This window comes from Grus americana, chromosome 5, assembly GCF_028858705.1.
Source record: "Grus americana isolate bGruAme1 chromosome 5, bGruAme1.mat, whole genome shotgun sequence".
NCBI lineage: Eukaryota > Metazoa > Chordata > Aves > Gruiformes > Gruidae > Grus > Grus americana.
In genome coordinates, this window is record NC_072856.1 from 8948052 (window position 1) to 9020140 (window position 72089).

At 45.3% G+C, this 72089-nt stretch overlaps 1 protein-coding gene across 7 annotated transcripts; it reads right to left on the reverse strand.

The window, feature by feature from the left end:
• Positions 1 to 3834: 3834 nt before the first annotated feature.
• Positions 3835 to 43693, reverse strand: WT1 (WT1 transcription factor). Of its 7 annotated transcripts, none has more exons than XM_054827313.1 (9): positions 43555 to 43693; positions 36681 to 36803; positions 36329 to 36431; positions 29769 to 29846; positions 19829 to 19931; positions 18293 to 18443; positions 10764 to 10853; positions 8642 to 8734; positions 3835 to 5201 (listed from the first exon to the last, which is right to left on the reverse strand). In XM_054827313.1, exons 4-9 carry the CDS (start codon positions 29828 to 29830, stop codon positions 5080 to 5082), a joined length of 621 nt encoding a protein of 206 aa, XP_054683288.1. In that variant the 5' UTR covers positions 29831 to 29846; positions 36329 to 36431; positions 36681 to 36803; positions 43555 to 43693; the 3' UTR covers positions 3835 to 5079. The 7 variants fall into 7 exon arrangements, with proteins under 7 accessions (XP_054683288.1, XP_054683284.1, XP_054683285.1 ...); XM_054827309.1 differs by lacking the exon at positions 43555 to 43693 and adding an exon at positions 41244 to 42044 and having other exon boundaries at positions 8651 to 8734; XM_054827310.1 differs by lacking the exon at positions 43555 to 43693 and adding an exon at positions 41244 to 42044 and having other exon boundaries at positions 3835 to 7793; positions 8651 to 8734.
• Between the last annotated feature and the right edge of the window lie 28396 nt (positions 43694 to 72089).

The window sequence follows — 72089 nt, forward strand, 5'->3', positions numbered from 1 at the left end:
TTACTGTGCTGGTGGAACCACATCTGCTCATCAGCACAGAGATGGCCAAACCGAGCACTTAAAACTAGGCTTCATCATGCTGCTATTTGAAGCCACGGAAGTTCTGCCAGTTTTTTTTAATGGGCATCGACACAGGTCGTGCTGACAACATGAAAGTATGCAAAGCTTCGTACAAGCAGTGGACATAACTTTTGAATATTTTGTCTTTGCCTCATTTGAATCATATTCTGGCCAACCTTGTTCTTTCCTATATTACAAGTAGTCTTTCATGAAAAATAAAGAAAAAGGTTCTCTTTCTGTTTTTCTTTTGGTGTCTCTTTCTGTGCTTTGCATTGTTAACTTGCAAGAAGAGAAGCTGCTTGGGTAGAAGTTCTTCAAAAACCTGGTTTTTAGCAAGTCTGCCATCTCACTAGTGAAACCAAGGGCAGCACTTACAACCAGTGATGAGAGCAGAGCCATTTCTGTCTGCCAGGTTCATCTTCCTTTCAAATTGCTCTGGCAGTTTCCCTTCGTCCCTCACAGGACGCTGCCGACAGCCCTGGTAAGTCTCCCCCGAACGCCAAGAGCTGCTCTGCTCCTCTACTGAGCAACTGGGGCTCAGAGCACTCTGCAGCTATTGGCCCACCGTGCCTGTCCTCTGGGTTTATCTCAGCTCTACCCCCGCTTTTGTCACTGTATCCTTCAATCCCTTCTCTCCCCATAAAAGTGTCTAGCTGTCTCTTAAACTCACTTTACCATTTGCTTCTTTGACCTCACTTGGCAACTTATCCTTGTGTTTATTATTTGAGGTGGAATAGTTCTGGCTACATTCCTGGTTTTACTCTTAATTGTCTAATTTTTAGAATGGTGTCAGTGGGGTTGGGATTTGGGTTTGGGTTTTCTTTAACTCATTGCTTTTGTGACCACGTCTTCTGTTTCATTAGGCTCCTTCGTGTCATCAGGACTTCCAATAACTAAAAGAATCCTAATGAATCTTTTATTGGATCTTCCCAAATATTGCAGCTGGGCTTTCTTGTCCATTAGTGCCGTTCTGAACCACATACATTGCCTTTAATTACTTTTTTGTTAATTGGAGGGGAGGGAGGGGAAGATTTTCCCCACGCAAGGATTTTCCTGTCCTCTGGCAGCATACCTCTGCCTGATGGTTGCCTTTGTGTACCCACCTCACGCTCGGTCCAGGCAGCTCTGAGGCGTGGGGCTGCGGACACCTTCTCGGAGCCCCTCGACTCACTCCAGAGCCTTGTTGAGCTTTTGGACAAGGTGCTGGGAGCAGCTTGCTTACCGTATTGGATTTGCTGTCAGGTCACAGTGGCGATGGGAAAAGACTGCACATGGCAGGGTTTTCTCAGTGCCTGCCTGGGGAAAGGGAAGGAGGAAGAAACACTGGTTTAAGGCACCTACCTGCATCTTCAGGAACTGTTCCCAGCTGCTGTAAGGCTGGTCGGTGGAACAGTGAAATGAATCCTACTGACATCCTGAAACAGATAGGCCTGGTTGGAGTGGCTTCTAAAATGAACAACTCACCTAACCCACCACAGGAAGAGAAGCAAAGAGCTACTTCTTGGCAAGTCCCTCCCTTCCCTTACAGGAATCAGCACTCGTCCGAGGCATGGACTGCCCTCAGGTTGGTTGCCTAACTGCAGCAAGATAAGGTCTTTGTTCTTCCTCTTTGGTCAGTACAGTCTGTACCATTAAGGAATATGGCATGCATCAAAAGTATGATCATGTGGCTACAATTTAGGCATGTTAGCTCTCATGTTTCCCTAAAGTAGAAGGGACACTTTGCTGGATTCACCTACCTTGAAAAAACTGGTGCAAGTGAACCCTTGAATCGCAGCTGACATCGTCAGAGAGAGAAGAGATCACGTTCCCTTTCTACCCAACACATCTTGTACATCAGGAAGTGACAAGAAAAAGTAGAAGTGTTATCTACGGAATTCACATTCTCCATTCTGGGGGGCTAGGGAAGCTACAGGACAGGAATAGCATGCCAATCACAGTTAGACATTAACCATCAGCCAAAATAACATCGGTCACTATTTTCAGTTTAAGAACAGAGTGCAGAGGCATAAAAGACTTGCTCAATTAATCGTGAGACTGAAAATTTTCCAGAGAGCTAAGGATACTTGTAAGATATAATACAGTGCAGCCCCCTCATCTTTCATAGGGAGGTCAGGCTCACAGAAACTCGGCCTGCTGAGCAGTTTCTGCTTGCCGCAAAATGAGGAATTGCACGCTGCAAGAGCCAGCGTCTGGGGGCTGCTTCTGAGAAATTCATGTAGTAAAGCACTTCAAGAAAGGTGGCTTACCTTGCTGATAGAATGTTGAAAACAGGGAAATGAAAGGGAGAGACATAAAATGCCTCTCACGACAAAGACTGTAAAATAACTAGGAATAAAAATTTTAAAAATCTTGTAAACATTTACCATTGTCCTCACTGTACTCGGCAGGTTGGGGGATGTAACGATCATCAAACAACAGAGCGGCAATAAGCACTTTCATTGAAAAAGTGGTGACAGCAAAAACAAAGGGACATGCTCTGTCACTCATTGACCCACGCTTCAGTTTTTGTAGCCATCTACCGTTATTATTTGGCATGCAATTCACCAAGCAGCAAACCCACGGCTGTAGTTATTTACAGGTCACTGGCAGTCTGGCCTGTGCTGCAGTGCAGTTTTGGTTGTATTTCACAAAAGATAGTTTTATTTACATTTGACTAACACAGGCACAACTGGAGGCTGATTTTTCTTTTTTTGGCTTTTAGTATAAACACTCGTGGCAGCTCTCTATTTTGGGTGCAGACTGAAAAAACAGATTGTTTTGCAGTTGCAGAAGACTGCTGGCTAAATTGGAGGACGTTGTTATTGCAACTGAACTTTTCTCTCAAGAAAGCAGGAGGAGTTGCTTTATTTTTTAATTCTGTGCAGTTTTATGTACACCATTCGCTCCAAATACTTGATGTTTGCCACACTTGTTATGAGTTTCTCCAGAGAGATGCTGTCTTTTGGCAGCAAAAGATAAAGTTGACTGATACAAATGAGTCACAGTACCCCAACAGTAATTAACAGTGATGCAATACCCATGCGAAAAAGAGGACTTGAAGAATTAACTGTTGAGTTTTCTTGACGATGCAGCTGCACTTTAAGAGAGAAAGCTCAACCCATCATAGAACTCCATTGTGTACATTAGAGAAAAAAGCTTGGCAAGATACATTAAAGATTTTTGCTAAAGAGATACAAATATTTTGCAAGGTCAAAGGGCGCTGAGGCAGGCTGTACTTACTTCCAAAGAAAAGTAGGCAGTATGACAAAGAAACAGTAATATTTTTTTATCTTCATTTTCACACTTCATCATCTAAGAAAGACTGTCTTTTTCAACCTGCTGAACTGATTTAAGCCACCCCAACTCTATGTTAACTTTTACTTAAAAGTCAGCCTATGACTTCCTAATCTAAGAAGTTATCTGTGCTTACGGTTTCAGCACAGTTCTACAGAAGGCCAGCGCTGCTATTTATAAACTGGATTTTACTATTCTATAAAGTTCTTACACAAATCTTGCAGGTCGAAAGAAAAGGAATAGTTTGGTAAGAAGACAAACGATTGAAGCAACTGTTTTACAGCACAATATGAAACTTGACACTGTTTGCTGCTGCCACTATGATTCCCAAGTGAGATGGATAAATTGTGGTCAAGACCTGGACAGGTTAACTAGTGGTCATCAGTGCTGGTGGTACCTTTATATACAAAAAAAAAAAAAAAAAAAAAAAGGATACTATTGGACAGGGCATTTGAAATTTAATACCAGACATGAAACAAGACATCTGTTGGACTCTCATTTGTTTCTCTTTGAATGGGCTTTAATTGAAAGCTCAGTGAAAAATGCAGGTTACATTCTTAGTGTTATCAATAGTTTGTAACAGCAACAACATCAGAACAGTGATGCATCTAATATTTATACACTTTCTAATTTTAGATGTCTAAGAGCAATACATTATCAGATATATATATATACAAACAATTTCAAGCAATTAAAAGTAAATAATAAACCCCTCCTCCCAAAACCCTGAAACAATATATTTCCTTACACTAATAATGTCTTTTTCACATATACTTGACAAAGAGTCTTTTTAAGTTACTTATCTTAAGAGTAATCTGTTAATGGAGATCCTGGACCAGCCCCATTAAAAGTTCAGTTTTAAGTTTATACAGCTTGCTAGCCACATAACCAGTGTGGCTTTACATTGTAAACAAATCCCAAATGTCTACAATGATTGGAATTAGTTTTGTGTAAAGGAGATCTATGAATCTCATGATAGAATAAATTTAAACCAATACATTAAAAAGAGAAAGAGAAAGGGAGAGAGTTATTTGACAAACAAAACAGTTTGGGGGGGGAGGAATTATGTGATTATTTAAAAAACAAGTTAACTTAATGGTAAGATTCTCATTTTCTGTACAGAGAAGCTCTGGTTCATCTAGCTTTAGCTGCTCGAGAAATACATCCCTTAAAAAAAGGTTTGATTTGTGAAATTCAAAAGCAGAGCTTCCAACTTTAAAAGCTTGCCCTTTGGCAGTACAAGTACAAAGTTTACCAAAAGTATCTCAGGTGAGTGTTCAGTCTCATTTGGTGAGGATAGCTGTACTAGCGTTTGGAAACTTCAGCACACGCACAGATGTTGTAAGCGTAAAGCTTACCTTCAACAGGGAGGAATCACCCTACTCACTGCGGGACTTAAAAAGGTACAACAATACGTACCTGGAAAACTTTTAGTGAAAATAAAACCAGAAAAGTTGATACAGATGTGGAAGGTAAGCACAGTTTATAGTAATCTTGAAACTGTGGCAATCTTGCTTACTTTTAAACAAAATTACAAATAAAAATCTCTTGAACTTATTGAACAGGAATTTACGTAAGTCCAAATGGAAGGCAAGGCTGAGCAGAATCCTACGGTTTAGTTAACTTGTGTCAAATGGGATGCGAAGACAGCTGCAGCTTTCTGACAGAGGTGATCGAAGATGGCTGATAAAGTTTGCAGTAGCTCATAATGTCCCATCTGGTTTATTCACTTGTTTGAACTGTCTAAAGGGCCAACTGCAGTTTAGTCATGTTCCTCTGGTGCATGTTGTGATGACGAACTAATTCATCAGACCTGGCAAATTTTTTTTGACAGCTGGGCCACCGGCAACTGAAAGGCTTTTCACCTGTTAACAAAACACCCTGTTATTAACTGGGGATACAGCTCGCCTGAGACGCTGCTATTCGTTTGCTTTCTGCAGGGTTGTGAGGAGCTAGGCAGAGGCCCCATCAGGAGGAATGACATCCCGGGCTGTCCTGAGAGGCTGTGGGAGTGCCCTCAATTCCTGCTCACATCAGCGCTCCGTGCTTTCTTACATCTCCCTCAGCTGATCTTTAACAACAGCCTTTTCGGATGACGTAGAACATTTTGCAGTGGTTCATTCCTGAAGACAGGCCCTTACTGAACCCCATGTTGCCATGTCTATGCTACTCTCAGCTCTCGAATGAACCAGTTTAAAAGTCACTGGCATTCGTACAAGCTTCAGTCACACCTTGGACTGTGGTGCAGACATACTGCTAGTCACTGTGAAAATTGTCAGTGACTATTTAGAGCTTGACCTCAAGTCAAGGAGAGTTTTTCCAGCTAATTCTATGAGTTTTGGCTGAAGTTCTTTGAAACTGGTGAGTGTAAGTGAATGTGGCAGAAGAAACAGAGTTCAGCATGAAGTCTGCTGAGCCAGACTGAAAGTTTCCCACTACTGTCTAAATAAAGTAGATTCACATCTATGGGAGATGTTAAAGGCTTAAAATATTCAGTATTTTTCTAACATTCCCATGAGCATAACATTCACTAAAAATGACCGCAAGTAAAGCACATTCAATCTTAAGAAGAAATGCCATCACCTCTTTAGTTTAATCTAGTCCCTCGATTTTCTACAATGTTTAAGTGGAATTTCAGGCCACGTTTCTGATGCCGCAGGAATGCTGATGGAATGCTTTTGTTAGCCCAGAGCAGTGCCCAGTGATTCATGTTTCTTTTAGAATTGCATTTTCTTTTTTTTTTTCCCCCAAAATAGATGCAATATTTTAAAATAGGTTCAGCTCTGGGACTGGGCTCTTCTGTACTGTCTACACACCTTGTACTCTCCAACTCAAGACCCACTGGAGTGGTACGAGCTCACCCAGACATCTTCTCCTCTTCTTTGCCGCACACTTTGTGCATTTCATAAACATCCAAACTCAGGCAAAAGGAGATCGGGGACTGGCATAAATGTTGTGTGTTTCTGTTTGCAAAATCCCGTACAATATATATATAGGGGAAGGAAAGGGGGTTAAAGTCTACTTTAGCCACTTAACATACGTGCTGGCAAAAGCATCAACTATCTCACATGAGTGCATAAAACAGTATGGGACAACATTGATCTGGTCAGAGCTACTAACGAAAATCACAGATTGTATAAAGTGGTCTTCTTTCATCTCAGCAGCATTAGCAAAACCATCCTCTGAACTGATGCGAGTTATCTATTACCGGCCAGTTTTTCACTGAACTACCACAGTAAAAGCAGTGCAGTTTTGCTGTTTCACACGCAATTTCTGGTTTCACAAGCAATTCCTCTTGCAACGGGGGGCAGCAATCTCTGTTAGTTCTGGGCTGGGCACAAATTACTGTGTACAGCTTCACTGTACATATCAGAAATCACATTTCCATTGCTAAAAATGTATATAGAGGTGTGGAGTTTTCCTTTCATTTATTTTTTGCTTTTCACAGCAAAGATTGCTGTCACAGTAAAATTGTTTGTGGGGAAAAGAAACCCTGAATTTGTAGCTTAACAAATAGTTCGGCAGTTGACTTAAAATTAGGATGGAATTAGATGGAAGTCGCCTGTGCTTTGCTTCATCAAGATTTAACATGGAGCAAGTTAACTTGAGCTAGGTGTTTTGTTGCAAAATTTAGGGGGTACAAGAAAGAAAGAGGAATGAAGCTACAGGGTAAGATGGAGACGAAAAATCCCCACCCACCACTCGTGCTCATTCCCCTCAGGATACGTGTATTTTACAGTCAAAGGAGCATGACACATCCAAAACCGCCGACAGGAGCATCATCACAGCAGCACGCAGCTGGGCTGCAGAGCTCACACAGAACCTGAGCCAGTGGCAGGCAGCAAGCCCACGCAGAGGTTTGTGCTATGAGGTTATCGGTGCCCAAGTGAGGCTGCTTTCAGCAGTGAGTGCAGTGTGGGCTTGCATCACATGGAGCAAGGAAGAACTAGAACAGGGAGATGAGTTTCACCAGAAAAAAGAAAGCAAGTTCTTTCCTGATTTAGCTAATCTAGGATAAAAAATTACTGGAGTCATGAATTAGCAGATCAGTTAGCAATGAAATCTGATGGGGAATAGTTTATCCTGGCTTGCTAGCATGTGACAACCGCTTGCCATTTTGTTACCTCTTGCTGATTAAGAAAATATCTTTCTTCATGCAAATACACGCAGACCCAGGCCCTGCAGCTCAGCGTGAAACCATGGGGAGAACCCAGGAACACAGCCATGCCCTTTACCATTTGCAGATTGCAAGTGCAGATATGGCCATTACCTGAAGCATTTATTTGGCCAGTGCCACAGAAAATGCCATTGTTCTCAGGTGAATCATCTCCTTTATTAAAATTTCTCTTTTTATTTTTGAAAGTCTTAAATATGTGGCTTTTATGGTCCAGAAGAGAAAAAAGAATCCTTAGCAGAGAGAAAAAGATTTTCAGGCTGCTTGTCCATCTGTACAGAGACTGAATTTAAAAGGTTAACGCCAGCATAGAAAACACTGTGACATCTAATAACATGTCAAAGTGCTCAGTAAACAATTACTTGGTAAAAATACTGCATACATAGTGGAAGGGAACGGAAAATGTCAGTTTATAGGAATAATTCTAAAACTTAAAACTAAAATATAGAGGTTGCTGCAGTTGCTCCTTAATGGTGTTTACATTGACATGAGGGCAGAGTAGGCTAAAATGGCCTCCTATTTTTTCCCCTGTATTTATATCAAATACTATAGTTTCTGCAAAAAGGTCCTTGAATATTTGAGTAAGCTTTTACTTTAGTGTCTGTCAGTGTGAGTTTGCAAAAGGCACTCCTTTTATCTTCTGGAGAGATTACAGTACAAGCAGCAACAGCAAGAGCTTTGCCGTGCTATCCTGCATTAGGCTCAACTGACACTTAGGAGAAGCATGAGTAGGCACGAATACTTTAGATTACAGACCTTCGGCTGAAGCTAGAATTAAAATTTCTGTCTTGTAGGGTTTTTTCAGTAAAGGCAGTAGATCAACTTGACATTTGTGGGCTGAGACCATGATGTTCATTTCACAATAGCTGACAAAATATATTTTGCCAAGCTGAAATTTCTTTAAACATGAAGAAAGAAAGTGTAGTTTCCAAAATCACCTAAATCCCTTTGTGAAGTGACTATGACACTTGGGGAATGTAGTGACACTGAAAAATCAGCACACTGGAATTCTTTCTGTTGTTTTGAATATTTAACTCCTGGTTAAAAGACTTTCTAATCATGTAGTTTACAACAACATTGATTTAAACTTTAAAAATAATGAAATATAAATGTGAAGAAAAGTTTACGCACTTGTTTTACCTGTATGAGTCCTGGTATGAGTCTTCAGATGATCAGATCTGGAGAACTTTCTCTGACAAGTTTTACACTGGAAGGGCTTCACACCTGAAAAGACACACACACACACACAAAAAAAATCTATTCTTATATTCCAATGCCTCTTGGAAGGGTGAATGAAATCAGCTATTTCTGAATTTTCTAAAGTCTGGATTTTTTTGTACTAGTTACTGTAAGTGCTCCTCCCAGCTTCATGCCTACACATTACAGAAAGTGATTAGCTGGGCTACCACCCCTCTGTAGCCTCTTCTTCCAATGTCTGGGTCTGAAGCATCCAAAGAGCACCATCATAAACAAACACCCACTTACACTGTTGGACTAAGGAGGATCTGCAGATATTAATTCTGATCCTGTGGCTTGGCTCTGTTGGTATCATCTATGAGCAAATATGACATAAGAAGAATAGAAGTGCAGAGGTATATTTTTATATACTCCCAATAGCTTAACTTACTTTATACTTCTACTAGTTACTTTACACACTACACATAAGTCTTGGGGACTGCTTAACGCAGATATGTTCTAGTATGCAGTTGCTAAAAATGTATCATCCCAACAGAGTATTTTTACCATCAGCTTTCAGAGACACTTCTTACATCTCTCAGTAACACTGTTTAAGTGGGATAGAACATCTTTAGTAAGAGAAGTAGTAGGCAGAAATCACAGAATCATAGAATCATTTAGGTTGGAAAAGACCTTTAAGATCGAGTCCAACCATTAACCTAACACTGCCAAGTCCACCACTAAACCATGTCCCTAAGCACCACATCTGCACGTCTTTTAAATACCTCCAGGGATGGTGACTCAACCACTTCCCTGGGCAGCCTGTTCCAGTGCTTGACAACCCTTTCAGTGAAGAAACTTCTTAATATCCAATCTAAACCTCCCCCGGTGCAACTTGAGGCCATTTCCTCTTGTCCTATCGCTTGTTACTTGGGAGAAGAGACCAACCCCCACCTGGCTACAACCTCCTTTCAGGTAGTTGTATAGAGTGGTAAGGTCTCCCCTCAGCCTCCTCTTCTCCAGGCTAAACAACCCCAGTTCTCTCAGCCACTCCTCATAGGACTTGTGCTCTAGACCCTTCACCAGCTTCATTGCCCTTCTTTGGACACGCTCCAGCACCTCAGTGTCTTTCTTGTAGTGAGGGGCCCAAAACCGAACACAGGACTTGAGGTGCGGCCTCACCAGTGCTGAGTACAGGGGGACAGTCACTTCCCTAGTCCTGCTGGCCACACGATTTCTGATACAAGCCAGGATGCTGTTGGCCTTCTTGGCCATCTGGGCACACTGCTGGCTCATATTCAGCCGGCTGTCAACCAATCCACCACAGAACAGTGGGTAAGCCAACTGTCTGGACACTCCCTGAGATACAAGAGTCCCAAATGCAATTTCTTGCTGTGACTCAGGTAGAAGAGTACTCAGAAACTCTTTCTCATGTTCCATGCAGAGTGCCCTCATGGTTCCACTCCCAGCTAGGAGGCTGGAGTCATGATCACCTCCTCTTCTGTGATTTTGAGAAGGGCAGCTGTCTCCCCTGTCAATCTAATCTAGACCTCCAAGAACTCCTGACATGCTGAAATAGGCCATCTTGACATTTCCAGAAAATGATGTATGCATGAAAAAACAACTTGCTGAATTTGGACTGAACTCACAAGTAGTTTTGGCTGTCTCGAAACATGCACCTATTAGCACTGCCACATGAACATCAGAATACCAACAGTAACGTCTATCAGGTTACTCACTGGTAACTTTTTCTTGCAGAACTGTTTGGTTTTTAAAAATAATATATTACCTCTATTTGGGATACAGTGCAGAGCAAACGGTTTCATTAAGAAAGCTGTTTCAAAAAGATGGCAGCAGGATTAAAGGGTCACCTACACAACCATAGTAGCACTGAAATGCCAACATAAAAACTCAGCTACAGTCGTCTCCTAAAGCTAACGTCAAGAATTTGGCACTACAGGTATTGCGTATGAGCAAACACAACATCAGAAAATCAGAAGTTTAGAAGTATACTTTTTGGATCACAATTCATATATAAAGATGAACTCTAATGAGCAGAGATGTGCTGTCAACAAACCTGTGTGTCGTCTTTGGTGCCGTTTGAGTTGGTCTGAACGAGAAAATCTTCGTTCACAGTCCTTAAAATCACACTGATAAGGCTTTTCACCTGTAAAGGACAAACAGTTTATCAGAAAATATGGCCAAATGAGGGAACATGTCAACTAGAATCAGAAGATGAAACATGTTACGCTAAAAGACTTAGATTTCTCTCCTGTCTAAAGCAGTCTAGTGGTACGCCAGGACTCATTTGCTATAAAACCATACAATTATGTTGGAATCAGTGGGGAAAGAATGGCATAATTCTACTGCCTTGACACTGATCCTGAATCTGCTGATTCAAAAAACATAGCACATTAGGTTAAAGCCACAAAAAATTTCAGGTTGCATGATTATTTTTTTTTTATTGTTTTCTGCTGGAAAAGAACAGAACTCTCCTGGTTTATATTTCTCTGAAAACCATGTTAAACCCCTTCCGCATAATTTGTACAAGGGAACAACTTGCAGTTTGCTCTAAATTGGATTTGAAGCAAAAGCTAAGCCAATGACATCCATGTAGGCAGCAATTTTAACCACACTAAATGAATAAAAAGAAAATGAGCAAAACTGAACCACAGAAAAATACATATTCTTCCCCAAAATCCAAATGATGTTTCTTCTGGAAAGCACCATTAAATAGAATTTCTCATGTAGCTGCACACCTCCTGCAGACAAGCCTATGAATTATTGCAAAGCCTTGTGTAAATATAAACTCTTCCTTCACCTCCCATACAGTTCAGCAGAGAACCTCAGGATGTGTTTTCTCTGTGACCAAAAGTGAGATTCTGACTTTTAAAAAACATTAAATCCCTACAAGCTAGTGTCTCAAGTTAACATGGTGTTCAATGCAAATGACTTCACCAATCACATAAACATGCAAAGAGAAATGCAGCAGTCGAGGAGCTTGAGGAAAGAGGAAAACACTGCTGGCATGCAGCATACCACAGAATTGCTGAAAATTTGGTCAGCACAGAAAAAAAAAACCAAATCCATATGCTATTACAGGAGGAGCTGTACGATCTGTCAGATAGGATTTGCATCTAAGACCCCTTTGCACAGGACTGAAATCCTGCAAGAGCCTCAGATATAATCACATTTATACCTACATAAAGTCTGTTTACAGTGCCACAGCCCTGCGCAGAGGCCTCTGCACAAGACCCAGCGAAACATCTCTCACTGCAAAGCTGGGAGGATCCTTGGTTTTATCTGGAAGGTACACACGAGACCAGCTGGGACCTGCTTTGTCTACAGTGGGAAGCTGAGATGTAAAACAAAGGTCCAGCATGAAGGACCCAAAGAAAAAAATCAGCTGAAGTGGGCAGTGGGTTTAATTTCTCAGGGTATACTTCCAAACGCATAGCATTTTCATAAATCTTTATCACAAGTATCTGCATTTCTGATTTTATTATGATGAGGAAATGGTATCTCAGAATACCAGTCCAAACTAGTTTAGTTTAACGCAGAAGCCTTCTGATCTGGGTAACACAGTATAAGCAGCACATTAAGAAGAGCATTCCACGTTCATTCTGGTGTGGCTAAGATCAAAATTTTACAAAAGCAACTAAATCTGCAAGAACAAGCTAACTTCCTGTGACAGTCACCCAAAGGACTTTACCGATTCTGAAACCTAGGTGTGGACAATTTCCATGTCTGCTCTGCTTAATTTATTAGCATAAGGGATTAAACTTGCCACAGGTGTTTGAAATAGTTCCGTACACTTTGACCGCAAGGACTCCCTGGGGGGTGCCTGCTTTTCAGAAACCACTTACTTCCAAGGAATTCAGCCCTTTGGCAGATTTAAGAGGGGCAATGTCAGCAGAGCAGAATGCAGTGACAGGATGATTGCCTGCTAATTGCAATATAAACGCAGAAGATGGTTAAGGAGGTATTTGAATAAAACAGTATAGTACGTCTGATGGCATGCACATGAAAGTATTTCTTAAAATACTTTGAAATATAATCTTGATTAAATTAAGGACAAATTTAACCTAGGCATATATTAAAGGAATCAATCCAAGATGCTTACACAGAGATATGATGACACTGTGTAGAAAACAAAAAGCAAGCAAACAAAACCAGGCACAATATTTGGACAGAAATCCTAATTTCCCTTGCCTTCCACATCTTCCACGTCAGCTACCACCAAGCAAAATGCCTGCCAAAGCCAACTGTCACATACCTGTTAACTTCCCTAAGTTTCATCAGAACAGGACAACAGAAATGTCCCAGATTAGAAAAAGTCTGTTAGTACCTCATCAAATCACTATAGGGACAGGGGTTAGAGCAGTGTCTGGTTTCCTCAGGCCTGTTAGAGCCTCTCCAGTAAAAGGCTAAAGACTCTTAATGTATGAAAAATATCCAGTAATACTGTCACCTTCCTATGAGACCATATACAATTTCAAAACAAAACAGGAGATGAAGATGAAGCTTCACCGGTCCTTCCACCTGCGAGTCAGAGGTTTCCATGATTATTTACATTTCATTAGTGAAAGAGGGCACACAAAAGAAAGGCTAAACTTGGTGCATAACGAAATAGTCAAGACGAAAGAGAATAGAGAGAATAGCAGTTCTTTAACATTTAGGTAAATATTTAGAAAAAATAAATCTCAACAATCAGAGAACAAGTGTGAACAAGCCTTGCACATATCGCAATAAATGCTTCTAATAAAATAAACCTCTTTGCTTAAAAATAATTAACTTAAACTAGAGGAAGCACGCACATTTTCTCTGGAGCAAATTCATTGGTCCAGATGCATGGGAAAACAGAAATTCCTACTGTTGTAGCAGTTGCGCAAAATATTCATCATCATTGCATTTAACGAAGGAATGCTGCAAGAGCAAAAGCCTGCCCACCACTAACATGAAAACAGGAGAGGAGGCTGATTTTGAAACAAGAGACTTGCAGTCTGAATGAGAATCTGAAGGCTTGTCTTCACCAAGTTAAAACCCTTTTCCTGTATACTCACTTAATCACATGAGTACAATCATATAATCACAACTTTACCTTGATAATGTATTTTTCTTTTCAAAATAATTTGCTTTAGCAAACTTAGATAAAACGTATGTTTCTTTATTTAGTAGGGAGCCTTTACAGGTACCATTTTCTGTCATCTTCACACCGGAGTTCAGGTGTGAGAAGTTTTGAAACTAATCTTGTATTTTAAATATGTAAGTATTCTTTTTTTATGCCATAGAAATGAAAACCTAAAAGCAGTCCATGCTGGGTGAGGCCAAACGTCCATCCAGCCCCGCAGTCTCCCACCATGGCTTGCCAAAGCTGCCTGCAGGAGAGCAGAAGCAGCAAGGATGCAGCAGTACTTTCTGTGGACACTCCTAGCATCCAGCAGTTCATGAGTTAGCAATTTTCTATTTAACACTCGTTAACGGAGTTTCTTTCCATTAATTTGTGCAGTTTTTTCTTGAACCCACGTACGCTTTCAGCTTCCGCAGTGTTATGCAGGATGGTATTCCATGGCTTTCGTATGAAGATCATTATTTCAAAGCAACATTAATGAAAGAGTGCTATCCTAGAAGTTCCCACACGAGCCTTAAGAGGAGAGCCTGCGCAGTTCCCAGCTCAGGCACAATTACACCCATTTATCAGTTTATCATCTCTGTATATAGAGGACATAGCTCTGTTTCTCAAAGGTGTTGTAATGATGAACTGCACTAATGACTGTAAAGCATTTAGCAGGACGGTGACACATGCTGTAGCAAAAGGATATTTGCTTTTGTCAAAACAAAGAAATCATTGTTAGATGATTAGCATAAAAATCATTATTAGACTGCATTACTTACACCCTTCAGAGTCTCAGAAATTCACCACCGAGACCTGAATCCTGTACCACATAAAGGATAACCTTCCTGATTTACAGATTCTCATTCTTCATTGTAGAAGCTCATACCTGCAGCTGAGCATATCGAGGCTGAAGAATATCCCTGGCAAGCAGGCAGAGGATATTTTCTCTGCAAAAATGTTCAGTTTTCCGTTAGGATAAATCCAGTTTTTCCAATGTGTGGCACTGAATTCAAAGGATCTCTGGCAAGAATGCTAATGTTTCCACCATAAATGAAATTTATGGAGGTCTAGACATCAATTTGTTTCTGCAAAGTAGTCTCTGAAGCCTGCCACAGGATGACAACTCACATTATTTGCTGTACTGTTGAAAAGTTATATGTATTTTTGCATTTCCTTTCAGAGGCCTATCTACTGGAGCAAAATACACCAAGATAAGAAAAAAGCTTTTTTGGCTGTACATGTTTCAATAAAGGCATTGTTAACAATGGACAAGCAGTCTTGGAGGGTACAAAATGTTAACATATTTTCAACTAAGGCTACATTGAAACATTGGTAAAAACTGATTACAGAATCCAACATTGTGTTTCAGGGGCCTGCTTGATTTTGCAATACTGCAACTGGTGAAGAATGAAAGATCTGATGAGCCAGTCCTCTGCAAGTATCTATTATAGAAAGAAAAAAGATAATCAAGAGCCAAAATTATTCTGCAAAGATACTATCTGGTTTAATATTAAATATATGTAACAGCTTGTTTTCAAATCATGTGTTCGTGATTTTAAAAACTGACCTACCAGTGCACTAAGAAAGGTGGAAGAACTTCAAACTCATGAGTGAATCCAGAACCACCTTACAGGAGGACTAGTAAAATGTTGTGTTGGCTGTAGACAGGTATACCAAACACAAACAAATCATCCTGCACTTGAGCTGACATCTGACAGCTCTCCTGACTTTAGACTGGCTCATCAGGATTCCTCCCCATCAAAATACTGAAGCAGAAGAAGAGACACATCCCTTTGTTTAGTGAGAATATTAGGTGTTATGTTTGCCAACTTCTTTCTGTCTAATGTGCTAATTCCACCAAGTCCTGGTAGAGAACTCTAGAAGGGGTTCTGGAGTTCATTGGGTTACAAACAGAAAGATGATCAGAGAGCCTAAGAGATAGCCACAAAATTATCAACACAAACCAATAGCCTCACTCTAGTGATACTGCCACTTAAGATATCCCCTAACATATAAAACCAAGCAAGTGGAGAAAAGAAAGGTGCAGAGAAGTGTGATCTGTAGCTCCTGTAACTGTTACCAACAAGAAGCATACATTCTTCATAGCGATGACTGATCTGCCCTTGGAGAAAAACTGGTTTTCAAATTTTGCTTTTAACAATCAGCTTTTCCACAAGCAGGAGACACAAATCAGGGTTAGATAAAGACATGAATTTACATAGGAGACTGGAAATGGATTTACATCACAAAAGTCAGTTCAACCGCTCAGGACTCATAAAGAGCATGGGACTGAAAAAGACCATCATGGCCACCAAGTCCGGACTCTCCATCACACCAAGCAGCCAAGAAAATATGTTAACTCAGAAGTGTTTGTAGACTATCCACTCCAGATGCTCCCACACAGTATAGTTCACCAAGCACTCCCAAAAACTAGGACTAACAGAAGACAGAAGGAGACAAGAAATGAAGGGCATCGTACTCTATGCCTCTACAGCAGCTGGGAATTTGGTAAGTAAAATTTCCAGACAATAATCATAGCAAATGGCTAGTACCCATGCAACAGGCTGAGGACAGAAACCTGCCAGCCTGATAAAGGGGAGAACTCCCTTCTGATCCTAAAGCTGAACGCGTCAGGCAGGCAAGTTGCTCAAGCAATTCTCATACCTGCTGTGCACTATCCTTTGTGTCCTCTCTTTAGCTGCAACCAACCTCGAAAGCTTACGTGGTCTTACCAACAGCAACATTTGTACCAGCAAATACAAGCTGTGGGAATCAAGTTGGCCTCTTATGGAAAGCAACATGCAAAGGTTTGAGAAATGAGTAAGTTTTGTTGTCAACATATCAAAACATAATGGCAGAAAGATCTGGGCCCACCTGTACAGATGAGATGTTTGAGGGGAAAAAATGCTTTTCCTTTACCCTGTTCCACTATAGTGTAAACCAAAGGAGGGGCATGTATGACCTCAAAGACAATGGGAGAAGTCTCTCTAGGGATGCTAGATGGCCATAGTCCTATTGTCTATGACTTTTGGGGCTTTTGTGACTCTACAGGCCTAGTTTATATGTGGTATAATGCTGGAAATCTTCTCTGGTTAAGGAAGAAGAAGGAAAAAAAAAAAAAAAGGTAAGCTGAAGTCCTTGTGATGGATCCAGAAATAATATTGCGAAAGCCAAGCAACTAAATGGAATAAAATACAGGACAAAACCAAACAAATTACAACTGCAAAAATACAGAGTAAATCACTTTAAGAATGAAAGAAATAGTGATTATAAGAAAAATTCAAAACTGTTTAGGCATACTTAAGAAAAATACCACAGTTAGTGGACCCCAAAAGATCTCCAAATTTTCTTATGTTTCCAATTTATTAACAGAAAATAGAATAGCATTTGTGTAGACTTCCAGCTCTAAAGACTAAATTCCAGCTACAATCTAAATTATCTTGAATGTGTAACCTGAGCAACACTGAAGATGTCTGTCTGAATGTTTTGTGACTTGCCCACTCAGAAATTAAAAATGCTTTGTAATGCTCATTTCTTACCTGTAAGTATTTTACACAACTAACTAATGCCACCACATGATCCCCAAAAGGAAAAGTTTGCAACTATTTTTTATGAAATGTTAGGCAATCTGCTAGGTCACAGCGGTATGGACGGCCTTTCTGTTGTCTGTTTCATCCCTTTGACTTTCCATCATATTAATAGTTAAATGAGCATCCATATTTACAGATTATATCCACAGATTTCTAGATTAGCACGGAAAGAACTGTCTATATAAAAATATGATAGGCGATCAAAAAAATGCATAAGGAGCATATCTAAAAGTAAATCATAATTATACATTTCCAACAGTATAAATTTCCCAATAGGGGAAATAATTCTGTTCACTCTTTGGCAAGGTGCAGCAGGATGTTTGGTTTCCACATTTTGAGATGTAACTTCTATTGCCTGAACTCAATGCGAGTCCAGATCTCAGTCCACAAATGACTGGCTTCAGGCTCAACTCTTCATGCAGAGAGCCCATAGCAAGGAAGCTCATTTGCCAATACATGCCTCCACCCCCAACCAGAAAAGGCTTATTCAGGAGGACAAGAGGATGCTAAATGTCCAGGTTTCTCTTGCAGAGGAGACTTCATTATAGTTAACAACAGTTAAGATTTGGAGCAAGCTTTGACGCTCCCAAATGAAAAAAAGAAAAATAAAATAAAAAATTCACAGCCCTGAATTATGCCCTATAATAGTAAGAGAGGGAGGGAGGTGATCTACTTGCTGTCAGCCCTGCTGTGGGTTTTCCTTCACTAGATTCAGAGTCTTCTGCATCCAAAAGAGGGATTGCCCAGATGACAGAGCACATACATACCTCATCTGACAGATTCTCACTGCCCCTGACCTGGCAGATCATTTCTTGCACCTTATGCAGTTTTAAAATCCCCCTGCCCACTTTGCTGTCCAGTGCTGTAACGTGATTTATACCAGTCCATGCTGGCACTTACCAGTGTGCTTTCTGCTGTGCATCTGCAAATGGGACAACTTAAAGTATCGCTTGTTACAGCCAGGGTACGCACACATGAAGGGACGTTTTTCATTTGTCTCACTTGCTGATCGGACAATAGTTGGAGCTACTCCTGGCACCCGTCGGACATCCTACAACGACAGAGACTTGCTAATGCAATGTGTATGTACTCAAGCTTTTACTTAACATATTCAAAGACAAACAACAATCAGAGGGACTTCTCCAGGACAAAGAATACTTAAATATATTATACTGCAAACAGGCAATTTTATTTTATTCTACATTAACGAAGTACGACCTTAGTATACCTTAACCTTTTCTTTGCAGAGTATTAAAATTATTTGAAGGTGAAATACAATGAACTCTACTTATTAAATTCTCTCACCAATATTTATATGCAAGATAAAATGGGCCACATTCTGACCTCATGTATAATCACAAAATCCTGGAAAAGCACTCATTGGCATATGAAATAGTTTTAGGCCTATACCAGTGTGACAGACACAAGCATGAGCCAGAGTAGCATTCTCCTCTTTATTTTAAATACTCATATGAAGTTAAAGGACATGGAAATTAACGTATTGGGTTAATACAAATTGGTAAAAAAACAAAACAAGAAAGACCATCTAGGTGGAGCTGGTGAATAGTTCAGCCTTAATGCATTTTGGCCACTGTCGCAAAGTTCCATGGAAGATGATCTTCTCCTCCTGGGATAATTAACTTCCTTAAACAATGTCAACTGCTTACTTTTATTCACTCAACAAAAGCTGGCTCACAAGCCTATTTCTGAGAGCTTGCCACTGAATAATGATTTGTTAAACTCTACAGAAAAGGAAAAGGAGAAAAGATGCTATCTAAAACCGTTGATGTATGTTGACAATACAGAACACAGAAGAGACAAATATTATGTAATGACTTTGCCATCAGTTTTAAGAAGATATATCTTTTACAGTGGTATTTATCGATCGATGATATGACTGTTTCAGAAAGGGAGAAAATTAACTCCCATGAATGGTAAGTTCCTTCCAAATACTCACTAATTACTTAGTCACTAGGAAACAATCATTTATTATATTTTGTTTTAAGGAAATATGTTTGATTTAGTAAAGTTTCAGAAATCCATAAAAGCAAAACATCATCTAAGACTTTCTTATATATAGTTATCACACACAGTCCATTGTAACCACAAGAAGCTTCACCCGGCCAAAGTGATTGGGGCTAGAAGTTGGAAACTAGATCATATATTTTAGACCATCCTGAGAAGCTGGTGAGGAATATTGCCTCACAGATATAATTTAGAAGAAGAAATAAACAATTTTAAATTACTCTCAGAAAGAATCTCACATTATATTTCAATGGCTTCAGTGCAGTCGGGACGCTTATGTAAAGCATTTCTTGATAACACAGGGAAACCGCAAATCAAGGATGGATTTGTAAATACTAGTGAAGTGTTAAATAAACATTATAAACAGGCAGCAGTTTTACTTCCCTATGAAGAATGCCCTACTATACTCACTTGTATGCCTCTAAAAACTCCATGGGTGTGTATTCTGTACTGGGCCCCACAGCTGTATAACATGGGAGCACTGTGGTTCTCATTTTCATATCCTGTTGTATGGCTGTAAATAAAGAGGGGAATAATGGAAAAATGAAATATTTTTCAGTACTCAGCTCCATGTGAGAGGTTTCATTTCTTAAGAAAGACAGTGATAACATATGCAGAGTTAGCTTTTATAGCCAGGATATCCAAGTTCAAATTCACCAAAGGAAGCCTGCTCTGCCTTTGTATGGATCTGCTCCCACTGGCACAATGCACTGACTCCATACATACATCTATTAGTATCCATTAAGACAGCCCAGTAAAAAAAAAAAAAAATTGTCATGATTTGAACTCTGATGTATTTCAACAAAGATTTTAGGTAAGAGGAAAAAATTCACATAGCAGCATAACTGTGTCATGTGCACATGTACACATTATTTATCAGTTAAATGTGGGGCTGGCTATTGCTAATATCTTTTGGAATGAGCAAAATGCCTCAAGTTTCACATTAAGTGCAGTGGATTTTTGTCAGCACCTCATGACTCAGATATCACCAGATACTACCAAGAAAGTGATGACATTTATAAGAATAGCAGTCATGTACTCATAAACAGAGATTACAAATCAGTGTCCAAACTATTTATCCCACATATCAGCTTGCAGGATGCGCTACAAATTAACCCTTTATAAAAATAAAATAAAAAACCAAAACCAGCCTATTCCTACTAGGTATAAATTTTCAAGATTCCTCATGCAGCATCATCACAATAATTTTAAACATTTGTAACCTTTGTTTTGTGTTTTGAGGGTGCCACAACCATATGTTTTACCTAATTATATTCTTCAAAATCCTACATTCTCCTGTACGGAATGTTAGAAACATTGCTGTGTTTCCTGTTTGCAACCAATTTTTTTTTTCTTTTTAAATTAGTATGTTACCTTAATGTGTACATTGCCACCTGTATTAATACACACTGGCAACGGTAAGTGTTCATGTTTTACACTGCACTAGAAATTAGAAAGCCCAGAACAAAGCCCACGGGCACACAGCTAGGGACAAAGATGGATACATAGGATGTTATCCCAGTCTTTGCCAAATGCTTGCAATAGCAATTTGAGGGGGTCCCTGAGGCCCAGACTCTCATTTCACTGGTCCTTCCTTTCTCTTCACTCAAAGTTCATGTGCAGAGTAGAATTACAAGGAAGTTTTAAACCTCTTAAGTGATTTGCAGAACAGCCAGTGGAACTGGAATGCGGGAGATGTCTAAACAGTTTGTGAGCCTCACTAAACAGGAGGGGAGCAGTATTTGTGAACCGCTCTTACTGCAGCGTGTGGGTCGCATTCCTCATTATTTGTCCCCATAGTGGCTTGCAGGCTCCCACCTGGCAGATGTGTTCCTTTAGGTCAAGTCCTTTGCTGCTTAAAATACTAGATTCAAACCCTGGCTCCACCTGGCTATTCAAATCACCTTTTGGGAAGGTATGCTCTGTTTATCTCAATTTTAAGTGGCAAACAGGTGATCATAATGAAATAAGTTATAGGGTGGTGGCAAGAAAGTATCTTTGATCTGTAGTGTTATCTGTAATAATAGAGAAAGGAAGATACCATTATCTGATTTAAATGGATTAAGGAAGATACCATTATCTGATTTAAATGGATTAAACTCTTCTCTAGATATGTACCATGTCCAACTAAATAGGGTCTCCTCTCTGCTCAGGGCCCAGATGTGGCCTTTTGTTCCCTAATACGAGTAACAAATGACCATTTGCCCAATTCAGGTTCCCCACCAGCATCAAATTTTCCTCTCTGTTGAAAGGCAGAGAGTCCATAGACGTTAAAAAAGAAAAGGTTAAAAAGCACCCAACCCATGGTGATAGCCATGTTAATCACAAATTAAACAGTGCATTTTAAAACAGAAATTAAATAAGAACTACCATTTATCAGGAGGATGTTCTGCAGTAGAAGCTATCACTGATCTATAATGTAGCAGCAAATCAAGGGTAAATACGAACTTCAGCATTAGTCACCCTGAGTAACCATGAAACCTCTCATTCATGCCTGTGCTAGCAACCTTACACCTTGCAATAAACAAGAGACACAAAGTTAGATAAGAAGAATTCCCAGGAGAGAAACTTTAGAAGGAGGAACAGGAATACACAGTAAAAGCTTATACCATAAAGCACAGCCTAACTTTCCCTCCAAATTCACATACATGGTTTTCATCTTTCAGTGATAACTGGTTTTGTAAAGACCAGTCAGTTCTGAAATAATTCCTCCCAGGAATAAGAAGCAGAACAACACTGTGTCTGTGCCCTAAGGAATGGCTCTACGAATGGGAGGTATCCTCCAGATGATCTCCATCTCCATTTTTATTGCACAGTTGGGAAGCCTTCCTCAACATTCAGCCTTTTTCATATTTTCTCCCATTATTTCTAGTTATACTTCACTAAAACTGTACATACAACTATGAAGCCTTGAAGATTAAAATCTGTTTTGTGAGCCTCTTGGCCCATAACATACTAAGTAATGAACACCCATCTACTTAACCACCTCCCTAAGAGAGGTGCTTTAATAATCAGGAACCCTAGTTCCCATTTTACATTGGGCACATTTCCATCAACATTGGCTGGTACTCAGCATGGCCATAGGGATGATGACAGCCACATGGATCACGTGAGATTTCTTGGTTAAAATACTATTTATTCACTATGAAGTGCTATGGAATAATCTGACCTTCAGGGATACAGGAATTAGCAGGTGAATGTTCTTTCCAGTCAGCAGAGAAACTGGAACACTGAAGGAGGAGTTTTCACAAACCATCCCTACACCACTGCTCTCTTGAACTGCAACCTTCGCTCTGCATCAATAGTAACCTTATTGTGAAATACAATTTTTTTTCTTCCAGTATCTTTACTCAATGCATCCATGATGTATGCCACAAAATGTATACCACAGTTTGCACAGTTGGCTTGTTTCATATTGCTGCAATTTATATACTAAAATAAAAGCACTATAGAAGAACCGATATAAATCTCCTAAATAGATTATCATAGAATCATGGAATGGTTTGGGTTGGAAGGGACCTCAAAGATCATCTAGTTCCAACCCCCCTGCTATGGACAGGGACACCCTCCACTAGACCACGTTGCCCAAAGCCTCATCCAACCTGGCCTTAAACACTTCCAGGGATGGGGCCTCCACAACCTCTCTGGGCAACCTGTTCCAGTGCCTCACCACTCTAACAGTCAAGAATTTCTTTCTAACATCTAATCTAAATCGACCCTCCTTCAGCTGAAACCCATTACCCCTTGTCCTGTCACTACACTCCCTGATAAACAGTCCCTCCCCATCTTTCCTGTAGGCCTCTTCAGGTACTGGAAGGCTGCAATTAGATCTCCCTGGAGCCTTCTTTGCTCCAGGCTGAACAACCCCAACTCTCTCAGCCTGTCCTCACAGGAGAGGTGCTCCAGCCCTCTGAGCACCTTACTGAAACTCAAACACCTGCTTTATCACAAACAAGAGATAATGATCAGATGCAATCCCACATACATGAGCAACACAAGGAACTGATAAATTTATACCTGCAGTACATTAAGTAAATGGAAATCTTAAGAGAGTAGGAGATTCCTTAACTTTCATCTTTTCTAGTCAGGTACTCTATGTTTAACCAGGCAAAGAGACAATGCCTCATATGCTTAGGCCACCAAATCCATAACAATAATAATAAAAAATTCTCCCTCTAGATTCTCAGGACTAGATAACAGCCTAGATCTCCACCAAAGCATTGCAATGTGTACTCTCGACACCCCAGATCCACTAACACTATACACATTATAAATTTAAAATACGCTTTAGAGATTATACTTCGCTGTTCAGATGAACAGTGACAATCCAGGGTAGGTAAACACTGATATTTCAGGAGAGGCAGGCTTCTGGGAGCAGCACCCATATGTTCTCTCCCAGCAGGACGGGCTGCTCAGGCAACACCACGGCAGCCTGGAGAACTGCCAGCGGAGCCGCTCGCTGCCCTGCTGCAAGTGCACTCAGAGCACGGCTGAGAGCACGGCCAAAGCTCCTACGCTGCGTCTTCCCCTGCCCCAAGGGCTGAGCAGCCCCCAGGAGAAGTTCAGCTAAGGCCAGGGCGATAATCAAGGGGGGAAGAGTTGAATTAACCAAAGAACAAAAGGAAAAAAAAAGAAAAAAATTGCCAGTAAGGCCCAGAGTTATAGTTAGGAGAGGCGCGAGGCTGATCCTGCCACAAGTCCTAAAAAGAGTCAGAACTAAGCAAGGCCAGCTGCAGCCAAACTGGCCTGCCAGGATCCAACAGAAATTTTTTTCTTGAGCAAGGGCTGAAGGATTTGGCCTCACAGTTCTGCCTTTACTTGTAAATATACAACTTGCTCTAACTTCAATGGGAACTGTACAAAGGCAGAACTGGACTATAAATATTTAGAATTCATGGAGTTAGTTGGTGAAAAAAGGACCCGGTATATTTTGTTCTCTGGATCTAGGCAGCCAGAAACAGACCTGGAAACATAGCCATAAAACGTAATGCTAGATAACTGGGAAACAAAGACTGATATTTATGCAACATAAAACGCTAAGCAAGCGCTATGTGTTGTAGAGTATTTAGAAGCGCTTGCATTTACCATTAGCCCAGCAAATCCTTAACACTCGGAGAGTAGCTCTTTTAAAATGATTAATCTCAAAGTTGTACAGATTGTACAAAGATTAATAAAAATGAAGGTTTTACAGATGAGAATGTGTGATGAAAAACAGAGCAGCTTTAGAGAGTTGTATCAATCTAAGTGGTTATAAAAAAACTCATAAAAGATGACATTCTAATCTGAATATTTTAAAAAATAATCAAGCTGCAATTTCTCTCTCACACCATTTTTACTTTGTTAAACTGAAATTGTCTGTCTAATGTATAAAGCAGTTACAACTTAATCTGAAGAGTTAAGCTTTTTATTATTATTTCATAAACCAAAAAAGGGAAGCTTTAGGACATTGTGAGGAGAGTTAGAAAATTTCAGATGAAACGTGAATACACATTGATTCATGAGATTCAGACTTGGAAGAATAAGAAAAGCCAGAAAGCAAGATTACATAAAACAGGCACCACATTAAGCCTCAATTTAATTGTGTTTCAATGCAGGAACAGGAATTTTAGGGTTTAGAAACAGAGCCAAAAATGAGGCAAAGTGAGGGTGTGGGCTAGTGCTGTTGATAACAGAACATAAAGGAAGAGAAGTAGAGTTAATTCCCTCTGCTAAAATATTTACCATCCTAGCACCCTGGGAAAAATATGTACGGAGACAGCAAAAGATTTTGATTAGTTATATAGAAGATCATGTTTCTGCCTGTTTTTTGTCTAATACTATTATGGAGGGTGGAGTATAAAGCTGTATTTTTATCTGCACTTTCCTAGGCAAAGGAATATTAAAAAATGTGATTTCACAGATTACAGCCCTTCTGCCATCTTCAATGAGAAAAACAGCTGGTTGATGAAAGGAAGGCACTGGATTTTCAGGGGACCCTTGTCTCTGACTTCAATAGTCTTTGGTTTGGGGTTTTTTTACCATTGACCTGACTGGAATCAGGATTTCACCCAACATTTCCCTTCAAAATGAGACCCTCACCTATCAGAGGGAAAGGGGAAATTCAGTAGTAGGGACAATAGGTCATTGTCCATTTCCAATTCATGTTGATTACAGAACTGAAACCAAGTAGGAAGTTTTGCACCTCCGAATTTTACTAATAATACCATCATAGCTAAACAGAAAAACCTTTGCAATTCACTCCTGGACAAAATAAGTTTTAGATCTTGTTTCAGATGCAGTTTTAATAGTGTTCTACAGAGATCATACCTAATTTTCCTTGCAGTAAGCCCAAGCAAACAGCAATATATACAAGTGTCGGTGGAACATGCTGACTATTTAACACCCAAGCAAAACCAAATGGGGGGAAAAAAAAAAAGTCTGGTTATATACACAATTTCAGATGACTCTTGGAAATACGGATCAAAACTTTTTACTTGAGCAAACTATGCAATATTTCTGTTAAGTCTTCCTGTTGGGTATTTTGTGGCTACACTTCTTGTCTACTGTGCCATATCATTTCCTGCATGGTATAAATTATTTCTATGTCACTTTTATACAGATCTCATCAAAATATCAAGGAGGATTTTATAGCCATGAAGTCTCTACAATGCTATAAAGGGAAGCAGTATTTTCCACACTGGACAAATAAGAAAGCAACACAAAAACGTTAAGGACAGAAACTAAAGGGAAAGGTATCCACTAACATGGGACATCAATTCTGAGACATCTGGGACCTGAGTTCTCAAGGTAATAAGCAAAGGACTCACTGACTTTCCTGCAACAGTATAAATCTGATCTCAGCTGCTGCAAACAAAATGCCACAAAATTAAGAACAAACCACCAGCAAACAGTCTGAAGAGATAAAATCCAGTCCCACAGTGATGTTCACTGCCTTAACCATGAAGTTTTCCTTTCAGATCCTTGAAGGTGCCAGTTGGTGTGACAACTCTCTCAGACAACAAGCCAGCCCTCCCTGTTGTCTACGCAAAGGCAGACAACAAGGTGACAGAGAAGTCCCTGGACAAACAGGCAACACATAATCAATGCACTAGCTCACAAGGCACCAAATGTGGACTGTTCTTCCCTCACATCAGTTATAAGCACAACTTAAGCTCAATTTTTGGCATTCAGAACCTAAGCGAAAAACTACAACACAGATTCAAGTCACTTGGACTATATGGTAGCAGTAGTAGATTGTCTTCTTGTCTATGGGCAATTCCTTGCAGAGAGAAGCTCAATTTGGGCCATCAGACTTCCTTTTGGTTTGCCAGCAAGTAGAAAGATGTAGAATTCACGGCTGTAGCCTCTTCTATCTGTTTCCCCATTTAAATCGCCATCTCCCTCCCCTACCAGTCTATCACATTGCCAGAAGACAACATCTCTGTTCACCTTATGTGTCTCTCTCCACCACTGAGCAATGGCTGGCCATGCACTCTGTTCCAATACCTCTTACTGCCCACCTCTGCTCGAACCCATGCCTTCTGCAGTTCCCTGATGCTTACACTTACCAAAAGCACTCTAAGACTAAAACCCACCGAGACGAAGAAACTTCTCGCCCTCAGTTTCAATATCTGACATTAAAATATCCAGGTAGGAAAAAACATTCAGGGAAAGAAGTCTTCTGAGGTCTTAAAGCCATAGGCTGAAGCAGACACTGAGCAGATAACATCATTCAATAGTTTAGGTGCCAGGCTCTGCCTTCTGATCACACGCGAACAGGACTGTTCATAAGCTTGCAACTCAACAGGAGTGATTTTCAAAGCGACTGAAAAGGACACAGCTTTTGGCCACCTGACTGTATTCCTTGCCAAATTTCAAACTTTTAATCTGAAGTGAGGAGATTCTGGAGCGCTCAGTCAAATATTGGCAAGAATGTAAACAGCTAAAACCAGAATGCTCTCAGATAAACCGCTAGATAACTTAGGCATAGAAGCTGCTTACTAACTCTACCTGAAACGCACAGCAACAGCTTCATTTCAGTATATTAAACTTATGCTGAATATGAACCCAGAAAGCAAGCTACTGAACGGGTCTACTGTCCAGTATAGTGTATGACCTGCAAGTTTTATGTAATTATAGAGTTCTCTATTTGCCAAACTTACGGGTAATGTTTTCTTCCTTCTTATAATGTGCAAAAGTCTTACTGAAGCCAGGAGGAATTGCTGGGGAGAACTCAAGGCAAGGAGCTAAACAAGGACTGTCATCGTTGGACAGAATCTAGAAGCTCCATATTTCAACAGAAAGATTGATTCCAAAATTCTTAAATTACAACTACAAGATTGAGAAAAGCATCTGAATACTAAACGCCTGGGAATCACTTATGAACAGTTCATATATTTTAAAGATGTAAATCTTGGGAAGAATACCTTATGTTCATGGCAACTGAGATTGGAGGTACTGTGTATTGTAACTCTCAGCCAGAAAAGACAGATAACTATTTTGGCTCATATTACCAGTGATGAGGCTATGTCTAGCACTGATTTTCCACAGATTCTACAATCTTGGCCTATACCAAAACTTCCAGCTTTGTTTTACCATAGATCATTCATCTTGATTTCTTTCCCCCCCCCTTCATGCATCCTAGGTCACATACTTTACACTGCTAACAGTCTGACTCCTGGACAAGTAAGAAGCCATTTATTTTGTTCAGTACTCCTTTAATATTTCTATTGTGCCTTTTTTTTCTTTTTTTTTTTTTTCACTGAGTTCCGCAAAGAATAACCTCTTCCTTGCTTTAATAACTTGGACCTCAGTCAAGGTTGATGTGTTTCTCCATTTTGCAGGATATTTTCTTCAGAAGAGACAAAACAGTGTCTAATATTGCAATGACTGATCTTTAAAGGGTACAGTTTAAAGAGGAAATCAAAAACACTTATGGAAAAAAAAAGTAGGAAATAACCTTTAATAGAGAGGATTGGCAGCAAAGACACTGAACTGTACACAACTGTAGGATTTGGGGATCTTCTTAACCACATGAGAGTTCCTTGACAGATCTCCCTCCAATTCTCTAGTTCATTCTGATATGTAGTTTACTATGCTACTATCTTCTCCCTCTAACCTTCAAACACCATTTGTGAATGAGCTAGAAGCAGACCCATAATATTTTTCCTTTATCACACTACAGCACTGTACACAAAGTTCATCTTGAACAAGGTTTTCACATTTATGGACAACCACATGAAAGCATACATCTATAAGGGCTTTTCTAGATTTCTCCTGTCGTTCACTTGAGATGGCACACGCTCAGACACTGAGAACATCTCAAAGCAAGTCGGTGATACCTACCTTTGGTAGGGGAGTTTTCATAGTCAATCATCTGCTCTGAGCAGAGCGGGCAATCTTTGGCTTTATCTTGGCTAAGATCAAAAGGTGGCTCTTTTGCTTGTGGTAGTGATCGTAGATAAAACAAGGTGAAGTTACGGCAGTGCACCAACCCAGTGGGTCTCGTCCTACCTCGTGCTCCCCTGGGTGCGTTAGAGGACCACCAACCCGGAGCAGGACTACTGGAGGCACTGGGCGCTGGCACCCAGAGCTTTGCGCCGCCTTGCCGACTCTATCTCCCTTTCCTCCCCAGCATCCCGTCCTCGCCCCGGGACCGGGAGAGCGGGAGGCCGGGTGCCGGCTGGCAGGGGGAGGCCCGGCGGCAGAGATGCTCGCCCAGGCCGGGGCGGGCGGGGGCCGGGAGCGCCGCCACCCCGGCGGGGCCCCGCGGCGCCTCGGGGCCTTCCTGCCCGCCCAGCGGCAGGAAGCCCCGCGGGGGAGGCGGGCCGGAGCCTCTTCCCGGCAGGTGGGAGGGCGACAATGGCCAGGAGGAAGGAAGCCGGGAGGCGGCAGGGCCGGGACACAGGACGCAGGGCCCGGCGAAGGGAGGGAAAGGGAAGAGGGATGGTAGGAAGGGGCGACGACTCGAGGAGGAGAGCTCGGAGGGGCCGTGGCTGCCCCGCCGGGACAGGCACCCGGACCCGGCCCGGCCCCAGCCCTGCGCGGGGACCCCCGAAGCCCCGCGGCCGCGCTGCCCTGGGCTGGCGTGGAGCCCCGCGGGGGCAGAGAGGGCGGCTGCAGCCGGAGAGCTGCGCCTTCTAAATGCCTTCTGCTTCACTTCAAGCCTGAGCAGCCAGCACCCTGACGCTTAACTTAGGTTATCACAAGTATTTTTAAAATACACGGTAAGGTATAGCCAGACGATGAGCCACTGTCGGAACTGGTCAGTATTTTTTCGTGCTAGTGACCGGATTCAAGTCGTAAAATATAAGATAGTTCAGTAATAAAACTACACTAGGGCAAAAGACTAGAAAAGAATAAAGCACCTTACCCTTTCAGTGTGGATCCCAAGTTCATTTGATTCCATGTCATGCATTCAAGCTGTGAGGTCATTTGATATAAATTGTCACTGTTGCGAAAATATGTAGAATTAGAACTAAAGTTACTGCGATCAAAAACAAACCGATACGTCAAAATAGCAACATTTTGTTTGTTATTGTTTTTAAATATACAACAGAAAGTTAATTTATTTTATATAATCCCTTTTGTCGATATAATACTTTTTTTTTCTTAAAAAAAAAAAGAAAAGAAAGGCTGTGGATTGAAAAGTCTCTTTTAATCTGCAAGCCTGTCAATTTGTAAATAGCTGGATGTGGAGACACAAAACTTTTTCCTTACAGAAGAGGAATATCCGATATTGACACTTTGAAATTAATGAAACGAATATAGGCAGCCCGGCGGGCTAACGAAGCAGATTATTTGTTTTAAAAAGGCAAATCTGTTAACTGTTTTAACCAGGAGTGTGAGAGACCACGTGGTTAATGGAGCGAAGCAGCTATCGTGACTCATGATAGATGTTACTACATAGAGGGCTTGACAGGCAGGAGAAAAATGGAGTGGCTGAGCGATAAACGAAGCTCACCGCTGGAATATGCTCCTTCCCCGCCGGTACACACCGAAGGCAGCACGGGCGGCTGCTGCAGACCTCGGCTTCCCGACCATCGCTTTCCACCTTTGACCGGCAAAACCGGGGACCGCGGCCGCGGTAAACGACAGCCCGCGAAGACGAGCCCCCCCCCCGCCCGCCGGGGAAGAGCGCCCCGCGATGCCGGCGAGGCCGAAGAGGTGCCATCGCCTGTGGCGTGCCCCCCCCCGGGGCAGGCTGCGGGGGCTCCCCCGCGCCAGGCTCTCCGCAAAGTGCAGCTTCCCGCTCGCCCCGGCGAGCCGCGGGGTTGGGGGGAGGGGGGTGGGGGGGCGGAACGAGGCGGGAGCCCGCGGGCCTTTCAGCCGGGCTCCGTGATTGATGCCCGGGGCCGGGGAACAGCCGCTCACAATAAACGCAAGTCTCCCTGTTGATTAATTACACCTAAATTCGCTGGACTTATGCGGTGAATTTATATCATTCTCTTATTAGAAGAGGGTATTTTATTTTTCTTATTTTTTTTTCTTCGTGGCAGGTAGAAGCGACCTAAAAAAGTCAGATTCCAGTGGGAAGCTTTTGCATATAAAAACAAATTAAGTTACTTCAATCTCGAAGTATGCGTAATATCATTTGTCAGTATCACTGGACACTATTATTCATTAGTGTGTCTGAAGTGCTATTATGCTACTACAATGTCCTGCATATCAGCTCAGGAATTGTTAAACTCTCCTGCAGTTTCCCCATTTGCAATAGCAGTCCGTGCTGGTCTGTGCCAACTACGTTTTGCAATTCCACGAATTCTTCCTGTAATGCTGCTGTAATTAATTCCTCCAGGACCCTGATTTTTATTAGAAGTGCCCGCCCGATGCATTTACAGCAGGAGATTTCCCTTTAACTTTCTTTCGCTTGACAGTTCATTTATAAGAGCCTCCCCCACAATATCCACTTTTCCCCCTCCTTTGCTTTTTCATAAAGCAATACACTTATTCATCTTGTCACTAGCTCGCAGCCACTGTATTGCATGACGCCTTTGGGTGACAGCGTCCAAAACAAACCGCTCCGAAACCAGCGCAATGTCCAGCGGCGAGGTGAAGCCGCAGCTCACCGTCTCTGCCTCGCCGTCTAAAGTTCTCTCCTGCCCTCCCCGATTTACAGCCGCGCTTCGCTCCTGGCTTTGCAGCTCCGACAAGAGCTTAACAGCGGAGCCCGAGCTGGCTTCAGCCTTTGAAGGGAGCCCGGAGCGGCTTCCGAGCAGGCTGGGCGTCACGTAAAGCACTCGGAGAAAGAGGGCGAGCGAAACTCCGCTCCTTCTGCTAAATCCCGCGCTGCCGCAGTCGGTCCCTCCGGCTCGGGGCGGCCCCAGGGGAGACCCGCAGCCCTCGCCCCCCCTCGCCCTCCCGCTGCAGTTGCGGTGGGGCAGGAGCCGGGGGAATGAGTGCCGGGGGGAGCAGGCGCCTGGGCTCGGACCCCACGCCACCCCGGCTCGACGACCCACGCCAGCCCTGGCCGCCCCCGGCGCGGGAGCCGAGCGGGGCTGCCTTTGAGCTGCGCGACTTTGGGAAGAAGGAGACGTTTGACTTGAGGCCCTGAGAATGAATTCCCGCGGGATGCGCTGCGGTCTCGGCAGGTCCCGAGTGGCCTATGCCCCGGCACCGGGGTGCCCACGGAGAGACACCCCCACACCCCTCAGGCTGCAGAGGGGGTCTGTGTGACCTCTGCTGCCAGCAGCGGCAAAGGGGAGAAATTTCTTTTTTGTGGAGATGCTGAGCCCACGACCCTGCGAGGTTTACATCTCGAAAAACCCGGTATTGCCCAAGCTTTGGCTGAATTGTACGAACGCAGTCCTAGGGAGGGAGGCAGGTGTGGGGGTACCGCCGGGCTCCGCGCCCCGGCAAGCCCGGAGGCAGGAATGGCCGCGCCGGCCGCCCTTTGCCCGGGGGCCACCGGGCATGGACACGGGATTAAACATGTCCTTTCTGACATGTGACAGAGAACAGGACATCCCTAACTCCATTTACGCCTCGCCATGGTTTGTTATTGACAGTACCGTGAGATGATCTCATGGAATTAACAGCTCCTCTCAGAATCTCGGCTTTGGATGAAGTTTGAATGATGAGAAGGAAAGCGGGGTCTCCGGGGATCCGCCTGCGCTGATTCCAATCTGAATCCTTGGCCCTCCAAACGGCCACAAAGACGACACTAAAAATAACTTATTTTCATTACAGAGATGCTTTTAAAGAGAAACGAGAGGAAAGGGGGGAACATTTCTACAACGGGGATTAATGTAAGTTGGAGTGGAATAAAAGGAAGTCAACGCTGAGCAAAAAGGGAACTTAAAAGGAAATCAGTAGTAGATCATATAGAGTTTGTTTTGGCCTGCATTGCAGTATTACCGAGTTCTTGACCTCTGCACAGAAAGAGCTATAATCTGAACCGAGACTCCTCCACTTTTAAAGTCTTTGTAAGTGTGACTCACAGTAAATTTTCAACATCGAACATGTTTACTACATTAAACAGCGCGAGGTAGAAAAGTTCACATCCCTATTTTAATGGACCCACAAATGCTGGTCATCTAATGCACACTTGCAATCTGTGCGGGTTTGTCATCCATGTCCAGCTATCAACAACAGGCGCAGTATTCCTTGGCAGAGGAGCGGGCTGCGCTATAAACAGAGAGCAAGTAGTTGCCGAGGCGAGAGATTTCAGAGATACTTTTCCTTCCAGTATAAGAATTACGATCTTTTAACCATTTCTTTCAAGCTGCCGCCTTCCCGACTACTTTGCCTTGATGTGGGATACAAGGGAAAGCTCTTCAGCCCTAGGCCCGCCCGGGTACCCCTCCTGGCACCAGCCGGGCCGGGAGTTCCCCTGGCCCAAGGACCCTGCCGCTCACGCCCACTCGCGAACCGGCGGGGCTCCCCGTGGGCCAGGCTGCGGGGCCGCGCCCCGCGGAGAGCGCGGAAGCCGATAGCGGCTTCACTGGCGGTCCCTTGCACCCAGCTGGTGAGATGACGAGGAGGGAGAAGAGAGAGCATCAGGTGGAGGCAGTTCGCTCCTGCATCTCCCCGCAGCTGCTTTCTTGCTCCAGCTCTGCTCACGGAAGAATCACCCCGTGGGTCTCGTTTCGGCGCAGCAGAACTCCGAGACGGGGGATGACCGAGGGATGGGGCCCGGCGGGACCCAGCGAGCGGGTGCAACGCCCAGCGGACTCGAAGCCTCGGCCGGGGTGGGTGGGCGAGGGACCACAAACGACGCCCGTGCGCTACTCGAGCATCCCGGGGAGGCGCAAAGGTGAGGCGGTGCGGAGCAAACACCGGCCGTCGCATCCCACCGGGGAAAGAGGCAACACCTCCCGTTCCCGAGCTCGTTTCCTCCTGCCACATTGCCTCCTCTCCGCTGCTACGGGCGAACGGGAGCATCTGCTGTCCCCAGCCTGTGCGAGGAGTGACAGACGCGACGAACACCATTCCCTGCGTGCTCGCTGCGCGCTCCGCGCAGCGGCCATGAGCATGGCCGCGCACAGCCTCACCTCCCATCCCTGCCAGACCCGGCGCTCGCATGCGGCAATCGAGCCCTCAGTTGTCAAAGTAGAGCTGGCAAACGTGACTTAAAATGCGAAAAGCAAAATAAATCTTCGCAAATAAGGTACGGAATAAATACGGTCTTAAAAAATAATAATAAAGATTCCGCCAGATCAATATGAATATTGACTTAGTGCGGTCGGTTTTCAGGCCGTTGGAAATGTGGCTAATGAGTCACGCCCGTTTTTGCATGATAACTAGTCACCACTTTCTTGACAACACTTTCGAGGAAGAGCACTTGTGTAGTAGGAAAATCGTTTTTTCCAGATGCTTTTGAACATGTGCCGTAGGGGACAGGCGGAGACCGTACCGAACTCACCCACCTGTTCGGGCTTGGGTGCTCGAGCAGGCTTTGTACAACTGGAGCTGCCCTCGACACGGAACAAGTTCTGCCCTGACTTACACCCCCACACATCAGTATTGGCTCGTGTGAGGTTTAAGGGCTTAAATCCTTATCCTACTGAAGTAAGCAGTAAACCTCCCGGGGAGCAGAGAAGGATCAAGGCTAAAGTCGGGAAGAAATCGGCCCCGTAGCGCAGCGCTGTCCACTCGCCCCGGGATCCGGGTCCCGAAGCGCTGGGGCGATGCCAGGCTGTGCTCACGCCTTCACCAATGCTTCCTCGGTAGAGGCACATGGAGGAGAGAGCTCTCGGCACAAGCAGCGGTTTCCTATCGGAATCACACCTCCCAGGACTGAGGTCGCTCCACTGAACGTACAAACGAGTACAAACGCCGCAGGAGGGAGCGCCCGCGGTGCTGCCGCCGGGAGCCCCGACACGGGAGCAGGGCACAGGGCGTCGAGGGTGAGCCCCGAGGCCCGGCGGGGCTGGGGAGAGCGGCGGCTGCCCGCAGCGGCTCGGGACTGCCCTCCCCAAGCCTTCCTACAAACCATATTTATAGATTTCCCTGCGAGGCGAGCAATCTCTGTCACTTCAGCGCAGGAGTTCGCCCCGCCAATTATTCTGCAAGCTAATCTCTCTGGATAGGCTTCTTTCCTTCCTTCATTACCTCATTCCCTCCTTCCCTTGACGTCAACTCACGTTCATTAGCGAAGTGGCTTCTGGAAGTCACAGAATTTTGTTGTCCCACGTCCAGTGTTGATTAATCAGAGATGATATAACCGGCCTACAAGAGGAGCCGCTCGCGGCTTCCTTCGCGGAGGCATATTGTTTTGTGTGCGAGAGTTACTTAGCAACTCCGAGATACGGGACTGGCTCCAAGTTCACAAAAAGTTGAAGAATAAATTTTGGGGAACTTCTTTGCTCACTAAAAACTTTGTAAAACCGCAAGAGACACGCCCAGGCCGCATGCCAGACCGAAGAAACCGGGAAGCTGGGCTTGCAACGGACCCGTCTGTTGGCAAAGAGAGTTCGTGCTTGCAGCAAAGCTCCAGATGCACCTTTCTCCCAGCAAGGAAATCCGATAGGTTTATTGCCCCGTTTTCAATAAATAACCTCCCTGCAGGCCAGTCCCCGTCGCTCCTGGGAGCCATCGGAAGGGCTTTTGGTCGGCAAGAGGAAGCCCCTGCACGGAGCTGAGTTTTAATTGCCTAGTTGCTTGCCCGATCCCTGTACCACGCTCTGCCCATCGCTGCTGCTCACCAGCGAGCGCTCCCACATCTTCCCGGCCTTGGGGAAGAGCGGCCGCGGAACCTCCCAGCGCCGGGAGCGGGGAGAAGGCGCAGGGGCAGGGCCGCGCCGACCGGTGCGCCTTGCGGGTCGGATCCTGAGCCGAGGCGGAGGGGACGGGTGTACGGCGGGGGTGGTGGGGACCGCGCCTGCCTCGGGCAGCGAGGGGATGCTCTGGAGCAGGGTTGGGGTCAGCTGGGCTTCCCCGGGCACTTCCCCCCGGCGCGGATGAGCCCACGTGGGCAAATCCCAAACCCTTCGCACCAGCGGGCTCCGTCCGGGACACGAGTGTCCCGAGGAGGCCAGGCAGCCCGTCTCCCGCGTCCCAGAGGCGGCCGGCACCTGCCGCCGGACAGCGGCTCCCCCGAGCCGGCAGCACAGAGCCCGAGCCCCACGGGGGATGCTCGGCCAACGACGACCGACGTCGCCGCCCCCCGCCAACCCCGGCCCGGGAGGGCGAGGCGGCCCGGGAAAGCTCTGAGACATGGCAGGTCCGGGGCGGAGGGCGCGGCAGTTTTTTGTTTTGGTTTGGTTTGGTTTTGTTTTGTTTTGTGGGGTTTTGTTTGGTTTGTTGTGGTTTTGTCCTTTTTTTTTTTTAACGTGTGAATCTTTTTTTTCTTTTGAGAAAGGAAAAAAAATAAATCTGTTTCTTTGCATAAACCAGAAAGCTGTTTGAATGGCATGCGGGGGAGAGAGACCACGTCCGAGCAACAACCCGCGCAGAGGGAGGCAAGGCAAAGCTGCCTGCAGGCGGAGGTACCTGTTGTAGGGTGTCCGGAGGAGCAGGGCCTGACTGCCCGTGCAGCTGTCGGTGGGGGTGTGACAGCCGTACACCGGGGGAGGCACCGAGTACTGCTGGTCCCCTGCGGAGAAAGCGGCGAAGAGTTAACCCCTGCGGCGACCGGCTGTTCCCCCCCTCCCAGCGCCGCAGAGGGGACTGCAGGGCCCCGTCCTCCAGCGTTTGGGCAGTTCTAGCTCTGTGCCAGGTCTGCAGTGGGGAGCAGCGCCGCGACTCCGGAGCTACTCCGGATTGCCAGTCGGCCGCCAGCCCCCTTTGAGACGGGCTCCCGCGGCCGGGAGCGCGGTCCACACCCCGCCGAGGCTGAAATTACCTAGCGAGGGCTGCTGGCTGATGGGGTCCTCGTGTTTGAAGGAGTGGTTTGTAAACTGAGCGGCGTGGTGAGACGGCGTGTGGCCGTAGCTCGGGGTTCCGTCAAACGCCACGGTGCTGTAACCTGCCGAAGAGACCACAGCAGGGTTAGCAGGAACCTTGAGCCCGCTCGGCCACCAGTTTCCCGCGAAGCCTCTCCGAGCAGGCCTCGAGTGAAAGGAGCCCACGCCCGGCCGAGTGCCGTAGGTTCCCACCGTCACGCACCCACGGCACCGCCGCGGGCTGCCGAAATACTTCGCATTTATTGCACCGTGATGATATTCCCCCGGTGCTGCTGCCCACGGTGAGGAAAAAGACACAGCAAGGCTGTGCCCCTCCGTTCACTCTCCCCCTGCACCCCCCTCCTCAGCACACGCACTTCACAAGGCTGCGGGAGCAGGGCGGTGAGGGTGGGACCCCCGGGGGACCCCCCCGCCGCGGGGAGAAGCGAGCCGGGCAGCCCGCGCCGAGGGCGGAAAGTCGGAAGTCTCGTTCGTGTTTAAAGAGAACAGATCGGCTTTGGTAATAAAAAGGATGTTTTCATTAATTGTTGCTCATATTAAAGAGGAAGATTCCCATCTGCTCAGCGTACTCCTCTGCCGTTTCCAATTTAGAAGTTACCCTTTAATCTCTCTTTCTTTTTTATTTATTTTTTTTTAAGAACAGCTTTCTGAAGAGTCTGCAATAAAGAGGTGGAATGTTACATGCAAAAATAAAACTCCTCCTTTCAGCGAAAATTGCTCTCCAAAATAATAAACAGCCTATTTTGTTTCCTACACCGAGCAGATTCAGATGGAAAGAGACCACCTCTGCTGACCCCGGGCCGACACGAAATCGTAAATCAGGTGCTTGGACACCAACTTTCATTAATGACTTGGAGCTGGCTAAACAACTTCAGCTAAAAAAGTAATTACAAAGTAATATTATCTCAGAGGCTTCTCGGCTCATCAGCATTTATCCCGAGAACCAAGCTCCTCCGAGAGTCACTCTTCCAAAAAACCAAACCAAAACAAAAAGTCCGACGCGGGATGAGAAAAGAAACCAAACCGACGACGAGCACTCCCTCCCTCACACCCCTCTCTCTTTACCCGTTTATTCCAGCACGGGCATCCTCGTCAGGCACGGGATGTGGCCGGGGGGTGGTTTTGTTAGCCGAGAGGGAGCACTCGGGACTGTTTTCAGGTTCCTATCACAGTTCTCTCCCGTGCCGAGTGCTCCACGCTGTGCAGGTCTCTGCTTCACCACCGCCGACCGATAATCACAGGGATTTTTCAGAGACAATAAAATGGAGAGGCAACAAAGGGATCCGGCTGTTGCTTCTCCATTTTATTCTTTCTGCAGAGAGCCTGGATCCAGTGACATTACAGGACTGAATTAACCTGCGGGGTTGCGCGGGAGAAATGAAAGGAGTGATGTGGAGGAAAAAAAATCCAGACGACTTTGAAACCTTCACCTTCGCAATGATTTTTAGCCGGCCCTGAGCCTGCGGGGCTGGGATAGACGTGGGACTCACTCGTCCCCGGCCAAATCTCTCTCACATCCCCCTCGCCCTCGGAGCAGAGCTCCTTTCGCGGCGATGCGAGCAGCGCTGACAGGCCGGTACCTTACGGGCTCTGATCCCACAGCTGTTTCTCGCTCCTTATCTTCTCCCTTAGCCCTCAGAGTAGAGGATAAACCTTCAACTCCCTCTTCCCCATTTTCCTCTGCTGCTTTTTTAACTTTCAGAAAACACTGACACTTTCTACGTTACTTTTGGCCCGGCACAGACTTTCGGTGACCTTCAAAACTCAGCTCGGAGCAGAACGAGGTTTTGGCCGCATTTTCCGGTGTTGCCTGACCCAAAGCTTCAGGAATGTGATAAGAAAGTTGAGTTCTGAACCGAGCTGCTGATAGTGAGGTCTCTTTAATTAGGCCGTTATCAGAGCCAGGCCTGATTAAAATGTGCTGAAAATAATTGAAAGTTGTACATCTGCTGGAGTACGGGGCCCGCTGGAGGCATCCAGTTGTTGGAGGAGCCCAGCTGGATGAAAGAGGCGAACGAGAAGAGGAAAATTGGGCAGAGGTTTCAAAGCCTTAGTTCCCTAACCCCCACCCCATCCCAGACTTGGCAGTAATGTCATCGCAGAGCCAAGGTAGCGTCTTTCCCACGGTCGGAGGAACCGGCTAAAAAAAAAAATATAGGAGTTCAACCTTGAGGAGAGCCAAAGCAAGAACAGTTTATCCATCCACGAAAAAAAAATGAAAGAAAAAAAAAAAGAAAGCAAACACCCTTTGCCGAATTCCTCCTTGCCGAAGGAGCTCGCTGCGTGTCACGGAAAATAGTTGTGGCTAAGCCCCGGTGCCTCCCGTGCGGGGAGGCAGCACCGAGCCGAAGGGACCTCCATCCTCCCCGCGGGCGCAGGGACCGGCCCCACGGCGAGGCCGCGAGGCCTGGCGGAGCACGGGAGGGAGCCGGGACACGGCCCCTGCTCCCCGGGACGGCGTCTTCCTCCAGGCTCCTGTAGGGCCTCGATCCACCCCGCCGGGCCGGGGCGGTGCAGAGATGTAAGGCCGCTGGGCCCCGGCTGTCGGGCACGCCCAGGTGTGTGTGTGCAGGACCGGTGGTGCCGCGGAGCGAGCACCGCCCGCAGGGTGCGGAGACCGAGTAAAGCCCAATGCGGGCTCCGTGTTTTGGTGCGCTAAAGGCTCCGTTTCTCTTCGGGGTGGTTAAACTCAGACGACAGGATGGCGCAGGGTCGCAGCTATTTTGTCCCTTGCTAACCCGCTCACCCACCCAGGGCCGAGTTTGTTTCTCTCACCCTCCTCTCCACCTTCTCGTCGCTATTTGGGCCCAGCGATTACAAATCCTCTCCAATGTCTGAAAACCTTTCAGATGTCTAAAAAATATCCCCGGCAGAGCTCCCTGGCGCGGAGTGCTCTGTGCTGGGGCGAACGCGGCCGCTCCCCGCCGGGTCGCGCCGCTTGGAGCCTGGGGCCCCCGCGGGGCACGCAGCGGACCCGGGGCCTCGCCGCCGGCCCGGCGCGGCCGAGCCTCTCCCCGAGCTCCAGGGATGCTGCCCATCTGTCCCAGCCGGGCCCGGCGGCAGGGCCCTGGCACCCCGCTCAGTGCTTTCCGAGGACAGAGCCCGGCGCTGGGCGGACAGCGGGGGCAAGGACCGGGGGACGAAGGCAGCAACGGTGGCATCGCGCTGCGACCCGGCACTGCCCGGGGGAGACCCGTGCGCGGCCCCGCTGCTGAACAACCACTTCGCCACCGCCGCCATCGCCTCTCCTCACTGCAAACGTCGTCCCGAGCCGCCTGGCCGGCCTCGGGCCACCCGTCGGCGGCTAGCACAGAGCGCGCCCGCCCGGCCTCGGACTCTGCTCTGCCCCCCCGCCCTGCCTCCCTTCGCCAGCCCCCAGAGAGCCAGGGACAGCCCGAATCGTCCGGGTGCTCCCGGGGCGGCGGGCACCCCAGCCCTTCTCTGTGGCTACGTGGTTGTCCCCGCGGCGCACAGCAAGCCCGAGCTGCGAGCTTGGTGCAGACGACCCCACGCCAAAAGCGGCGAGACCCCAGCGAATCGTCCCGATCCGGCCGGGCCGCGCAGCCTCCGCCGCTCCCGCTCCCTCGTCCCCCGAGTCTGGTGGCCGCGACACCCCCACCCTCCCTCGGCCAGGCTCCCCCGGCGCCCCGCCCGGGGCCGGGTGTGCGGGACAGGCGCTCAAAAACACGGGGCCAGCTGAAGGGGGGGGGGGGAAGACCCGAAATGTCTCGGCAAGCTCTCCGCACGCTCGCCCCCTTTCCCTTCTTCCTCGCGTTTGCACCGGCAGATGTTTATACTGCAGCCACTGGAAGAAAAACGATTAGATGGTGATCCCGGTGCCACACACAGGGGATGACCCATCGCCCGGCCGTGCAGCCCACGGGAATTTCTCAGGGTGGTGCAAACAGCAGCCTGTCCTGACCACGGAGATGGCGAAAAGAAACTACGAGGCGCCCCTGCTTGTGTACCCCGGCCTGGGGGCATTCAGCGCTCCCGAGGTTAATTCGACGAGGGGCTTGAAAACACTAACGTGCGGACAGCGGGTTTTGGATTCAGGAGAAGGTTTGGAGGTAACATACCACCCACTCCCCAAGATTTGTGGAGAGAATTGTCTCGGGGCACTGGCTTCATCTCCATTCCAGGACTTGCGCCGTCCCCGGCCCGAACAAACCTTTGCGAGGCGAGAGGCTGCTCCAAACCGGGGAAGGGTGGGGGGGAGACGGGGACTCCAGCCCGCCTGGCAGAGCCGCCCGCTGCAGCCCGCTGCCCCACAGGAGGGGTGGGGGCGAGAATCGTGGCTCCTAAAACTCCCTGGAGCGACCTGGCTGCCGCATGGGGAGGGAAAGGAGGCACGGAGGGGCTGGCTCTCCTAACGCTGCCCGGCTGCTGCGGAGAGAAAGGCTGGGCTTGGTGTTTACATCAAGCGCGGCCCGGCAAGGCTGAGCGGACGCCTCCGGGGGCCGCCCCCCCGAGCCCCGGGCGCCCGGCAGCGCTGCTCTTACCCTGGTTGCGGATCGCTTGCTGGCTCTCCAAGCAGTTGGGCAGGTAGGGCCCGTTGGGGAACATCCTAGCCTGGCCGGAGGGCGGCTGGCTGGGCGGCGGGGCGCCGAAGGGCCCGTAGCGGCAAGCCCCGGCCGTGCCGGTGAACTGGCCGGAGAAGTGGACGGTGAAGGCGCTCAGGTATTGCTCCTCGTGCGGGTCCGACCCGTTCCAGCTCGGCTCCTGCTTGATGAAGGAGTGCGGCCCCAGCGAGCCGTAGGAGGCCCCCGGGGGGAAGTCCAGGACGGGAGCCCACTGCGCCGCGCTGCTCACCGGCATGGTGCAGTTGCTGTTGCCCGGCAGGGAGGGCACGGAGGGCAGCAGCGCGTTGAGGTCTCGGACATCGGAGCCCATCTGCTCGCACACCTTCTGCCTGCCGCCGGGCAGCCAGTCTCCCCCCGGGCCGCACTTGTTCCAGGACACCTGGCCCCTGCCCGCCAAGCCGGAGGCCGGCTCCGGCTGCAGGCACCAGGCTGGCGAGCTCAGCCCTTTGGGGGAAGTTTGCTCCGCGACGCAGCTCCCCGGGTCCAGCCCTGCGGGAGCCGGCAACAGCGACAGGGAAAGGTTGTTCTCCAGGATCGCCTCTGGGCTCGCACCCGCTCGCAGCTCAGGGCAGGGCGGGTGCGCGTGTCGCTGTGTGTCCGCGTGTGTGTGTGTCTGTCTGTGCGTATGTCCGTCTGTCTGTGCGTGTGTCCGTCTGTCTGTGCGTGTGTCCGTCTGTCCGTGCTAGGGGGGCACAGCTGCCTCGCACGCCTCACCTCGGATGCCTGCTCACGCTCAACTTTGCAAAGCTCAAATAGAGGCGCTTGCAGGGGAGGAGGAGTCAGCCACGCCGATCCTCCATTCACACAACCTCCACCGAGGGGCTGCCCACAGCCCGCTCTGCTGAACCCAGCCGGACCAGACACGCGGGGGGGTGGGTGGGTGGGTGAGGAGAGCCGGGGATGGAGGGGGAGAGGTTACTGTGGGAGAATATATCTCCCCTACACATCACTCCCACCCTTCTTCTGGTGCAAGCGCCACTAAATCTCACCCTAACGTTCCTTCGCTTTAGAAGAGACTTGCGAGACTGTTAGAGGGATCCAGGTGGCCAGTAAGTACGTGCTGGATGACTTCCCCCGCCAGCTCCGTGCATGTCCGTGGGGACTCCCGAGGGCGGCGGGGTCGCAAGCCCTGGGGACGGCGCGGAGAAGCCTCCGCCCTTGCAGGAGCCAGGGGAAGTGATCCAGCCCGGGGCGGGCGGACCCTGTCCCTGCGAGGGGAAAGTGTCTTTCCAGGTGCCTCTCCCGCGTCTCCCTGAGCTCCTGCGGGGTCCGGGCTGCCTGCCCGGGCCCCCGCCCCCGCACACACCGGCGCTCCCCGTCCTTGTGCAGCGGCGCCTCGGGGGGCGCCGGGCCGCGGCACGTCGCGCAGAGCCGGCCGTGTCAGGGTACCGAGGGCTCCGCGGAGAGGGGAGGGGAGTGCGCCCTTTGCAAGGGGATAGGGACCGGCGTGGGCCCGGTCCCAGCCCCGTCCCTCCGACCTGCCCGTGTGTGAGGGGGAAGGAAGCGGCTGGGCAGGCGGGGGAGGATGGCAGCGCTGTAAGTAACCTGCTTTTGGGAGATTCCCCTGGCACTGCTCCTGGGGAGCCCCCGATTCTCTCTTTCCTCCCCAGCCTCCTGGACAGCAGCTCCTCAGCATGCATCCCGGGGGCGGCGGCGGGAGAGTCCCCCGTGGCACCTTACACGTTATCACCCGACGGTTCTTCCAGACGACACGACGGGTTTCGGGTCGGCCCTGGCAGCGAGGGATGCCATGATTTTAGCGGTGTGAGACCGACAGGAAGACCCGGGGCGGGCGGCAGAGCCCCGCGGGACGTGGCGGTACCCGCCGCGGCCAGGCGCCTGCCGGGACGCGGGGCAGAGGCGGAGACAGGCGGGAGACACTCTCACCAAACGCGAGAAGAGGCATCCTGCCGTCTTCCCTCAAAACTACTAATTAATAATCACCCGGAGGGGGGGAGGAATTAGCTTCTACGAGCACGCGTGGGACAGCTCCTAGGAGCTGCGCCCCGATGCAGTGTACTCGCAAAGGCAGGCTACGCGTGGGAAGCACCGCGACCCGCGGGCCCTGTCCCTTGCGCATCTTCACCGGCCGCTATAAAAACCGCGGACAGAAACCGCCGCTGGGGCCATCGCTCGGCGCACACCCAGCAGCGCACAGCCCGCATCCTCCCCGGCCGCCTCACCCTCTCTTTGCAGCTAAAATAATAAAAGAAACGCCATGAACATTTACCTGCCGCTGGAAAGACCGAGCCCGTTGTCTTCCCGGTGACAATTTACACTTTCGTATTTCCTTTCCCCCGCGGCATTAAAGGTTACCGCAAGCATCGCCAATCTTGAAACGATGTTTTAAAATTCAAAGCGTAAATGCTACAACAAAAGAAATTAGAATAGGTCGTTGTTAGAGTAGCCAAGTATAACTTCATTTTCTCATTAAACTCTTTAACCAAAACAGTCGGGTTTTGTTATTACTGAAATTAATTTTCACAAACTATCTTCACAGAATTCCCTTTTAAAATCTCTCTTTTGATGCGTAAATCTGTTTATTACGGAAATCTCCGTGTAAGAGCGAAAGATTTGTTTATTATCTTTGCCGATATTAAAGATCGTCTAAGCTTACAGGATCTGCCGTTTCTTATGGGTACACACCAAACTAACCCACTCTCGGACGGCATTTGTGAACACAGCCCGTGGCCGTGAGGGGGGCAGTGCCGGCCCCCGACGCTTGCTCCCGCTCTGCTCCCCCTCTCTGACCACACCGGGCTCCCCGCACGCCGCAGCCCCCCCCCCCCCCCCCCGGCCCCTGTACCCGCTGGGGCCTTGCGGGGCTGCGGGGAGCTGCAGAGTCGGAAGCGGGGCTGCTGCTGGGTTTGCTCAGTTCTGTGATGGACAGACACCTGAAGTTGGTCCCTTTCAACTCCGTCTCTAAAATCGACAACGTACGTACAGAAGTAGAAGTCTTTGGCCAGCCTAAGCGAAGTATTTAATTTCCCGTGAAAACTAGACCTCTCTTGGTACAAACAGAAAAAGCCTTTCCCGCAGCGGACTATTTTTCAAACTACAGTGTGGTTTTTTTTCTTTTGTTGAAATAACCTAGTTTGATAAATGTTCTTGAAAGGCAAAGATATTTTCTCGATCGCTTAGGTTTGCGTTATTCCACCTGGGAGGAAGAACTGCCGACGTCCTTCCAAATCTTCGCCTCTCTCGCACTTCCCAGCGGTGAAACAAGAAGACCCCTCGGCTGCCAGCGCATCCTCCCTCCCCGCGGCTGCCGGCAGCGCCTGCAGCGAGGCCGGGGAAAGCAGTGCTCGGCCGGGGGGGCTCCGGAGCCGCCAGCACAGTCTTGCGTAGCGCCGTGCACCGGCACCTGCGCTCTCCCGGGCCGCCTCATCCCGGAGCGGTCCCGGTGCAAACAGGGCGGGGGCATCCTCGGGCGGTGCACCCCGAGCAGGCGGAGGAGGGAAGCCCGGAGCCTTCTACCCCGGGATGGGCAGGGGGCTTTTGGGAAACGGCCAGCGCCACTTTCCGCAGCCGTTCCCTTCCAGCCAGCACAGGGAGAGAGAAAAATCTCCCGCCCCGCTGCAAAACGGGGGCATCTTTCTAGCCCAGGCCGGGAGTGCTGGCAGCAGGTCCCCTCGGGAGCGCCCCGACATGCCGAGAGGAGCTGCTCCCCCCGTGCAGGGGACATTTGCTCGCCTCTTCCCTGGAGATCCCGACCCCGATTCCAGTCAGACTCCGGCGTAAATCACCCCATGCCCCGCAAACCGGGCGCCCGCGTCCGGGCCGCAGTGCCCAGCTGAAAGCAATGGCCGGAGAGATGGCAGTTCAGGGACTTCGCCGGTGTCCAGACGCGGGCGGTCCAGAACTTTTTGCCCTCTCCCCTCCAAACTCGGTCCGATCCAAATCTTTGCCAGGCAGCAGTCAGGCTTTATTGTTTTGCCCGCTACTCCATAGCTACCGTAATTCCTGATAATGCTCAATCTTCGATTGTACTCGAAGGCATACTCTACAAGGTCAAACAACAGATATTTCCTGGACGGGGATTATTCTGAGAGTCCCACTCCATCCCGGGCAAAACGGGCTCGGGAACCTGCTCCAACCTGAGCACTGCTGAAGCACCGCCCCAGCCGGCGTTTCCCCGTTCCGCTTTCTCCCCTGCCATGCTAACCAATTAATGGACCGGTAATTCTTACTACACTTTAATAAACTCCATAAATGATCCGCTCGCGGCTCGGAGGTGGGGGAGACTGACTTAAACAGAAATAAATCCCCAGCCCTTCCAATCCTGCTCAAGCCGCTCACAGCACGCAGGGGGGATCTGTCTCCTTTCACTCAGGGAGCTGATCAGAGTTTGATTATTTAAGTGCCAAGAGCAGCAGAAACAAAGCTGCGAAGCATCTCCAGGATGCTTCCAGGCGCAGAGGGGCAGGAACTCATCACGGCGGGCCCGATCCCGCATTCCTCCCCGTCTCCCCGCGCCCCGCCGGAGCAGCGCCGAGAACCGCGGGCACGACGGGAGCCGGGAGCTCTCGGCAAGGCGGGATCGGCCTTCCCTGCCTGGACTGACGGGGGCACTGGCACGCTTTCGAGCTGGGGAGAGGACATTTTGTTTACCCCTTGAGGGGAAAACCGCCTTCTTTGATGGCACAAGAGGGAAAGGTGCGTGCCCTGAGCGGAGCAGGGCACAGGCGGGTCGGACGCTAAGGACCCTCCGAGGCCAGCGACCCCGGCCCTGAGCCGACTCCTCCGGCCAGCGCGGGGCGGGTGCGGGCAGGCAGCGGCGAGGTTCAGGACTGCGCGGCGGACAGCCCTTCGGCGCCCGGGGACCTGTACGCCTCCCTTCGCCCCGGTTCCTTCCCCCGCCCCGCCGGCCCCCCGCCTCGGGAGAGCGCGGCCCGGGGCTCCGCCAGCTGAACGCCCCCCTCCCCGGCTCCGAGCGCGCCCCCGGCCGCGCCCCCCCGCGGGCGGTGCGCGCCGCTGCAGGCTCCGCCGGCCCCGCACCGGGGAGGGAGAGGAGCGGTGGCGGCGGAGCCAGCTCTCCCGGCCCCCGGGCCGCCTCCCCAGCGCCTCGACCGCCGTGCGGCGGCGGAGCGCGGAGGGCCGGGCCCGGCCGGTGGGGCTCAGACCATTATTTTACCGTAAATCTTTGAAACGCTGGAACTAATTACGGAGAGGATATGTCTCAATTTGTTCCGCATTAGTGCCGCGCCGGGACGCAGGCACCGAGCACGGGAAATTGATGAGCCCAGCCCAGCCCCGCGGCGCCCCGCCGGGACTGCGGCCCAGCCGCGGCGCGGCCCTGACCCCGCGTTCAACCCGGCGAGCGGCCCGGGGGGCGGCGGCGCTCCGCCTCCCGCACCTGCGGGGCCCCGGGCCGGCGGCGTTGGGCTCGGAGCTCCCGCCTCCCCCGCCCCGCAGGCAGTGCCCGCTTCAGTGCCGGAGGGGTGCGAGGTACGAGATACTACGGGGGCTCTGCTAAATTTATTAGCATACCGCTAAGGCGAGGCTCAGTATAAATCACGGAGCTGCATAGGGCCATAAAGTATCCCTGCGTATCCTGCCCTCGCCGGGGTTCTGGTGAATAGGAGTTCATAGAAAGCTGGGTATCAGTAACATCTTTCAGATCCGGTGTATGTGACATTTTAAAAGTCTTAGATATACAATGGGATGTACCTATGGAGCAACTAAAACTATTATATAGAATTTTTATAGGTATTTGGTACTTACATACAAAATAAATTGGGGTGAAGAAACCTCTTAGGTAATATGCTCAGCTCTTGGCATTCTCTCTAAAGGTTTTGAAAGTAATAAATTTATTATTTTGGGAGGAGAAAATAAAAAAAAATTCTAAATCATAAATGGATGTATGGTAACTGAGATCTAAGGAATTAATCTCTCCCTGGCTGTAGAATGCAGATCGCACTATAAAGGCATACTGAAGTCTAAAAATAATATTATAGAAACAAATCAGTAACAGTACCTGTCATGGACACAAACCCAAAGAATTCTTTGAGCCACCTGGAACACCATCTTTGAATACAGGTACACATTGGAAATGTAAACCAAACATTATACATTCAGGAGTGTTAGGACAACTCCAGCCAAAGCAGACATGCTGTGCCCAGCCACACACTGCAGTATTTCTGGTACCTCATGGGTAAGGAAAGGCCGTTTGTAACTGAATACACCAGCAGCCTCAGGTCTCACTAACCATTGGGTATGACAGGACAGGGACAGAAGATGAATTGTCCTTTACCCGTTTCTCCAGTAGACTGGCCATGAACATTTTTCCTAAACACTAACCATCCATGTCTTTATCTCTCAACTTCATTCTTGAACAAACACAATTTAACAATGCAAGCAAAGTCCAGATCTCACTTTGTTCTTGCAAAGCCCTTTTGCAGCCCTGTGCAAAGATATTCTCTTGACCAGCTCTCCTCAGTGGGAAACTAGTGGGGCTCCAGTGATCTTGGTCTGTCTTACCTCAGCTGAGGATCTAAAACCTTTTTCATGGGATTTTGTTTTCATCCTACACATTTCAGAGGAATTCACGCGTATAAGCACCCGAACTAAGGGTGCTTTAGAGCAAGAGTGGTCCCACAAGAAATCAGTGCTTAAGGACTCCAGCCCACCAGTGTCTAACGCCTTTCACCACCCAGTGAGGAAAACCAAGCATATCTTCTTTGCCTACAGATGTTCAGTGAGTGCAGAAGACAAGCAGTGAAGATGATTCGCCTAGTGCCTAAAGCAGATGAGGAATAAAAGCTCCTGGGTTCTGTTCAATGCCTTCTGCACGCTCCAGAGAAATGGAAGGGGTGATAGTAGTTTTGCCAGAACACTGGGGGACTCCGGCAGTATTTGTGGAGTGCTTGGAGACTTTGGGTAAGCAAAGAAACGCAGATGGTTGTTGTGTTACGCAGCACAGCTCTGTATGATCTGCCACGGATGTGGCCTGTGAGGGGGTGGCAGGGCTGGAGCTGGAGAGCTATTGCAACACGGCAAGTCCCTTCTCCCAGCCCCATTAACACAGCACACGCCAACAGCTCCTTCACAGCCTGGGGAGAGATTCCACTGCCCTCAGCCCCTCGGCACAGCCCGTTAGCTGCATTAATAACTAAGCATGCCCAGTCCTTCATTTAACTGCAGATACATAAAGGTACGTGTCTCTTTTCTCTCTCTGGACTATATGTACTGATATGTATGGATTGCAGCAATACACAAAAGGCAAACAAGCTCATTTTTCTCATATAGTTGGCTGGAAACAACAGGCAACAATAATGTAGCTCCAACCAAAACAAGAGCTTTCCCAGTTCTTTATTCTGAAGCTTTCCACTCAATGTATTTTTTTTTTTTCTTCAAAGCCAAAGCTTTACAGTCTCTCCCTTGTGTATGCATCACACACTGCTGCATGGGATATCTGGTCTGACCACGAGGGTGAACGGTCATCTGAAAACTCCATGGCTTCAGGGTCTCAGCCCAAGAAAGATCTGCTGCAAGCAGTGACAGAAGTCCTGGTGCCCTCCACAGAATCGAGTACAACCTAACTGGACTGTGCTGGTGCCAGCATGGTTCTCATCAGCACGTCACTGCAGGACTCGGCTGTTACCACATTTGTGACTGTCACTGTTCAGCAGCAGCCTCTGCTGAGCCCACTGCCACCAACAGACTTGTCTCACAAAGATCATGCTGAGCATGAGGTATGCAGGGACAGTCAGAGATGAAGCTTGCAGGGAGAAGTGGGGGAAGAAAGGAGAGGAGGGAGGGAGCCTGTGTGTTGAACTTGACTTAGAAGTCAAATTTCTTCTTCATGAGACACAGGAGATTCCTTTCCCTTCAGATTTTATGTATGTTTGATCCTGATAAATTCATCTGAGTACTGCTATGACACAGGAATTAAAAGCACCGACACTTTGCTGTAGGCATTGAGCCATGGACTCCTAAACTGATCAAATCTGCCGCTTGTTTTTCCTTCCTATTACATGAAAGCAGAGTTCAGTAAAGTACAGATCAGAACTAAGACCTACATTTGTGATGTCTTGACAAACCTTTCTTGAAATACTTAACATGTTAGTTGAAAAGAAAGAAGCAAAACAAGGCACAAAGAAACCCTGTCAACTTGATATTTATGCTTTTAAAATTAAACAACGAAAGAAACAACTAAATAAGTGTGATTCCTTTCTCTAGATTGCACTAGCATAGATTAATAGCCCTATGAACAGATTTGCAAGTAGCACCATCATGCTAATCAAGATATTAAAAAAGTTTATGAGCAGTTGCTTAGAAAAACCAAGATAAAGCCTATGGAAATCTGATACTGGTCAATGGTGCATTTATTCAAAACATAATACTGACTTCAAGTCTCCATAAATCCTTTCCAAATGAAACTTCCATTGTGATCACTGTTCCAGATCTAAATGATTGATGTTTTTTCTTTGGTAGACATTAGATATATCTCAGAATGTACAAGTTATGCACCTATTGATACAGAGTTAATCATGCCCCCATGAGATAATAAATATTAAATTAGAAAAAAAATTTAAAAAGGAGTATCCTTATAAGAAGATTTTTTAAATTATTATTATTTATGAATAGATTAACTTACATGAAAAAACCTCACAGTTCTGTGTGAATTGTTTCAAAATTCAGGGCTTCCACAGTTCCAACCACTTAGCTCTGGGGAGCAGAGCAGACGTTGGATTGTGTGCAGTTTCAAAACTGAGTTCTTAGCAATATTTATTTCATTGCTTCACCCTGAGCAGCAGCAGCCCTTGCAATTTCTGCGTGCATTTGAGAAAATGGGTTCTACTGCTTTGAGCAGCTGCTAGGAAACAAGGAATATACTGAAAGGCCAAGCAGAAGAGATCCAGCAGGAAAACAGTCTGTCAGCCCATTTTCCTAACTCCATGACCTGAGCTTCCCAATTTGTGGAAGCATCATGGTCTTCACTGCCTCTGCATTCCTGGGGTTTTGCATGCTTCTCCCCTAACTGTTCAAATCCAAATGGATTCTTATTATCAATTTACTTTCAAAACCTCTGTGCAGAAGTCAAAATAAGTTCAGCAAATTGGTTAGATATCAGCTAAAAACACACTTGATTTTTCATGAGATAAACTTCTTTCAGAAGAACTGCTTGAGTCAGCTTTAATCAGACACCAGATCTATAATGAAATAACTCTATGCACAGGTACCATGAACACCTTGTAATAGCTACATTTGCTTTATCATGGGTTGAAGTTCTTGAATAAGTTAAACAGGTTCTTGAATAATTTTCCTTATTTTACTAGTGTCTGTTCAAGCATAAAAAACTCTCTGGCCAAATAAGGATTTCACAGTATTTCACACTTGCAATATGCTCCTCTCCAACACCATCTATTGATAATACCCATCCAGATGTTGTAAAGGTTTGAGCCCAGATTTATGAGTGCATACACAAATGCATATGCAATTCCTACTGAAAGCATCTCCAAAGATTGCGTCCCTTTGGACAGCTGGATCCAACCTTGCAGTCTCCTGCACTTAGCATCAAAGAAACAGGATCAGTCCCATAACCACAGCCAACACATTTGCACGCACAAGCTCAGAGGAGGTAGGTTTTCTCCAAGAGCTGCAATATTGCTTAGTAATCCTAACTCAAAGAGAAGCCATAGGCCAGCCAGCACACAAGGGATGCTCTGGGCTGCCCAGAAAATGCAAGGAATCCAAAGAACCTCAAACACAGTTAAAAGCTGGGAAGCACTAGCCACTCCTGGATGCCAGTTATTAGGTGACTACAGAGCTATGCTTTGTGGAGCGCAGCAAGGCTCTGAATAATCTTGTACAACTTTTCCCAAATCACAGAAGTCCCCTGGGAAACTTCAGTAATCAAACAAGATCTTGTGGTCAGGAAGCTTTTCTTCATCCAGCCAATTTTATTTCCCCTTCATCATTCCATCTATTACTCATTGCATCCTCCTGCCAAACTCGACATAATTCTTCTCCCTCATGCTTACATGTTTCAGTTACATATAGACCATCATGTCTTTTCATCCCAGCTTTTCCTACCCCTTAATCAGGCTGCACGTATTTAGACTTTTTCATTTTTCCTGCTATCCTCCTCTGAGCTCCCTCCAACAGCATCTCTCCAGAATAGAAGCACTCCGAGTTGAACTAAATATTCTGCAAACAATTACATTTGGCAGCCTCTAAATGTAAGGACGCACAAACCAATGTCTAAATCACCTTGAACAACTGAGTGAGAGTTCAAAGCCATAAAATTGTCAAATCAGGATAGGGAACTTTGGATGACACTGCAAGATCAACTTCACAGGAAGCCCTCAAGTAATGATGTCTTCAAAAAAATTCCCTGATCTGCTTTATGGTCCTTGTCTCAAGGAATGTGTCACTAAGTAGATATTTGCAGTGATTTTTATGTATAGAATATTTTATAAGCATTCTGCCACTGCAACATTAGGAAGATACTGCTAAGTGCATATTATCCTTACAATCTTATAATACATTCTCGAGACACAACTAATTATTGTTCTAAGATACTGAGGTTCATGTAAAGACAACTTTTTACCCAATTAAGTCACTTATTGTTGAGCAACTCATGCTTAAAATATTAGAACATCGCTCCATTACACAGTTCTAATAGTTTGCTTCTATCATCATACTGTGCTTCAAAGAAACACCTTCCACAGCCTTTCACTGCTAGAAACATGTGGTTCTTACCCACAAACAAGGAAAGGTGATTCCACAAACCAAAGCATATTACAAATTATATTTTATCTACATAACTTACAATTTTATAAGCTCAGGTTGAAAGACTTCAAGGTTAGTCATCTGAAGGTGGTGAACATGGTAATTTACCTTTTTAAAACCTGGGAGCACTATATATTTCAAACTGGGTTTACATCCAGTTAGGAAAGACAGTTATCTAGATACCCATTTTAAGCTAAACTTTATCAGCTTCATGACTAGACATTGATGATGGTGTACATTTGTGTAAGGTGCCAAAAACTGACACAGAGCTACATTATCACTCCCTGAACACAGAGCCTGATTTTCATTTTATAACAGAAGAGACAGGTAAAGTCAGTGGAACTTCGGAGCACACATCAGCCCTGAGGAGAGACAAGAGACAGGCACTGTGACATACAATGCAGCATGTTAAATGAGCTGTGTGCAACACACAGATAAGCAGTAACTTCTTTTTTAATTCATGGAAGGTTTCAGGTTTAGAGTGACTCCTGATGCTTTCTGGGCCCTTGCCCAAAGTGTCTGCTAGGACCGCTCTAACAGCACAGTCCATGTGGGGTCACTGAAACTTTCACCGTGCCTGGGAGAAGCGTAGAATTAAGACGACTATTATGTGACCTGAGGCAGCTCTCAATGCCTGAGCAAGAAACATCTGGGTACCTTTCAAAATGGAAAGGGCAACTGGCAGATTTAAAGGATCGCAATACACAATAGGAAGGAGACATTTAAGTGAAGCACCTGCATCTACCTGCTAAACCTGGAGCAGAAAGGGCACATAATGTGCATGTCCCAAGCCAACATTTGTACTAGAACTACATTCTTACGGGGTGGTTTCTGTCTTTACATGAAGCTACTCTTTGCGTCTACCTCCAATTTCTCTGCTTTTTCTCCTCCCCTGAATTAGTTCTTGTTATAAAAGAGAAGATGCACTCGATTTCAGTCTTCCTTAGGTAACTGGAAGGAGCTATGCAACACAGAATATTTGCAGGTAATTTTCATGTTAAAGACACAAAGTTGCTCTGATTACCTGGCACACATTTACCGGGGGGAAAGGGAGAGAAGGGAGTCTTAGTCCTCCTCCCCTCTCCCCTGCCTTTAACACCAGCTGGTGCAGCAGTGTATGGCTCTGCCTCACCTCATGCACTCCAGGACTCTTGGCTGTTCTCTGACTTTTCCCACTGTGAACTGGGGTCACGTTCTTTCTTGATTATGGCCAGAAAAAAAATAGGTGGCACAAGGTATGCAAGGTATCAGGCCCTGTGACTGCTGACAAATCTCTAAGTACTAATGTGGATTATGTTGGAAGCATATTCCTAGAGATACTGTTCATATTTATAAAGTCTTTTGGGGTGAATGTTGCTCAATGGAAAAGCAGCACAGAAATTTAACAAAAGCCACGCTGCAAAATGTAAAAACAAAACAAAAAAGTAATTCTCCCACAGGAACTGAAAGGCATTTCATACATGTCCAATGAGACATTAAAAATAATTATGTGGAAGAGTAATAGCTCCCTTGGTTGTTTTAATATATTTTTGTCTACAAACAAGAAACGTTCTCTAAACTGCTGCCTTGGCTTGGCTTGAAAGGTCTCTCAAACAAAAGCCCTTCAAGTGACCCTTAGAATATTAAAGCTCAGTAACAATGAATGTAGATCTCAGTTCAAACAAAGACTGTAAAAATAAAAAGACAGCAGTTTCGTTCTTGGAAATGAGTACGCCTCAATAAACTGGAAACACACGGAATGTATTTTTATCAATAGTCATGCCTTCTATGAACAAACCCAAAAACTTTTGTTTAAAGTTTTCAACATTGTTTTTCTCTCCCGCAAATAGCCTCACTTCTAGTACAAATGGAAAGGTTGGGTGCTGTACCTGAATTTAAACTTCCCTGAGTTCATTCGCAGAGCAATTCAGATCACCAAGGTTTGTTTTTGTTTTTTTTTTTTTATTTTGTTCTTAATGATTTTTCCTCCAAAACTTGCTAAATATCATTAATATCATCGGAAACATTTGTGGTGAACAAAAAATGCCAGCAATGCCAAATTACAAAGCTTAAACACTCTGATCTGTGTCTCCCATGAGAAAGATACAAAGGTTGAGATGTTCAATGACAGACATTAATGTCAGATGCCAAAGCAGGAAAAGTAAACATAGGAGTGGGGAGAGATATATAGGCCCCATAGAATATCTTGTTTTGAAAGTCATATGTCATTTAAATGGCCTTCAGAGCTGAAGAAGTTCATTAAGAATATATTTTTGTGTCATTTGCAGGCAGAACATACACTGCTGCCAGTTGATGGAGTCACTTTTGCACTCATGGATTGCAGGCACAACTTTTTGGTATCCGCTTTGTTGCTGTGAGTACCAACAGCCGCGCACAGCACTCCCTCTAGGCATAGACCAAAAAAGGATGTTGCCAAAGCAAGTGGACTGTACAAAACATCAAAATGACCAACAGTTCCTCCATCTCCTTTGTGTCCATCAGACTTGCTCTCGCAGCCAGTGGAAGAATTGGAGAAGTAGGCACTACAGCTATAGCTGGGAGAAGGGGAAAATCTCCATAAAGGACAGTGGTCCTCTGTTCTTTCCACCTAGCTCACTAGCCACTCACCAGTTGCTCTGGTCTTTCTTTCCTCCACCACTCTCCTTCCTTTAGGAGAAACAGCCCAGCTCTCCCATCTCTGCTGCACACCCATCAAATTTGTATCATGATCTCCATTTGCTATTGTCATCACAGTGGCATCAAGCAGACACAAGTGTTTAGCCATTTCTTAGCTGGGCTAGACCATGTCATACTAAAACTCTCTCTCTGATGTTTTCATTATGGAAGTTCACCACCACTGGGAGTACTGGTACAGCTGAACAGGTGGATAAAAATGCAACACATTTCCCCAAAGCAGAGACCCTCTATACATTAACAAAGGCAGACGACAGACACATTGAAATTATTCCTCTCATTTGCCATGGCCAACCAACCTTATCTCTCTTTTGCCAAATTTCTGAACAGAAAGCTCAAATGAACTTTATATTTGTAATAGAGAAAGTACAGACAAACCTGTGCATCTGCTTTAACAGCTCGGAAGCCGTAGGATCACTTGTCTACACCGGGATGCTTAATGACTGGAACTGGATTAGTATCCTTGCTGACCAAAGCTTTCTATTCAACCTATTTCTATTCAGAGCAGTAAATTAGCTACCTTTGTGTTATGCCTGATTCCTGCCCTGGGGGTTAGGGAGATGTTTGTTCTGCATAACCATGGCAACAAAGTTGGCAATTGGCATCAAGTTTGGCTATTCCTGTGAACAGGAATTACGCTGTGAACACTCTTTACCAGACACCAAGCAGCCAGCAGTGTGATAATGATGCATTTAACGCCGTGATGCATTTAATACCGTCAAGACTGGATTTGAATACTGTAAAAATAAAAGGCACTATAACCTATCAATATCCCTCTTTCTCACTCTCTCCCATGTTTTGAGACATTTTTATCTTCTCTTAGATTTAGTGAGCATCTCTCTTCCCTGCCTTAACAATGATCTCTTTGCTCTCACATTGTAAAGACTAATGCACTAAAGCTCACCCGTAGTATGGAGTGATCACACAGTTCACTGAAAGTGTAGCTTCTTGTAGTACATTTCACACAATACATTAAATGAAATAAAGGACAAAATTTAATAGCTATGTGCAGAAGGAAGTTGTTTCTGAATGAGATCTGGAAATGAAGACAGACTAAAAGAAGACATATTTACTGAATAGATTAATAGTTGATAAAGTCATTACTGATGTTCTTCAAAACACTGATTTACTTTATATAAGAACTCACAATCCTTAAATGCAGGAATCTCCTCTCTGTTCTGTGTCTATACAGTGCTTAGAAAAGTATGGCACTGGTCTGCCACCAGGGTTCCTAGGTGCTTCAGCGGTACAAATAAAGAATTAAGATTTTCTAATAATCACTTTTCATCTGCTGCTATTCTTAACAGCTTAACTTAACATCTGGTACTAAGAAACTAGGGCCTGGCTTTCCACATATTTCTTCTCAGAGTTTCTGATCGCTTTTGCCAGCTGCATCATTTTTATAGCTCGTAGAACTCTTACTCTAAAAGTGGATAGATGATGATAGTGTTGATAGCCTTCTGTAGTTATCTTTTTATTATTGTTCTTTCTATATGATAGTATAGTAATAAGCTCCTTGGTCAGAAAAGAAACCCTAATCACGTTGTGTCTCTGCAAACATGAAGATCACATAATGACCGGCAGTGCATTACAAGATGCTGGTCATAATTGTAGAATAAGTTAGGAAAAGGAAAATGAATTTGAGAAACTGGATCTAGTAAATGAGATATTTATGAATTTAAGAGTCATGTCTTTTTTCCACAAGGATGCATAATCAATTAAAGTTGATGGCTGCTATGCTCACAAAGAGGAAAACTAAATAACTTTATCGTTAAGTATGACATGGCAATACATGACAGAAGACTCCATCCTGGTATTCATTTCTATCTGTCAACAAAAAAGCCCAAACAGAAGCATGGTATTTGTTCAAGGAAATGGCAAACTAGGACTTGCCATTTCAAAAGGCTATGATTTATTAATACTTAAGGTGTACTTAGCCATTTCTTTATCATTTTTGATCTTCCGTATTAAGTAAAGCTACCTAACACCTGAACACCTGAAACTATGCTAAGGTGAGGAGAAAACCACTTTTGGACTAACACCATAACCTTCTAAGAAATCAGTGAAATCTCAAAGATACCGTGTGTTTCTCCCATGAAGACAGCAACACTTGGGCAATGCACCAAATGCAGAGGGAAAGAAGAGGGATATCAAAGGAATAGCATCACCATAGCAAAAATTCTGTGCAGCCAGCAAACTAGCCAGGGCTAGCTGTGCCATGCTTTGGTTGTAAGATATGTAGAGAAATAAATCCACTGCTATTTTTTAAAAACGAAATATGCATAAACTGACAGAAAAGTACTAACATGCTTAAAGTATCATTTCATATGCATATTTAGTTTAATCCAAGCAGTTAACAAGTCTAGGAAAACAAAGCAAAAATATTTTATCTTGGTTCAAGCAAAGCATTAGAAGGCAGGTTCCCTTAGGAAACAAGGCTTATGTGATTGCACTGCCAATCCATCTGTCTCTCAGATAACTTCTCAACTTCAGACCTGTTTCAGCCAAATTCTGTAGAGACATGACATTCCCAGCAATGCTAAGTTTGCACAAACTTCAAGAAATTGGCAGCTCAATAGAAACAAAAGCACCTAAACCAGTGCCCCCACTAAAGAAGCATTGCCATGTGAGGTCAGCAGTTATTTACACAGTTTGGCTCCCCCGGCCAGTTACTAATCAGAACTACAATACGTGCTACCATTGCCCAGCTGTTACTTACTGGGGAGAAGTAAGGGAAGTGAAGGTAGTGGGAGGGGAGGGGATCATGGGGGACGTGTAGGGAGCATGGGGTTGAGGGGTGGGCAAAGAGCTCCGAGGCAAGGATTCAAATGCAGGCAGCCAGGATTCATTAGTTCCACTGTCATAGAACAACTTGTTTCTCAGTTTTTCAGTTCAGCGAAGAAACTAGTAAAAGGAGTTATTTGCACAGCTCAGTTGATCCTGGTCCTGGAAAACCTTTATTTGCCAGCGCTGCAGATCCTGCTTCCAACCATGGAGGCTTGTGCCAGGAGAAGAGTTGATCTATCCTCAGCAAGCTGAGCTGAACCTTTACATAGGGGGAAGGAAAAGATGCATGACATTGATCTAGAGGTGCAACAAACATCAGTTTGCTTTAAATACTCCAGAGAAGAGCTTGTATCCTTCCAAAGGGGGATATTTTCTGCTTCTCTTCATCTGCACCATTGTTCCCTATAAACCAACCTTTTATTCTGCTTGGGAATAGTAGAACGTGAGAGTAAGGACAAAATTTACTAAATGTTGAATTAATAGGGATTGATTTAACCATTTAGGCCTTTACTTATGCTTAGGGAAATGTGCTGAACTTTGAAGAAGTTGTTTGATGCTATTTTTTCTAAGCAGGATGTAAACTGATTCTCTTTCATTTCCTATAAAGGACCCCATAAAAAGTTGTCCTGTGACATACACAAAAGGAGGCCAGAAAAAAAAAACCCCAGCTGACAAACCCCACTCCAGACAGATGCATTTCTGAGATATACATCAATTTCTTGCTCTGTCAAAAACTGACTAGATGATATAAAAGTGCCCAGGTCATTCTAGAATACATAGCCTTACAAGAAAAATATCATTCTTCTCATGCTCAGTTTTAAGTTTTTCCCATGTGACAAGAGCTGTGGCACCAGCTCCATTGTTATGGTGCCCTCCATTCCTGAATGTCATTAAGCACGCAATGACATCCAAAGTCAGCTTTAGTTTTGCTCTAGGTAGAGCAGAGAGCCGGCCCTTAACAGGGGACTTGACAAGGGCAGAAGCAGAATTATCACCAAAGGAGAGAGTTCTAGTGTCTATCAGATCGGTAGTTGTCACTTAAAACTTCAGTTGTTATTTCTAACAAATCCATCCCTAAAGGAGTGGTGCAAACCCTTGGAAAACCTTTTCTGGTTCCAATTTTATTTAAGTGCAGAGACCTAACTCCTCCATGGTTTGCTTCCAATAGCAGTTGAGGTTCCCAAAGAGCAAGTTCAATATCCATGGGAAGGAGAAGTTTGGACTGCTCTTCAGTGTCTTGCTAGCTACAGGGTGGAACTAGTAGCACTTGGGGCTAAACCTTCTTGACAAAAAAGTTCCCATCTCAGTGGCTGTGTCTAAACTGTCTGGAGGTACCTGCTACAGCTTGTCCTGAAGACCTGGCCCTGAGTTACCCACGTGGCTTCCACTGGGCCTCTGTGGACTTCTTCTTCATTGCAACTGAGACGTGGGAGCAAAAGAGAGCAAAAAAGACTGGTATGTGCCCAGGCCCCACTCTGAGGATAAATGGCCAAAGCACACTGCAGAGAGGAAAAGGGTCTTGATCATTCAGTTCAGATGTAACATCTGGCACCTTTGTAGAAAGAAAAGCAGCAGGATTTGCCCACAGAGCCATTTTGGTAGATGGTTTCATCATTTGGGTTGCAGCATTCTGCAGAGGTAAGAGGAAAGATAAGATGCAGGAGCCAGAAAGGACCATGCAAACTCACTGGCAGAGCAGACCTATGTGTCTCAGAGTACAGCCAAAAGTCTTTGCTGAAGAGACAGCAGAGCTGTTTCGGGAGCGTGGAGGGAGGCAAAGAGGTTTGGGAGGAAGTTAAAGATGGTTGCTGGAGATGGCTGCACTCACTCTCCTGCTATCATCTCCTGTCCAGGGTATGTCAGATGTATCTCTTCTCTGTTCTCTAGGTGCCACCTAATTGGTTGTGTAAGGAAAAAAAGATAAAAAGTAAGGTGGACATGGTGTTGAAGAGTGAGCTTTCACACCAGAGAATCCCCAGCTGCTTTTCCGGCAGTCAAAGCTGAATGTAATTCTTGCCCATCTGGACAGGCACATTCACAGAGCTATAACTTGTACCTGCGAGACCTGTATACTCAAGAAAGCCCAGACCATTTTCTGTTGGCTGGATTCATCTGGCATTTTTGTTCTTAGATTTCCTATTGTCCAGACAAGGACTCTGACAGGGCTAAACAATTCCACAGCCAGCAAATAAATCCAGAGCATATCAGTGTCTCGTATATCAGTGTCTCATATAATGCATCACTGACTTCCCATACTTTCAAAACGGATCCAAGAGGAGACACCAGCTACAAGAATGCCCCATATAAGCTAAAGAATCCTTGCTTAGAAAGCAGGGAGGATTACGCAGGCATGCACTTCAGCAGCAGACCTACCTCTATTCAGCAGCACCTAGGGCTGCATAAAAGAAAAAAGGGGAAATTACAAGGCAAGCACACATTCATTTGAAACATTACCTTATTTTCAGTGGACAAGGCTTGCATGAATCATACCTCAGAATTGCTCAGAACTGAGGTGCATTTATGTCTACCTTCTTTTCAGCAGATGATAAAGAGAGCCCAATTTTTGCTGTGCTACACAAAAGGGATGCTGCCACTGCTCTGTGCACAGCGACTGCAACCAGAGGTTCCTGAGACCTAACACAAATCCTTCCTTGAGTCTGTCACTGGCATTTAGTACCTTGGTTTTTCTGATGATTCAAATTAGGATGCAAGTGACGGTGCTGGGGCTAGCGTAATCCGCAGCACGGATCATCCTGCAGCTCTCTGGATCATCTGTGGTAGCATCAGGTAAATTCTTTCAAAATTAAGCTTTAATTGAACTTGAGTTACTAATATGTTCAAACCAGAAACTTTCCTGTGGGTTTTAAAAATTTAATTATATTCCATCCTCAAATTTTCCTAGTGCTACTCATTGAAAATACACAGCTGCACTGGTGAAGCTGTCAGTGAAAGGAAGCTAGAGGTTTTGGCAGCTGCACAGAGGGGAAGAGGTGAGGCCCTGGACTCATGAGAAGGCGTTGGAGACAGTTTAGGTTTGGAGATCTCTGGAGTCTGCTGACATTTTTGGCGATCTGAAGAAAACTCATTTCATCCCCACCCTTTTGTGAAAAAGACAGAGGTGACTAGGTTACAAGGCAGTAGGTCTTAGTCCCAGCTCTTTCAGTGACATATCATATGACCACAGTCAAACAGAGCTTGCTTCCTACCTCCGTCTGTAAAAAGGAAAAGGTGCACTTCCTAAGCTGAACATCAAGATCTGGGACAGTTTGGGAGGAGAGTTCTTAGTTCCATGAAACAGATGTGTTTGAGCCCAAAAGCACTTAGGGCATGCACTGATGTTCCCAGTGTGGATCCCAGGCACGTTGTATGCACAATTCTGAGCTAGAGATCTTCTCAGGAAAGATGTCTGTCATGCAAGTCACTCTTTGAGCAAAAGAACAGCCTTTCTGGTATCTATTTTCCTTTGCATGCCACAGAAATATTTTCTCTCTCTTTGAAGCAATGTTCACCTTTTTCTACATTTATACAGCCCCTATCACTGGTGAAGGAGCCAGCATTGTGGCTCCGAGGCACTGCCACAGAATAAAGCAATAACGGAAATAAGAATTCCCTGGGGAATTAATTTTCAACCTATATTTTAGTCACTTAAAACATAACAGAGAAAAGCAAAACCCACAAGACACACCAATATCCTCTAAATAAATTCCTGGGATTGTGAAATACCATAGGAAAAAAAAAATCACCACCTTCAAAACAAGGCTGCGTTAACAAAAAGGGACTTTCCTGTGCAAGAGATGCCATTTCACTATAGGGGTGAAAAGTGCTATGTAAGAATTGACTAGCATTAATTCTTACTGCTGCTGTTTGAGCTGCCTATACTGCACATCGGAAAAATACCTCCTTCCCAGCCATGCAGCACAGCAAGACACTTTTGATACAGAAAAGCCAGCTTTCAAAGGAGGAGGTTCAATACCACAGTTGCATAGCATCATACTGTCACTGACATTAGTATCAGCCTTGCAGAGCATTGCAGTTGATATGATTATTTTATTCCTGAACTATGCTCACTTTTAAAATATGTGAATAATGTATATACATAGAGTTTCCCATACCCAGAGCTTCTCTCCTACCACCGCCTGGGGGACGTTCTGCAGTTCACATTGCAGTATGCAATAATACAAGTATTACAAGATATGGTATAATCCAAATAAAATAGTGGGACAAAATAAAGACACATTATTGGGAGAAAGAGATTCAGAGTATTTCCAAGAGATACCAATGGCTAAAACAGAGAACAGCTCTCACAAAGGAGTGTTTCTGGAAGTGGGGAGGAGCTGTTTGCACAGACCCTCCAGAGGGAGGAAAGTTCCACATTTCACAAACCTGAGCTACCAACTGCTCAGTAGTACAGCGGTGACAATGTACCCCTCACACCTGGAGGTCCATCTAGGAAAAGTATTTTCTCTAAGAGCTTGCCACTCCCCCTTATAACTTCTGCAGTAGAGAAAATCTTACTAATTCCAGTTCTGGAACAGTCTGCCTTACACACACTGTGCAGGTGTAGATGAACTGGTGATATCTAAGGGACTCGCTGCTCCAGCGGATACAAAAGAAAAACAGTACATGTGTTCTCACTGACACTGTGAAATCCCCTCTTTCCTGCTCTGCAGAACTGGCCCCTCAAGCTCTCCTTGATGTGGTAATGTAATAGCAGACTGAAAAGAAACGTGCAGCTTTCAGCAGTGTACATCAATGAGGGAACCAAAATAGGTTTATCAAAGAAAAACGTGACTCTGACCCATCCTTGGCACCAAATCAAAGAGTATCTAATGGCAGCAGCAGGTCTCCAAGAAGAAAACAAAGCCAAACTAGTTTAAAATAGATCCAAACAAGAATACATGGGGTTTTTTGTTGTGGTCACTGCCAGCCAGATGATGATTGGTTACAAATGTTAAGGGCCCTTGAGTTGCTCGAGTCCTTAATCCATCAAATTGGTCATCACTATGTGCCAAGCAATGACCTCAGTCAAAAGCCATAAATCATTGCTCAAGAACCAAGCCTGCAAGCTCCCTCAAGTACCGCTGCTCTCAGCACTTGTGCATGGGGAAGGCAGGCTGCCCGGGAGTTTGGATTAGCTGATTTACATCGAGGAAGACAAAAGAGCTCTCAACTCTGAGGACCGAATTCCACGTTAACAGAAGCTGGCATGGAACATATGAATAATAATAAAAAAAAAGCCAGAGTGTGTGCTTTGCATGTGGGTTAAGAGCTGAAAGATCTGCTTCCTTATAGTGTGGTCCCAGTAAGATTTAAAGCAGCATGTAATAAGTTAAAGCTAACCCTCTTGTTGCTAATCCTCTTCAGGGCATTGCAAGCCACCTCTCAGTTACTACACTTTGTAAAGAATGCCTAAGCCACATGTTGCTTACCAAACATTATTGCAAATTGCCAGCAAATTAATTCTCCATTCAGAAGTAGAGGAATCACTAGCTATATGCTATTTGGCATATGTACCAAATATGATGAAGCCCTTTTTTAAGTATGAAAGTTCATTTTTAATTATGTAAATAAAGCAGGTGTTCACCTACAAAGCATTTTTCAGTAGGAACTGAATGATGTGAGGGACCTTAAAAAACTGTTGTTATAAGGATTTTGAGGAGCCAAGAAAATGTGTGTTTGTGAGAAGGAAACATTTAAAGCAGTGTGGTCACATTTTTCACCGCTTAGCACTTTACAGCAAACTGTGTTTCCTGTGGTAGGACATCTTTCATGAAGGCTTCCACCATCTCTCTCTATTCCAGTGACTCTTAGCCTTGTTTTTCAAACATTTATATGTTTGTATATATATGCGTGTGTGTATAAAAGTAAATAATATATTTTTAAAAGACACTAAACAACAGAATTATAAAGAAGAGTAAAAATACACACCAGGGCATAAGTTCATCGGTGACTTGTGCACTTCCTAATCTGCCAGTCTTGCACCTCCTTAGCAAAAGCTCAACTGATGAGTCTGTTTCTGGCATGCCTTCATCAAAAATCCTGGGAAATGTCTGAGAACTCACTGCAACTAAGGCCACCACTCCATTTGTGTGTGGCAGAGCCAAATTTCAGGTTTTTGAATCAAAAAGCCACACCTATGGTACTGCACCTTAAACCAACGCTTCAAATGAATGGATTTGGAGGATCCAAATGATCTCTGAAATCATTGTCATATGAGGAACAGGCTGTTAGCAAATGTCTGGCAATGCTAATTTTGATTCTGTTTTATTTCTTGAATGGGAACAATACACTTTTCTTTGTAAGCAGAAAAAAATAATCATTGAGGTGCTGTACAGTTAAATACAGATATTTCCAAGGCAGTTCGGAGCTGAAGACTGTATCTGCATTAATAATAACCTGCAAAAAGTCTTAATCTTGCAAGCTTTTTGCACATCCCAAATTAGGTGGTAGCAATTACACAAGAGGATAGTCATAATTACTCATTCAAATTCAATTATAAGAGTGAGCTCTTGCAGGAATGGACTGTATTTTGGCAATGAAATCTGACCTCTCACAGTCCAAAGTATTATCTTAAATAATAATTCATCAGAATGAAAAGCATTGGCAAAGTAAGTATTTTTGGGTTTTGCAGTTTGCTTAGAATTTTATTTTTAAATGCTTTTGGCAGTGAATTTAATTTTTAAAATTCCGTTATATTTATACCAAAAACATTTGCCTTTCACATGGTATAAATATTTTATAATCATTCAAAAAAAGGGCACAAAGTGGGACAAAAAAGGCATTGGTATGAACATGTAAAATTACCAGAATTGGGGAAAGTAAAAATTGCTGCATGCCACCGCGTGTCCTATTTCTTAATCCAAGTAAATATGCCTTTCTGAAGTGCCCATCTGACATACTGAAATATGCTGCTTCACTTTTATATCATGATTGATAACAACAACTGTACATACTAAAGCTACTAGGCCAAGTGCAAGGTCCTGCACGTGGGTCGGTGCAATCCCAAGCACAAACACAGGCTGGGCGAGGAATGGATTGAAAGCAGCCCTGAGGAGAAGGACTTGGGGGTATTGATTGATGAGAAGCTCAACATGAGCCAGCAGTGTGTGCTTGCAGCCCAGAAAGCCAACCGTGTCCTGGGCTGCATCAAAAGAGGTGTGACCAGCAGGTCGAGGGAGGTGATTCTGCCCCTCTACTCCACTCTTGTGAGACCCCACCTGGAGTACTGCATCCAGCTCTGGGGGCCCCAGTACAACAGAGACATGGAGCTGTTGGAGAGAGTCCAGAGGAGGGCCACAAAGCTGATCGGAGGGCTGGAGCACCTCTCCTGTGAGGACAGGCTGAGAGAGTTGGGATTGTTCAGCCTGGAGAAAAGGCGGCTCCAGGGAGACCTTATTGTGGCTTACCAGTACCTGAAGGGGCCTACAGGAAAGATGGGGAGGGACTGTTTATCAGGGAGTGTAGTGACAGGACAAGGGGTAATGGGTTTCAGCTGAAGGAGGGTCGATTTAGATTAGATGTTAGAAATTCTTTACTGTTAGAGTGGTGAGGCACTGGAACAGGTTGCCCAGAGAGGTTGTGGATGCCCCATCCCTGGAAGTGTTCAAGGCCAGGTTGGATGAGGCTTTGGGCAACGTGGTCTAGTGGAGGGTGTCCCTGCCTGCAGCAGGGGGGTTGGAACTAGATGATCTTTGAGGTCCCTTCCAACCCAAACCATTCTATGATTCTATGATACATTTAAGGAAGCTTAATGTTATTCAAGAATTAGTAATGTAAGCCTCTGCAGCAGTTCTGCAGGCTGAATCACAAAGCCTCTTGTAGGGGGACATTCAGTGCTACAGTCCCATCTCTCTCAGGTAACTAGAATTTTGTTTTTACTTCCCATTTGCTCCACCTCTCCTCCAGCTCCAAGACCTTATCCAGATGGCAAACCACGTCACATAACTGTACATGGGCCCATGATGTTTGTAGCCATACTTTGGTCATGCGACAGGTGTTTAGGAAAGAGGACAAGAGTACTTGTCCAGTACTAAAACAATCCATGCTTTTGGCAGTCTCATCCACTTCTCATGCACTCAAAGAACAGGGAACAAACAACATCAACTATTTTCATAGACCATTTACAGAGTAAAAAAGCTTGAGAATCATCACCCCCTAGATTACTGTGTAGCACTCTGGGTGGTCTTTTCCCTTGTATCTCTGCGAAGAACTTAGTACACACCTTGTTCTAGTATGTTGCACACTTAAATTTCTACATAAACCTAGTTTTGACGGGTTTTTTTTTGTTTGGTTGGGGTTTTTTTTAAACAAACTGGCAACTACAGGTAAGAAAGAGCTTTTGTTTTATTTCTGAATTTTGTTCCTTATGGCTTTGCTTTTTTTCAAGCTTCTTTACATTAAGAGTAAATGGCTGAAAGGACTTAAAGTGATGAGGATAGATTTACTCCTTTCTGTTTCAGTTTCAAGAACTCCTGAGGAATAAAACCCTACATAGTGGGGATGAAGGGACTTGGCTTTCATGGCAGGATGCTCCCTCTCACAAACCACAGGAGGACAGAACTGCTCTGTACCCACTAGAGTCTCTCAAATCATGAGATCCTTGTTCTAGTAAGGTCAGGGAGTTTTGCCACTGGGTGAAATGACTGCACCCTCCTGCTGTGAAAGGTATCATGACTGGAGACAGCTTTTTACCGCAGGCTCACATGTTCTTTTCCATACACCTGCCCCACCAGCTCTTTTTCAAACTGGCGTGCCTCCTGGCAATTAGGAAACTGAGAAATGCAGTCCTGCTCTATGCGGGAATCATTACATAAAGTAATTCAGTCCCTCAAAATTTACAGTGGACTTTCAGTCAGCAACATGCTGGACATCCACTGGCTGTAGAAAGACTGGGTTTTGACCTGAGAAGCTCAACATAAAAGGCAATTTTAAATATATAACTGCCAATACAACATGGTCTCCTTTTTGGCAGAGAAGACAAAAATAGCAAAGAAACAACAGCGCTGTTCTTTTTATGAAAGCCTGGCAGTTTTCCAGTAGAGACTTAAGTACTTTTTGTACTTTGGGGGGAAAAAACGATGGGATGTGGTCCAAGACTGGTCATACGAACCTGAGAAATATGGAATAAGAGGCTGGGCTGAGGCAGCCAAAGTGGTACCACCAGCTGCAGCCCCATTAATTAACGCTCTGCGGTATGTAGCTGTAAGAATGACCCTGATACTTGCTGAATACAAGCAGATAACTTTTACAGAGCAGCTATGCTTTTCTTACTGAGGTATATTTATCCAAGAAGTACCTTGCACATTTCCCCCATCTTACAGGGCAGTAAATTAGTTCTAATTGCAGAGGTATGTAGTAAAAGCTTTGCTCAGCCTTCTGCAGCATTTGAAGATTTATTTTACAGTTTTAGGTTTTCTCTGGATGTCTAAAATTGGGGGGAGAGGAACATGAGAGAAAATGCAGCTTTTATAGATCTATAAAAATTACCTTACTTTAGATAAATAAGTGTTTCTCTGCAACTTAAACAATGTAACTGAAAACTACAGTTCTGTGGCAGAGTGCAGTGCACTAGAATATAGTTTTCTTTCTTTGCAGTTCTTTTAATTTGTAAAGAATGACAATTTTATCTGCTTAAAGAGGAAAACATGACAGTTGCAATACACTATTTTAACATACCCTTACTCTAGTTTTATGAATCATTTTGGGAAAAAGTACAGATAGCAGATTCAGAGCAAAGTTCTACAGCTCCATTGACAACACTGACTTGTGCATACAGTAGCAACCACCTGAACATGAGCTAGGGGAGTCACTGGGTGCAATCCTAAAGCCGAAAGAGCCCCAAGATTTTGGGTCTTTATTCTGTGCCAGGTATCATCAGCCGGATGTAGCCTTTAGTCACTGTGTGGCATAAATCCTCTTTTACAAATACAAAGTTTCTTTGTCCCTTTGGTCTGCTATACCTTGCTGATCTCCTGCCCCTGCTACAAGTGAACCTCCACACTATCATCAGTCAGGGACCATCAGCTCCCCACATCAGCTACTCACTCCTTTCAGAGCCAGATTGTTCTGGTAGCGTAAACTTGACAAACAGCCTGAGGATTTAATCTTGAATCAAAGCTGTTGCGCTTGTCCAAGAAAACAGAATTTATATCAGACTCTGCAGAATACAACTTGCATGTACCGTGCAGATGGCAGACACTTAACATGTATTTCATTTAGGAATGAGCTGCCTGTTTCTGTTGAGGAATCTAATATACAGAGGAAATACTGTTTTCTTGTTTCTCAGTAAGCACCAGAAAGGATCCATTTCCTCTGATGACAAACCAGTGCCTACATGACAACAGATACATAGTCTTGCGAACAAAATTAACAAACAAACAAAAAGTAGTCACCTAACTTAAGGCAAAGAAGAGAAGAAAAGACAGGAGGAGGTTTTTGGGCTGGCTGGTTCTTCCGGGAATGCAGCTGTGCATTCCAGCAGACAGCAAGAATGTGGGTTTTTCCATTTACGCTGATCACAAGCTTTGCTACATCCTGGGCAAAAACTTTCACCCTCCATGTGTATGGCTCAACTAGATACTGTTTCACAAAATAACACTACTTTGTAGGAAAGAACAGAAATTAAACAAAGAGTCTTTAAAAGTCTTCTAATGACAGCCAGCATCATACGGCAGAAAAATTAAACAGGTCACTGTTAGGAACATACATTTCTTTTTCTGGCTGTGCAAGCCTGCATATACTGGGCATAGGTGCCATGCAACTTGCTCCCATCTCAGGCCCTCTCCCAGTCCTACCACAGTCAGGTGGAACAGAACCTGGTGATTTTGGCAAGTGATCGAAATTATTACATGCAGTTGTGTTTCTTGTAGTTCTTGATATCAATTTAATATGATCCGTAATTATCAGCAAAAAAGCCTCCTTGAGTCCTTATGTCACGGTATGTTTTTCTGTCTCTCCAAAGAGTCACAGAGAGTTGGCTTTTCAAATGCTCTTTGGCCAAAACCTGCTTGTGTTGATGCTAGTGGGAACAAAGGGATGCCAGGGAACTTCTGAGGAAAACTCCCCCTGAGCTGCTACCCACTGTGATTGTTAGAGATACAACTAATCCTATAGCTAATAACTAAACTAGTGCAAAGAAGTCTTGAAATTCATTCTTACTGCCAAACACCACAAAGTTTAAATAGCATCGCTATCTTCCTCAAGTATGCTGTGTTAAAAACAGATCCTCCTGTTACCTTCCGAGACAGCACTGTAGAAAAAGAAGCCAAAAAAAGAGCTTTTGTAGTAGCCAGGTTGTAATGACATGACAAAAATGACCTGTGAAATTCACAAGGAAGATTCACAAGACTACGTGCTGTCATCCCTTCCTCTATCTGACCTTCAAAATGTGTGGTTTGCTGATTTCAACAGTAAGTTGACCCCTATGAAAACACCCAATCCACTACTTATCTCCAATGGCGTTTACTACAAATCTGGACAGCTTCATGTCTTTGCCATATTTTCTATCAATGTTCAAATGTGGAAACAGGCAGAACTTGTGACTACTGTAGTGACAGGACAGTCACTTACTGATATTTGCTTAAAGCTCTACCTCCACTCAGAGCAAGTACCTAACTGCTGCACCAGTAGATGGCTCCTAACCCCCTTCAGCAGGACACATTTTAAAGTTAGAGCTCTGTCACCTCTCAAAGAAAAGTGTTTCATCTTTTTTAATGTCTACAAAACTCTCCTGGGACTTGGTCTGGCTCTCATTAATTTCAAGGGGAGTTGGAAAAAGAACTAGAAGAGCTTAAAAAAATAAAAAACAATGAGAAAGAATAGGATATAAAAATAAAATTTATTGCCTCCAAATCTGCCCCATTCTCTTTTTTACCTTTCAATAATGGTTACATGTGTCTTCTGCACATTTAAGCATCAGAAAAACATATAAACCATTTTTATTGCATACAGCAAAAATTTATCTATGTATTTCAGCTTAGATCTGCAAGAATTCACCTAAATTTTAGAACTGGAGTGAGAAAACAAAGACAGTCAGGTTTGTTCCATGCACAGCAATTACTCCCGCTGTCAGCACAAGTCACTTTTACTGCTAAAGCAAAAGTGTGAAGCATCAAGTGGATCCCACAAAACCAATATCAATTTATGTAAAAAGACCACACCTTCTGTTCTGTAGTCCTTCGATACTGTTAGGCATATGCAATAGCAAATTATCAAACAGAACTAAAAGGAATGAAAATGCCATCCATTCAAGGGAGAAAATGAATTATTTTCTTAGCACTGAGGAAAACTAAAGTTAGTACCAAGTTTCAAAAACATTTACAGATCTTCTGCAACTCTCCCACACTTTGCTGGACAGAGTGAAACCCTACTGCTAGCCTAGTCAACAGAGGTTTTGCTATCAACCTCAGTGGAAGTCAGAACTGTACCCTCATTTTGTTATCTAAGCCCATAAGCCCAAAATTTAGCCCTTTATGATTTGTTTTCAACAATATAGAGAGGTGTTCAGCACTTGCTGTAAGGCAGTGAGTTTTTCAACTAACTACTGGTTATTCTACATGCTATTCAAACTGTGATCTCTCTCAATCATGCAAGTATGCATATTTCTGGAAATGTCACACTTTAGCTAATTCATCAGTACCAAAATGGTAACACTAATTTAACGCTGACAGCTCTAAAAGTCTCATTTTCTTTAAAAGAAAACACAAAGATAGAATCTAAAATCAAAGTCTAAAGTGGATAGTAAAAGGCTTTACTAAAAACTCCCTTCTGGATTCTGCTGCAGGTCACACTGATGTAAATACTGTATATTCCTACTGCTTCTCTGGGCTTCCCCAGCATTTACACCAGAAAGGGAATAAATCCTAGAACTACAATATGAAATTTGAACAGTTGAATTAGTGCTTGCTGCAAAACTGTAGATCATGTGTGTGATGTACAAAAATAGCAGATTATGGAAAGAATAAAAAGCAAACCTGTAATTAAATTGTATGTCATCCAAAAGCAAGATGAGTACTTAGAGCTCATCTACCATAGAAGCCATTGTACGTGAAATGGGGTAATGTATAAACAAAGTGCTTTATCTGGGGTATGACTGGAAGCTCCAAGATTGTAACGTCCTTTAAGATAACATTCCAAACCTATCCTTTTAAGTTTTCAGCCAAGAATTTGTTTTTATAATTTCTTTGCTCTTGGCAAAAGGAAACTATACTTCAGGCTTAGTTCTCCCTCTCATTCAATGCCGCTACCACTCCCCCATTTTTTGCCAAAGAAACGATACAAATGTTTCGAAAACCAAAACTACAGGGAACCGGCTATAGCTGCTCTTTGTCCTTCTTTCTTCCTTTATCATATTTACTGTGAGGTATCATAAGACAGCTCATTAAAACCACAAATAATAGTATTGTTTTATCTACGACTGGATCTCACCCTGCAGCTCTCACCGAGTATCCCAGACACCGCTAGCTGATCTGAGAGAAGCAAACACTTGTGCACAAACGGCCCGGTTCCCACCCTAGGGTGACAGACACAGCTCAGACCCCCTCTGCATGGACAAGTAGGCTCAGGATTTAGTACTAGTATAACTCTGCTGCTGCAATACTTATTGAAAACACAGTACTTGTCCACGCGAGTAACAGATTTAACTTACTTTTCTACTCCTGGATTGTGGGCTGTTTTGTCATGCAGAGCAGTGCTTGACACAATTTTAGGAATCCTAAGGGCTTAAATCACAACTGTCTCCCCAAACTGTCTATAGGCAACTAGGCACACCTCTAGTTCCCAGTAAACCCCCTCACTTCCAATATGCACTATGTGATGAGGTCATTTATTGAGCATGACCATTAATAAAACCACAGCAGGGAGATTTTAGGGAGTGTCCACTCCCTTCTCTATCAGCTGCAGGGATTTTCTAATCACTTTATACTGCCATAGCACTATACTGAGATTCAACTGTATTTCACAGGGGAAGAAAAAGCTGCTGCAGGGTAAATATAAAGCTAATGTTGAGCAGCTTTGAAAAATCTCAGTCTAAAATAATTACAAATAAAATCACTCTTAATTGTACTTTGTAAAAGGAAAAAGATGTTGCAACATCTCCCCTCCCCCCCTTTTTTTCCCCTGGTAGCCACACCTACATATGACACTAAAGTAAATACTATATATCACTACAGGGGCTAAGTCCTCATTTCACTTTGTTGAGCAATACCAGAGTGAGCCTACATCACTGTAAAAAAACCTTTTCAAAAAAAACCTTTCACAAAATCGAACCTCTCTTACAAAGTACTACAGGCTGTACAGAAATGTTCTCTAAAAAAAGCAAGCAGCTAACTGAATGATACAAAAGTTTTGCAGCAGATTTTTGGTGCGGGGAGATAAGCACAGAGTATGTATGCAAGTGTGTGTGATTGTTTGTGTAAGCCTTATGCTGTTGCTCATAGTATCCTGATTGATGAAGCCTACTTCGTGCTCCGTCGCATTTGTTTTTCAGAAATAATTGCTGTATTTTGTTTCCTGTCTTTGGGATACTCAGGGGGAAAAACCCTTCAGTGCCATAGGAACAATTCTTTTTTC

Bases quoted from the DNA above. Each gene is read 5' to 3' on its own strand.
- WT1 (XM_054827308.1), bottom strand. From the start codon at position 41,634: ATGGGCTCCGATGTCCGAGACCTCAACGCGCTGCTGCCCTCCGTGCCC. The intron at 10,854-18,292 runs GTAAGTGCCAGC...TGTCCTTTACAG, and splicing joins GCACAGCAGAAAGCACACTG to GTGAAAAGCCTTATCAGTGT. The intron at 8,735-10,763 runs GTTTGTTGACAG...GTGTCTTTTCAG, and splicing joins GCACCAAAGACGACACACAG to GTGTGAAGCCCTTCCAGTGT.